Source organism: Chenopodium quinoa, unplaced genomic scaffold, assembly GCF_001683475.1.
Source record: "Chenopodium quinoa cultivar QQ74 unplaced genomic scaffold, ASM168347v1, whole genome shotgun sequence".
NCBI classification, from domain to species: Eukaryota; Viridiplantae; Streptophyta; class Magnoliopsida; order Caryophyllales; family Amaranthaceae; genus Chenopodium; species Chenopodium quinoa.
Genome location: NW_018742630.1, coordinates 3,643,588 through 3,700,492, shown reverse-complemented (window position 1 = coordinate 3,700,492; position 56,905 = coordinate 3,643,588). Strand labels below are relative to the sequence as shown.

General features: G+C 33.6%; 4 protein-coding genes and 1 long non-coding RNA gene across 10 annotated transcripts; all 5 read left to right on the top strand.

Annotated features, from left to right (window-relative positions):
- Window positions 1-10,348: 10,348 nt before the first annotated feature.
- On the top strand, window positions 10,349-11,172 carry LOC110721925 (glycine-rich cell wall structural protein 2-like). The gene has a single exon (XM_021901159.1). The coding sequence runs from the start codon at window positions 10,401-10,403 to the stop codon at window positions 10,848-10,850; it is 450 nt and encodes a 149-aa protein (XP_021756851.1). The 5' UTR covers window positions 10,349-10,400; the 3' UTR covers window positions 10,851-11,172.
- Window positions 11,173-19,985: 8,813 nt separating this feature from the next.
- LOC110721924 (glycine-rich protein 5-like) lies at window positions 19,986-20,759 on the top strand. Its single transcript, XM_021901158.1, has one exon. It carries the CDS (start codon window positions 20,040-20,042, stop codon window positions 20,496-20,498), a length of 459 nt encoding a protein of 152 aa, XP_021756850.1. The 5' UTR covers window positions 19,986-20,039; the 3' UTR covers window positions 20,499-20,759.
- Window positions 20,760-22,894: 2,135 nt separating this feature from the next.
- Window positions 22,895-23,766, top strand: LOC110721923 (glycine-rich cell wall structural protein 1.0-like). The gene has a single exon (XM_021901157.1). The coding sequence runs from the start codon at window positions 23,047-23,049 to the stop codon at window positions 23,521-23,523; it is 477 nt and encodes a 158-aa protein (XP_021756849.1). The 5' UTR covers window positions 22,895-23,046; the 3' UTR covers window positions 23,524-23,766.
- An 11,570-nt stretch (window positions 23,767-35,336) lies between these two features.
- LOC110721922 (UDP-glucuronate 4-epimerase 1) lies at window positions 35,337-37,171 on the top strand. Its single transcript, XM_021901156.1, has one exon. The coding sequence runs from the start codon at window positions 35,560-35,562 to the stop codon at window positions 36,904-36,906; it is 1,347 nt and encodes a 448-aa protein (XP_021756848.1). The 5' UTR covers window positions 35,337-35,559; the 3' UTR covers window positions 36,907-37,171.
- Window positions 37,172-44,159: 6,988 nt separating this feature from the next.
- LOC110721921 lies at window positions 44,160-53,061 on the top strand. Of its 6 annotated transcripts, XR_002511483.1 has the most exons (7): window positions 44,160-44,450; window positions 48,505-48,928; window positions 50,396-50,620; window positions 50,748-51,437; window positions 51,715-51,827; window positions 51,917-52,085; window positions 52,266-53,061. It is a non-coding gene; the product is annotated as an uncharacterized LOC110721921 (long non-coding RNA). The 6 variants fall into 6 exon arrangements; XR_002511480.1 differs by lacking the exon at window positions 51,917-52,085 and having other exon boundaries at window positions 44,162-44,450; window positions 48,501-48,928; XR_002511481.1 differs by lacking the exon at window positions 51,917-52,085 and having other exon boundaries at window positions 44,166-44,450; window positions 50,748-51,414.
- The last annotated feature ends 3,844 nt before the right edge of the window (window positions 53,062-56,905 follow it).

The following is a 56,905-nucleotide window of genomic DNA, read 5'->3' as shown; positions in this document are numbered from 1 at the left end:
TGCAACACAAATGCGACACCAATTGCAATTAGCCATCGCCTGCCTTCTCGCACCACCACACAAACACCGCAGCTCCACCATCACGACCAGCCGCGCTGATTCTCAGTCGATACGTATCCTTTCTTTGAGAGGGTATTTGCGATGGAAGAATGTGTCGTCATTGATCGACTAAACACATAATTCTTCAACGAAATCGATGGTTTGCTAGTCGACAACTCGCAATTTCTCTTCGAAGCTCGCCATAATTTTATTTTATTTATTTTTTTAGGGTTTTTATTCAATTCCTCTTGAAATCAATAAATTCAAAACTAATTACACAATCATAAAGGCAAATTAAATGACTGCGAAATTAGGGTTTGGGGGATATGGAAATGAGAAATTAAGGTTTGAATATGGGTGGAGCAGGGGTTTAGGGTGATGCGTGGTAGGGCTGAGCAAAACTATCTGATAATCCGAAAATCCGATCCGCATTCGATTCGAAAATTTAGGATAACCGATCCGAAAACATTTTCGGGTCGGATATCCGATCCGAAAATTTCGGATATCGGATATCGAAAATTTCGATTTCGGATAACCGAATATTCGAAAAAAAGTCGGATATCGGATATCAGATCAGGTATCCGATCCGAAATCCGAAAAAAAAACACCTTTTTACAAAAAAAAAAAAAAAAAAAAAAAAAAAAAAAAAAAAACTTATTTTACAAAAATTCGGACAAGGATAACCCTAAGTCCCTAATCTTGAATCCGCCTCTTTCTCTTTCTCCTCTATTTTCTCCCTCCTCCACCCTGGCTCCCTCCTCTCTCATCTCAGATCTCCTCCTCCCTCCTCCCTCATCTCAGATCTCCTTCCTCTACGAACTTGTATACACGCTGCGCAATGATGCAGTCTAGTGTCAAATTGCTTCGCTCAATCTGCTGCTTCTCTCAGATTATCAAAACATCTTTCAACACTTGTTCTTCTTCATCTTCTTCATACTCTACTCAACCATTGAACACCTCCTCAATTACCGTGCTAACCAATACTCTACTCAACCATAAAAGAAGCATTTGAGAGCTACAAATCTGAAATATGGTCGTCAAACCCAAATCTATTTTCTCTTTTAATTCATGGTTGTATTTCTAAAAATTCGATTTCATGGGGAAAACAGCTTCATGCTATTACAATTACTTCTGGGTTATTGATTAGATATTCCTCGATTTAGTTTTTTTTTTTTTAATTTTGGATAAAAATCCATATTATTAGATGGGTCGGATATTGGATATCCGAACTATCCGATCCGAAAATTACGGATATCCGAATATCCGGATATCCGAAAATTTCTGATCGGATACGGATATCAAATATATGATTTTCTTATTGATTAGTTAAGATTGTACGTATAATATTATTATAATTTTCTTAGTTGAAAATATTTTTACACAAAATTTTGGTACATGATATTATAATATGAAAAGTAAAAAATTAAAGAATATACATTTATATATGTTATTAAAATATTTTCTTTTCTAATTGAAATAGAATTTATTACCAAAATTAATAAAGTTGGAGGAAAAAAAAAAGTAAAGAATGATTATACACAAGCTTTGGCTAAAAATATTATTCTAATTATATAGTACCTTAAATATGGAAATAAAATATTGTAGTTATTGAGGTTTGACAAAAAAAAAAAAAAAAAAAAAAAAAAAAAAAAAAAAAATAGGTCGGAAAATATTTCATCAGGAGATGACACGTGTCATTCCTGATTCGCCTTTAGTATATAGTTATGGATTATTAAAATATATTTTTCTCTAGTGAAATAGACTTTATTGCCAAAATTAATAAAGTTGGAGGAAAAAAAAAAGAATGACTATACACAGTCCTTGGCTAAAAATATTATTCTAATTATATAATACATTAAATATGGAAAGAAAATATTAGGGGGCGTTTGGTTGGGGGGTTTCTAAACGGAATGGGAATCAACTGCCATAATTCCCTTTAATGTTGTTTGTTTATCTAATTTAATCATTCCCTTTCCCCTTTGATTACCCAATTTTCTTCCATCATGATTCCCCAAACCCCCCCCCCCCAAGGGAATCATCCATTACCCCAAAATCCTCTATCCCCAACAACCATAGCCAACTTAGACCACCATTAAAACACACACCACCACCTGACTTGGTCTACCAGCAACCTCCCACTGCCGCAACCGCCCCTATCGACGACCCCACCGTAGCCGTCACCACTACCGACGACCACCACAACCACCTTCAAACGCCCCTAAAACTCAAATGCTCCATGAAACCACTTTGAAACTACCATGATACCACCACAACCACCCGAAGCCCCACCACCACCAGAAAAAACCACATACAACCTCTCAATTACTACTAATTTTAAAATTAAAAAAATTATAAGTGAAAAAATTACCTTTTTATATCATCAAATATGGCTTTAGATGGTCAAATACACCCATAAAAACTCCAGATCTAGAGTTTTTAAGGGTGAATTTGACCTTTAAAACCTTAAATTTTACAGTTTATGGTGGAGGTACTATAATAAGATGAGAGAGAATGTCGGTTGTGGGGCCTTAGAGGGGCAGCGTGAAGGTGGCGGCGTGAAAAGTGGCGGTGACAACAGGGAAAGGATCCGAAAGCGGCGTCAGGATGGAGTGGGTGGTGCTCCATTAATATGAGGGAGAAGTTTTTTTGAGAAGTTGGTGGAAGATGTAACTTATTACTTATGTAACCCAAACAACATACAAGGGTATCATTTCCTTTCCCCCTCAATCCCTTTCTTGATTCCATTCCATTTATCCCTTTTTAATCGAACGACCCCTTATAGTTATTGAGGTTTGACCAAATATATATATATATATATATATATATATATATATATATAAAGAAAGAAGAAAAAAAAGGCGGGAAAAAGGAGATGACACGTGTCATTCCTAATTCACCTTGAGTATATATATTATTATATTATTCTCCTTTAATTAAAAGGTCTCAAAATATTGGTTTTAAAAAAAAAGTCTCAAAATCTTGTGTATATATATGACTATATGATTGATGAGTAAGACTTATATATAAATGTCATGTTAATATACATCAAATGATTAATTAATCAAACAACATATACTAAAACTATTAGCACCATATGCATGTAAATATATTAATTACAGATAATAAATCAATTTTATATCTAACAAAATCACTTCAATGAAAGTAGATACTACTTGAATCATTATAGACAAGAACCATTCATAATTGGATCACTTTGACCTGTATTTTATAATTTTTGTTTATGATGTTTGATATACGTACATGATATCGTACTTTTTGTTATTTATTGCCTTAAAGTTTATAGGTAGATATTTAAAAATAAAAAATAAATAAATAAATAAATTAAGGATGATCAAGAGATGTCACTTGTCACTATGTCAGGTGTGTATTTTAGTATATAATATATGTAGTTTATGTCGTAAAAAAATGTATTGCACCAAAAGATAATATTTTTCTTATGTGTATTTACTCGGGTATTAATTTTTTTTTTGGGTAGTTCTCTAACATAATTTTATTTTATAATCATATTTAATACTCCGTATTTCTTCAATATAATAAATACTCCTACATAAATCTCAAATGTGTAGTGTATATAAAATTTGTTAAGAGGTATTGGAAACAAATTTTAAATGATGTTTTAAATTAGTTATCACAAAGTGTTGGGTGAGGCAACAATGAGGCGCTAAAATAATAATCTAATATATATATATATATATATATATATATATATATATATATATATATATATATATATATATATATATATAAAAAAAAAAAAGTAGGCATTTTTGGAGAGCATTTGACGTGCCACATAAGCAAAGGTATATTTTCGACTAATTAAAAATTAGATTTCTATTTTATTTTGGAATTAAAAAATTCGTTTGCCACCTAAACAAAAGTGACGAATGAGATTTAAGAATTTTGCCACGTAAGTAAAAACAACGAATATTGATTTATTAGAATTTAATTTATTTAAAAAACTAAAAATTATCTAATAAAATAATCATCTTTAGATATAGGATTTATATACCTACTATTATAAGATAAATTTTGATAGTGTTTATGATAAGAAATAAAAATTATTCCTTAATTATAATTGAATTAAAATTTGTGATATTTACCATTATAATTGACGCATCATATGACACCAACAAAATTTTGTATCAATACAAAACCAAACCAAGCAAATTTTGTGTCATTAATTTTGTGTCAATTTTATTAGGTCATCAATGGTTGGGTAATTCTTAGCCTAATTTTTAAAACCGATGTTTAAATGTATATTTGTGATTATTGCTTAAATTGTGTTTATTTAGGATACTTAATGATTATATGTTTATGTTTTGTTTACTGAATTTTGTTTTTACATGCAGATTTAATTTAATCAGAGAATTATATTCGAGCAAAAATCTTTGGAATATCAAAGTACGAGTTTCTCGCCTGATGATCCTATTGGATGAGGAGGTATTATATCTTTATAAATCGTTTACATTTATTTAATCTTTTAATGAATCTTTTAGTTTTTATCAATTAATTTTATGATTAAAATAAATTTTTTGTGATTTAGATAGCTTAATTAAGTCATAAAATTAACTTAATTTTTTATTTTTAATTACAGGGTGATTACGTTCATGCCTCAATTAAAGTCAACTTTGTTCTACAATTTTGTTCAAAATTGATTGAAGGAAAAATTTACTCTATTAGATACTTTTCAGTCGTTACAAATAAGAAGCAATATCGCACGCATTTTTAGCAACAATAAAATAATGATTCAATTTTCCAAAATACTATTGTTTGGGCAATTGGGGATGATGAAAAAATTCCAACGCATAGATTTAATTTTGTATAATTACAATTTTTAGATTAATTTCACAACAATTATTCACTTTCTGGTAATTATTTTAATTTATTTTATAAGACTATAAAGATTAATTTTATATAAATTTTATTTTTGATAACATGTCCTATTTATCCATCACTTTTATTAGATGGAAGAGATATCAGTGTGAACAAAGTTGGTGATCCTATCGAAATTTTCTTTAATACAAATTTTTTTACATCGAAATATTACATCTAATAATCGTTTTTTTAATGTTCAAAAATATTATGAGTATGATCTAATTACAAAAATTATTTTTATGAGATTTTATGTATAAAAAAACCTTGGGATATTAGGTTTTAAATTATTAAAAAAATAAAAATTATCTTATGAAATTAATGGTTTTATCTAAATACTCGATTGATAAGATGTCTTTTTCATAAAAAAAATTTAAAACTTATAACGCAATAAAAAACTTTACCTTCTTTAAACATTTTATATCTAAAAATTTGAAAAGACAGATAATTTGTTAGAGACCAAGAGATTACAAGAAATATACAAAATGATATATAGATTTGAGAGTTTAATTTCAAGTGTAAAAAGCAATGAATAATGATTTAGGATTTAAATTATTTTAAAAAAAAATTATTATCTTTTCACAGTAAAGATTTTATCCTATATATAATCAATGAAATAACATATTTACAATTTTTTTTTAATGTGAAAGATATTATATTATTGCCATATAACTAACAACAACGAATAAAATACAAAACAACAATAAATTTAGCCGCATTATAAATTACATTAAAAAAAATTATGCTTTTGTAATTGGCAATATCAATTTAATTAAATTATTATTTTTTTTATTTGAAATTATTAAATTGTAAAATAAATCAAATAATTATAAAAAAAAAAAATTAGAGTATATAGAAAATATCTTTTCTTGAGATATATGTATGAAAAATTGTGCATCGCACGAGATTTCATCTAGTCAATTAATATAGCAAAATTAAAAACCATGGTTGGTACAACCAGTACGAGATGGTCGTTTGGACGACGTTCTAAAACAGTCTAGATCTATTGTTATCAATCATTTCGTAGTGGTTTTCACTCGGTGCGACCCCGTTTTCAAAAATCGACATGATCACAACCACTAAATTCTTCACACTCTCTTGATAATACAACAACTACTCCTTTAAATTTCTGGAAAATCAATTGCTGATCAAATTTATCAATTACAAATCGAAATGAAAATCTAAGAGACAAATAAAAAAGTATTTAAAGAAATTTACTTTAAAACGATGAAAATTAAATAGTGATGATGATGTCCATTGATTTGATCAATATACTAGAAAAGCTATTCTTCATAAATCCATTTTCTTTAATGGAGGAGGATCAGAAATTAATGTAATTATTTATAAATTAAAAAAGGAAAAAATAATGTTGCTGAAAATCAAAACACTTACTTTTATTTTTAATTTTATAAAGAGTGAATAATGATGATTATAGTTCATATTACTCATAGTTTTTTTTTATGTTTTTTTGTTTTTTATTATTATTATTATTATTTATTTTTTTAATTTTTCCTTAATTTGTTGTAGTGGATGTGCTTATAATTTGCTAGATGATATGATTAATTATTTTGATGATATCTTTTAGTATCTAAGTTGATTAATTGGCCAGATGACATCTATAATTAATTGTATGGATCATATTTTATTATGATTAATTGGTTAGTCGATATCATTTATTGTTTGGATGATATGATTAATTGTTTGAATGATATCTTTCTGGATATATAATATGATTAATTGTTTGAATGATATCTTTCTGGATATATAATATGATTAATTGGATATATGATATCATTTTGGAAGATATCTTTTAGTATCTAGGCTAGATGATAGGATTAATTTGACTGGATGACATGGTTAATTGTCTGGATGATATCATTGTAATTAATTTATATCATTTATAAAGGTGAAACTTTCCTTATTTTAAGCTTGTCTCACGCATTAACTTCTCATTAGTAATAAGTTTTATTTCGAATAATACTATATTAGTGTCCGTGCGATGCATGATAGTAATAGTCTTTTTTTTCCCATAATTAATTTATGATATAATATAAAAATGAGGCAACTCATGTGAAATAAACAAATGCATTGCATATAAGAAAGATGAACTAATAAGGCAAAAAAATTATTAAAACTACAATTGAGATATATATATATATATATATATATATATATATATATATATATATATATTTGATTAGTTGTGTTGAAAATATTTAAACATAGTATACATTATATTACATTAATGATGCGTGTTATTCCTAAAAACTATACAATGTAGATGTTGTATGACTTTTAATTAATGAATTAATTTAGTTCGAAAAAAAATAAATATACTATACAATGTTCTTCAAAAACACAAGCTAAGTAGAATAACTTTTTAAAAAAAACTTAAAGCTGACATCATATATTGTATTGGCGGGAATTTTTTGAATGAAAACTTGACATATGTCCAAAATGATTGAGGTAAGCATGACCTGTTTTAGTAATAGTTAATAGATTTTTTGAAGGAAAAAAAAAAAAAAAGTTAGTTGGTAAAATTGTTATAGAAATACTTAACAAAAAACTAACTCAATTATTATTATTATTTCATAAGATTTCAAATCAACACCGTGAATTGAAATGTTTTTTTTTTTCAATAAACCCCACTATTGTAAAACTATATAATGGTAATTTAAATGTTAATATTGTATTTTTTGCTCCGTTATTTTATACTCTCCACCATATTTCAACCTTCTAAATTATAGCATATTCTCCCTTAATTAAGAAGTCTCAAAATCTAGTGTAAATATTTTAAGTAAATAGAACACGAAATAAAAAGGAATACAGTTATATAAGATTAGGAATAAAATATTGTTATAGTTGTGTTATACAAATATTTCAAAAATAAAAGATTTTTGCTAAAAAGGAAGGACGGAGTTTTTGAGGGAAAAAACAACACCAAAAAGTGACACGTGTCATTTTTGGTGTCTGTTTTAGTATTATGTTATTGATTGATATTTAACAACAAAAAAATTTAAAGGAAAACTAAAGTCTCAACAGCCTGCAACACATTAAATTTGATTCAGATTAATTGTCAAAATAGGTTCCAAAAAACACTTTCAAGCTTAAGAATATCAATAAAATTGATCTGCTATAAACCTTTCAGTAACCAAAAGCTGAATAATCCCCATTAGAAGGACCATAATTAAATTTACTATAGTGACAATTTTTTTTTTTTTTTGAAACCATACTATAGTGACAGTTTAATTGAGGATTAACCCTAGATTGTGAGATGATGTTTGATGATTTTTAGACGAAAAAAAAATCTTATTTCGAAGCCACTTAAATGGAGAATTCAAAGTACAATGTGTTTTTTTTCCTTAATTTTTAATTTTTATTATTGTAGGTACATGTAGTAATGCACCATATATGAGGAAGTATAAATGTAAGATTGTAAATCGATACAACCCTGCCTAACAAGTATATTTAAATATAATAAAAGTACAAGAAATAAAGAGAAACGATACTTTAAAATCTAAAAATTATCAAGCACCACTATTTTACGAACACTTTTAGCTTTTTAATTTTTGGGTCAATATAGTAGAAGCTACTCCAAAAATGATTGTCTAACACCTCTGAAGTTTTGACCTTGCATGTGGCAATTTGGCATAAAGTTTGTTATTTCGAGTTTACTCCACTTTGCAGCCTTACTTTCATCGAGATAAAACTTCTACAGTTTTGCTTGCTTGCTTAGGCATGTTCGCCAGCTTATACTCCATGTGTTCACATTAGATTTTGGAAGAAAGAAAAAGAATTAGCCATAGCTTAAGTGGTTAATTAGAGCTTTCCTTCCAATTTCAAGAGATTTAGGGATCGATTTTCATCACCCACCATTGTGACTCTCTAAGCAATAAAAAAAAAAAAAAAAAAAAAGATTTAGGAAAAAAATTTAGGCAACTTTACGACAATACGTAGTATAGCACTTGCTATATATGGCAAGTAGCAAGTGGAATATTTTTTTCAAAATAACCTTTGAAAAGAAAAACATGTATATATCAACCAAGTTGAAATGAAAAGAGCAAATTTGTAGATCTCTCTCACTTTTCTAGATGAGCTACAAGTTTAAATCTACACATATGTAGCAAACTATATAGCCTAATAAAATTATTTTGTCGTTTACAATTTTTAAGAGAGGCTTGAAATTTGGTTTTGGTAGCCTTCCACACTCTTAACTCACCCCATCCGATCCCTAGCTAATAATAACTAAATTCGCCAATCTTCATACCTTGTTCAAATCCTTAAAATATCCATTTCATACATTTTTTAATTGTATGCAGAGCAAAAAAAAAAAAAAAGTATACATGGATGTCAACTAGCTTAGTTTGTTAAAGTCTTAAAAGCGACGATACCTAAAATATGAATTGAGATGTTGACCTTTTTATATATATTGATTTTAAGTCATGGATCATGATATTTGATATAATTATATTCACTAGAACCCTCTAACATTAACTGTGTTTCTATCATTGTCTTCCATTTAAGAGTGAATTAAGTTGATCCTATTATAAAGGTCTATCGAAAGGAAAAAAAAAATATTTAGTTGAACTTTACAAGTTGGGCTTGGCTTTTCTCATAAAATCAAGGTTTTTGTCCTACAAATCTTTTAGTGCATAGGTCTGTTCTGTTCACCTCATTTTCACCTATATTAAATGTAATAAGTTTAGATAAGTTCAGTTAATTGAAAATCAAATGAATAAAACACACCCTAATAAGAATTATAAGAAGTTGAAATAATTTCGAATAAAGTTAAGTATAATAACAATCTCATCAAGATATATAGTACTTTTATGAATTGAAACTCCAATTTGCAGTTTACTTTATCTATATTGGCAACAAATTACATTCAAAGATTATAAAGTTGGACCTTATAAATAGCAAAAATTTAACGTTAATTATTTTAAGATAGATGGAGTACGTGCAGTCTTGAAAGGTCTAGACTGTTCGGTGGATGCTTTCCCCTACCACTTCCTTGGTATACCGACCGAGTGGGAAATCACTAGTAACAAGGCCTTATTCAAGATAAGATTTCACCATCCTGCTAAAAAGCTTACTACTGAAATCGTATAAGGATTACATACATGGAGTGAAATAATAGAGATTTATTATTTTTGTGTAAAAAAAAAAAAATGTATGAGCATGCGAAAACTTACAATGATAATCAAACTTTATAGTATAATGGACATTTTCATGCATTCCACTATCACAATAATTCCTTGAGTGGAAATCACATGGCATATCACAACCTTCACAAATGTACATGTCATAAAACCATATACTAAAATTTTTATTGATTTTCTTGTACCGAAAAAATAAAACCGTCACTCTACTTTTATTTAATGGTTAGCTAGCATCTTACCACAAGGTTTCCTTATTTTCTTACTATAAATATCCCTTTCATTCTTCTCTATATTTGAACAAAACAAAACATGGCTCGTCTAAAATCTATTGCTTTACTAATTGTACTACTTGTTGCAACTTCTGTTGTATTGAGTGAGAGTAGGATTGCAAGGAAGGACTTGGGTTTAGACCTTGGCGGTGTTGGGCTAGGGTTAGGCCTAGGGTTGGGTGTTGGTGGAGGGTCAGGCTCTGGAGCCGGTGCTGGTGCTGGATCCAGTGGTTCAAGTTCTAGCTCAAGCTCTGCTTCATCTAGCTCAAGCTCAGGTTCGGGTGGAGGAGGTGCTGGCTCTGAAGCAGGCTCCTACGCCGGGTCTAGTGCTGGATCAGGCTCAAGATCACGAGGTGGTGGTCGTGGTGGAGGAGGTGGCGGTGGAGGTGGTGGAGGTGGTGGTGGCGGTGGTGGTTCAGGTCAAGGAAGTGGGTATGGACATGGTGAAGGTGGTGGACATGGTGGCGGGTATGGTGGTGGTGGGGACTAAATGTAAAGTCTAAGCTACGACATTTAATTAAGTTGACATTCTTGTGTTACGTACCCTAAAAGATTATCTTTAATTGGAAATGAGCTTTTTGGAGAGCTTGTTTATCGTTTAATGACTAGCAATGCAAGTTACCATGCATGGCAACATCTGCTACTATGTAATTTAAGGAGTATACAAATAGAATAAAAATTAAACGTTTCCTATCGTAGAAAGTCGATTTGCTTTGCTAGCTATAGTTTGTGTTCTTATTTACGCTGTGTTATTCATTGTAATGACGTCTAAAAAGTTTATAATGAAAAGTTCAGTTTGCATCCTATATAAATCTTTTATTCAGACTCATATATGTATAAATTGGAGCAACGATAAGGATAATGCACAATTTTTGTATAATGTATTAATAACTATGTGAGACGAATTAAACAAAATTTCATATGATTATGTTATTAGCAAACAGAATATATGGTCCCTTTAAATAGGTTTTATTTTGTATCTTTATTAAGATTGCTACGGTATAAGAGTACTACGTTAATTTTAAAGAATTTGGTTCAATAGTGTTAATGGACCAACTCAATCAAAAACTTAAACTGGCTAAGGAATATGTTTTATACTCTATCACTCTCCCTTATATGAGAGCCTTTTGGGCTTAAAATGTGGATGCACATGGGCCTCCGCATACTCTGCGTCGACTACGCAAAATATTCTACTTAAAAGTGGGGGGGAAGGGGTGGATGAGATTTGAACCCGAGGGCCTTTGTGTCACGCTGGCTCTAATACCATTTTAAATGGCCATCTCAACCAAAAGCTTGAGCTGATGGTTGATGCTCATGAATATGTTTTATACTCTATCAGATAGACTTAGTTTATTTTGACTGGACTAATCCCATCAGTACATGATGGGTGAGCATATAGTTAGCTACGAGAGTATTGAGGACACAAATACTCGTATTGGGCAACTCAAACAAGGAGCAGGACAAATTGGTCCACTTATTATAAGCCCAAAGGAGGTTCAATACTCTAAAATCAATTGGTGATAGTAGGAGTAAGGGTGAGTTTATCCCCAAACCCAGACTCCAAATTCTACCACATCAACTTTCCACTCACTTTTAAATGCTTTTCTATTATTCAGATTTATACAAGAATATCTCCATATTCACACAGTATCCCAAGACTCACTCCAAACTCATTTATCCTTTTCAAAATATATTTATATTTTTTTTGTAATAATATCTTTAATTATTTTTTTTTAAAAATTATTGTAAACATTATTAATATAGATTCATGTCTTATAAATTTATTTCAGATAAAAATACTCATTTATGATAATTCAGATAAAATTAATTTAAGTTAATAAATAATAAAACTTGTTATGGACGATATAATACACAATGATAATTACTAATTTATTTTATAATACATAACGATAATTTTAAAATACTACGAAATTGATGATTATTTTGTAATAAAGATAAAAGAGAATTCAATTCGAAATTTTGATTTGGATCCGTGAATTATTTTTTTTAGGAGGAAATTTTTTGTTTATATATTTTTTGTTTAAATATATATACCTTTTTTTGGACACTAAATATACATAAAACATATGTATATATACAAATTGATTAGGATTTAGCCGTTGCAATAATATAGCAGTTGGAGCACATTCAAACTACATGCAACTAGCCGTTGGGAATCCTGGGATGGAGTTGCCATCACTTTTGGTTGGTGAGGTGGCAAGTTTTGATTGCTGGCTCATGACCAAATGTTGCAGCACACTACTACATTTTTGACCTATTGCAACCCTCATTTCCGTTGCATTAGGCGTAAAAATCCGTGGCATTAGGCCTAATGCAACGGCCATGTACCGTGGCATCTGATGGCGTTGCAGTAGGTCTAATGCAACAGCATATGACACCTAATGCCACGACATCAATGATCCGTTGCATTAGATCAACACCTGATGCAACATCAACATTATTGTCGCGGCATTAGCTGTAATATCTAATGCCAAGGTTTCCTATACCTAATGCCACGGTTCCCTATACTCTAATGTCACGGTTCCCTATACCCTAATGCCAATAATAATAATAACAATAATTAAGACAATTAAATTGAAATTTCCTTAATATAAATTGAAGGTTTGTACATTATTTCCCTTAAAGGGAAAAGTTACAAAATCAAATTTCACTAATTAAATTAATTAAATTTCACTAATAAACACAAACTACAAACAAAAACAACAAGCAAAACACAAACTACAATGACTACAATCTTTGAGAGGCAAGCGACCAACATCAGCAGCTAAACAACAGAAGTAGAGACCAGCAACAAAGCAAGTTGTCCCAACAGCAACAAGCTCAGCAGAACAACAACAGCAGCCAGAACCAGGCATGCATAGCACCAGGCAGAAAGCAGCACAACAGCTGACAGAACAAAACAGCAACAGCCGACAGTGCAGAACAGAAAAAACAGAACAACAGCAGTAAAAGGAACAGTAGCAGCAGTAACCAGCCAAAACCAAAACAAGACAGCAATAGAACTAGGCAACAAACTAGAAGCAAAGAGGGAAAAGCAAGTCCAAACCAGGATGCCTTCTTCAACCCTGCAACAGCTCAGAACAGCAGAGACAGGTAGAAAAAACAACAACCAGGCAACCCAATAGCCTGAACCAGCAGAGAACCTACATGACAGCAGCCTGCACCCAGCAGCCCCACAGGCAGCAAAACAGAGACCAGCAAGCAGCTAGCAGGACTGCCCCGTAGAGAGAGTTGTCATCGTCTGCAAGGCAGCAAGTCAGCAAAATTACAGCAGGGGCAGCAGCAACATTATAAAGCAGAGGCAGTAGCAACATTATAGAGTAGATGCAGTAGCAGATTATATAGTAGTTAGTTCGTTCTTATCATCGAAAACTAATTAGCTTAGAAGCAGACAAAACTAGCACACCAACACCATCACATGAAACACCAACTATGTATTACCCACATTAGTTCATTGATGTTATTCGGATTAATCACAACTACATGGCACGTAGACTTTCTTAGTAATGCCTTTTAATATATTAGTATAGATAAGTATAATCATTTTTCACATTCATTGCAAACTAAGTACAAATGTATCTAGATTTTACACTTTAACCATCGGACTCACATCTAACCATTAAAACCTTGTGGCAACATATTGAGCAATCCCATTGATCAATGTCTTTGATTTTACTCCAGACATTGTAAGTGTACTTCAACCCAAGAAACATAAAATCCTTGAGACATTGCTCAAGATTACCAATAATGTTACTTTAAACATAATAGATTAGACTGTCATTTCAACATATCAATGTTGTCACATATCATGTTCGTATAGCTAATCAATTTTCAAGTAAAAGTATATTATGAAATACATTAATTTGAATATATCCTTCGCAAGTTTAACATTGGACAATTTATGGTAATAATTTCTCTCCTTAAAAAACAAGCTTTTGTAACAAGAAGTACATAACTTTCATCAATGGTAGGACATGTTAAATTAGTTCATATTGTTCTAAGTCAATAATTGAAGAAGCTTCAGCCACTGCTAGTCTGCTGCTATTTGCTTCATATTTTCTCAGTTGAGAATATTAGTCACCAAGAAGAGTTCAGATTACACACAGATAACAATTCACAACTGCACATTAAAGTTTATTATCCCCCTTTACATACTGCAGTATAAGACCCTAGCCCCTAGATCAGCACACTCCAAGGAATTCAACAAATAATAAGTTAGCTTGGACAAGATACTCATAACTAGATCAGTATTTAGTGATTCTGAAGTACAGAAAGGGAAACAAAAAAAAAGAAAAAGAAAACTCACTTAGCCATTTATTCACGTAAATCACATATGAAGTACAAGGCAAGGTCATTGACTTCCCTGGTAACTTCTTCTAATCACACCCGCTTCCTCTTTATATTTCTTTATTTATTTGTGTTTTTTGCATTTAGCCAAAAAATGAATCTCAAAGCGTGGGGAAACAGAGTACAGACACACACACACACACACATATAGGAAGAAAAGATCACAGAAACCAGAATTCTCCTTCCACCTAATTGCAGCATCCTATGCAATAGTTTGATTATGTGTTGTGGCTAATGCTTCAACCACCTCCACAATGCAGCATCCTATGCATATTCTCTCAATCACATATCAAATGATGACAAAATTTCAATGGCGTGTTTCGAAGGGAGGTAATTAGGGTGATACTGAGATCACAAGCAAATAACTGATGCTTAGAGAAGCAATGACAAGTAAATGATAAATATATACATCAATAAGGGTGACCTTGATGCTGTCTATAACATGAGAATACCGCTGGCTAACACACCCCAAGAGCTATCAATCAATGTATTCACAATCAATTAGTGGAAACCTGACATTAAGCCAAAGGAGAGAAAGAAGGCTATTCTTCTAATGTAACATTAAGCTAAATTAATGGTAATGGACTGGCTGTTTTTAAGAATTAGTGTATCAAACTTATTATTGACGGGTTTAGATAATGCTCACAATTAAATATGCTAACACATTTGTATCCAATACATGACAATTTATACCTAATTTAGTATGCATCTGGTCAGTTATGTTGAGGCTTGAGAGAAACTCATACAACTCTGTAATGGTTTGAAATCCAGGCAGAAAAAGAGAAACAGGTTTAGAGTCACCACTTAACATCTATTGTAAATTAATTATCGACCAATTGCAATAATCTAGAAAAAATCTAATGAATAAAAAACACAAGTAATTTACCTCAGAAGCATGTTCAAGTGTTTAACATTACCACTTTCAAATCTAAATATATTGAGAATAATCATTGAGAATAATTATTAGCAGTATTTAGAACAACAGGTGATTAGAAAATTGAAAAGGTATTATACGAATTAATGTCATACCACACAATTTCTTAGAACACAACATTTTTCATTATAAGAAAACTGAAAGGAGTTATTTTTGCTTCTTCTTCCTAATTGCTCCTCTCCGACAGTTTAAACCATAGAAACTATTACGGTGTTCAAATTTAATAGAAAAACAAGATAAATGTAAAATTGTACCAACAAATTTAAATACTTGAGCAGTATAAAATTAAAAAAATAAAAAAAATAAAAAATAAAAAAAAAACAAAGATGTGAATTTGAATCTAGGGTTTTAATTTTAGGTGAACACTTACATTTTCGAAAGATGAAAACTAATAGAGACTGAGGTACGCCATCGGATCAAAGGATACACAAATCGCTGGTCGAAAATATAAAATGGACTGTCCTGAGCAGGTATATTATCTCCGGCATCGTTGCTACTGCAAAATGTCGTTCCTGTGTGCCGCTATCAGCCACCACCTCCTAACTGCCGCCTTCGTCTACTTTCCTCAAATTTACTTGCTTATTTTCCTCTAAGAATTTTTGAGTGATTTTTTTGAGTGATTTTCACCTTAGAATTTTGAAGTAATTTTGGAGTTGAAGCAAATATGTGAATGTGAGAAGATGGGGAAAATGGAGAAAATGGGTGATGTGAGAATGAGTAGATTGGGTACTGTGAGAATCCGTGAGAATGAGTTGTGAATAAACATGTGCTGTTCAAAATATTTGGTGAAAAAATTAGAGGGAAGAAATGCGCGCTTCTAAAATTTTCATGATACAACACACATACCGTTGCATTAGCTCTCATTTTTGTTAAAATAACTAGGCTATTGCAACATTTCTTTAGAGCCGTGGCAATAGCTCTACCTCTAAGAACATTAGTTTTAAATCCGTGGCAATAGTCTACTTTATTGCAACGGCAATTAAAATACCGTTGTATTAGCCTTTATTAGGCCGTTGCATTTGGTCAAAAATGTAGTAGTGTCAATTTGTTCCCCATGCAAAGTCTGGACATGATTTTTGATTTTCCAAACTCAATCCAAGACTCACATGAGTCTTTGATGATATTAACGCATGAGACTTGCACTACTAAAATTCGGTTAAATTGCGACCAATTTTTTCGCGGTCACAATATTAGGAATGTTTTGAAAACGGTCGCAGATTTGCGACCGTTTTTAGCCTTTTAAACAGTCGCAAGGATGTTTGAACAATTAAAAATAATTCTAAATTAAAATAACTCTTTTGCGACCGTTTATAAAACAGTGCGACCGCTAAAAGCGATCGCAAAAGGGTTTTTTTTTTAAAAAAAGAATACGGTATAAAAGGATCCCTATTTTTCCAAACCCTAATATTCTCTTATCACGCCGCTCTCTCTCCTCATCTTTCTTTTCTCTTTATTCTTTTTCCTTTCTCACGCTCCTCCATCTCCTTCTCTTTCTTTTCTCTTTCCTTTCTCCTTCTTCTCCATTTTCGTTCTCCATTTTCACATCTCTATTATAGTTCTCCATCTTCGTTCCTAATTTTCGCATATCCAGTTTTGTTCGCATCTCACGCCCCTCCATTTTCGTTCGCATCTCACTCCCCTCCATTTTCGTTCTCTTTTTCTTCTTCATTTCCAGATCTAGAGTTTTGGTGTTCAAATTTTTGTAACCAAACGAATTATTGTGTTCGGATTTTCTTCAACAAATGAATTATGGTTATCATGGTCAAATTCGACCGTAAAAATTCCAAATGTAGAGCTTTTATGGTCAAATTTGACCATATAAACCCAAAGAGGAAGAAATATTAGGAAAGGTATGTTATTTTTTCTTAAAATTTGGTTTTTTTTGTTTATTTTCCATATTTGTGGCTGTATTTCGTTTTTTATTCGAATTTTCATATTTACATTTCTACAAATTTTGGTTAAATTTTTTTTTTTCTGATTTTTGTTTGAGTTTTTGTTCAAATTTCATTGATTTTGGGTTTGATTTTGAGTTTTTTGCTGGATTTGTTCGAATTTTCGTGAACCTTGTTCATATTTTGTTCGAATTTCATTGATCTTGGGTTTGATTTTGAGTTTTCATTAATGTTTGTTTGAATTTGTTGACTTTGGGTTTCAATTTAGTTTTTGTTGATTTTGTTCAAAATTTCGTGAACTTTGTTCATATTTTGTTGATTTTTTTTTTTGTTTTCGTTAATTTTTGTTTGATTACATTAAAATTTTTTTTATTTTCGTTATTTTGGGTTAAGGGTTTTTTGGGTGGATAGAGGTTGTTAGGGTGGGTGGTGGGAAGTGGCGGCGGGTGGAGTTGGTTAGGGTGGCAATGGTGGTGGGGCTGAGTGAAGTACAAGTAGTGGTTTGGATGGGTGGCGTTTTTTTTTTTGTTTTTTTACAACTTTTAGCGCGGCCAAAAGCGGTTGCTAAATTTCAGAATTGCGAGCGCTGCTTAAACCGATCGCAATTAATATTTGCGTCTGTTTTCCATGCGGTCGTTGAAAATAATAAAAACGGTCGCAAAAAATCTGCGACCGTCACCCAATCGTAATAATTTCTTTTTGCGACCAGGTGAATAACGACCACCCTATTACGACCGTTGACGATCGCAGTTATTTTCAGCGACCGTTTTTTGCTATTTTTAGCGACCGTTAGAGGCGGTCGCAAAAACCTTAATTTTTAGTAGTGTTTCATGAGACTTATCTCCAAACTCTACTCCACACTAGCAATAAAGTTACCCTAACTCCTCAACCTTATAAAAAAGAACTATTTCTCCTCTTCTTTTGAGACGGGACAATCACAAGTGAGATTATAATGAATTTCAACAAGTATACTGTTAGGGTTGGTGAATGCACAGCGGAAGCGAAGATATGTTTGATTGAGAAGTATAAATTGAATTGATAATTGGCAAGATAATTAATATAAATTAACACACGATTTTATGTAACAACGAGCACTTTTATTCCACTATATGAAAAGTAGGAGAGTACAAGAACCCTTGAGGGTGATTATTACAAGAGAACTCTCACTATAAGAAACTCACAAGGAGTATTGAGTATTATGATAGTAGTGGAATATTACAAGGAGGGAGGATATTTTTGTAGAAAGGCTTGTGTTTTGTATGGCTTCTTGTGTTGTGTTTTTGTGTTTTGTTGTTGTGTTTTGAATGCCCTTGACCTATATTTATAGGTGTAGATGGAGTTTGGAAGATTTGTGTGGAAACTTCCACATATGTGGATATTTTTAAACTCTCCACATAAATCTAGAATTTTCATTGGCATTTAATAATTCTAGATTTTTCCTCAATTCTCCATCCTTCTTGTGTCCATAATATTCTAGAAAATTCAAGTAGGATATTATTTCGGAAGCCTCTATAATATGGATAATACTTTGACCAAAATAATGGGCTTATAAAATTTGGGCCATACCCAACATATACTATATATGTACGACGTAGTAAGGGTTGCTAATTAAGACTCAAAAAGTGAATAGCAACCACCTTATCGCAGTATGTAGCTTCACTAAAACACTATAAACACCAACTGAGTAATGATATGTCAATATTTATTCAGAAAAATATGTACAATAATCACATACACATTCATACACATTCACACAGTTTGTTTATTTTTTTATTATAATTTCGCAGTTGTATTTGAAAATCATATTGTATGAGGAAAACATTATAGAGTACAAAATAATAATTTACTTAACACGTGTAAGGATTTAATTTGAAGAGACCCAATTACAGCAATTAAGAACACGTTTCTTGACCACACTAGGAACGATCTTATGTCTTTTGGTTTGATTATTTAATTTATACAAATAATAATTAATGCATGCTATTTAATCATCCTAAAGACAACTTAATTGAAAGTTGAGTTCGCATTAATTTCTTTATTAATTATGCATAATGAAAATTAATGTAAGTAAAATTAAACAAAATATATTGAATAATCCTCAGCAATAATGGAGGACAGAGCGAGCCTAGTGATTCGGTAGTCACTAACTTCATCTTACAAGCTTAAAAACTCAAAGAAAATTACGAAATAAAAAGTTAAAAGTTAGGGATTTAGGGCAAACAATTAAGTCAACAAGTTAAAAATAGTGCGTGGGACCTTTTTTTTTTTTTTTTGCATGGGACGGTTCCATAATGCGGCGAACGATTGGCAACCACAAATTTAGGTTAAGTAACTAGTAAAATAATGAAGAACTGTTACTATACATGTTGAATCATCAAAACACTAAGTATGATCACCTTGCTTTGGCAACTATAAATAGCCCTTCTTTCATCCTTATTTCCTTACTATGAATTGACTTGATCATAATATTTGAAACAAAATAAAAATGGCACGTCTAAAATCTATTGCACTTTTCCTTGCCCTATTTGTCGCAACTTCTGCTATATTCGGTGAGAGTAGGGTTGCAAGGAAGGACTTGGGTATAGATCTCGGGGGTGTAGGGGTAGGTTTGGGTCTAGGATTGGGACTCGGAGGTGGGTCGGGCTCTGGAGCTGGTGCCGGTGCTGGATCTGGATCTGGTGGTTCAAGTTCTAGCTCTAGCTCTGCTTCATCTAGCTCAAGCTCGAGCTCAGGTGGAGGTGGAAATGCGGGTTCTGAAGCAGGATCCTATGCTGGGTCAAGAGCCGGGTCTGGGTCAAGATCACGAGGTGGAGGCCGCGGTGGTGGAGGAGGCGGTGGAGGTGGTGGTGGTGGCGGCGGCGGCGGCGGTTCAGGTGAAGGAAGTGGGTATGGTCACGGTGAAGGTGGCGGGTATGGTGGAGGATATGGTGGCGGCGAAGACTAAATTAAATTTGAAGTCTGCATGAAATGTCGTCAACATTCTACTGTTAATATCCTTTAAGATATAGCACCTGTATGTGAGTAATGTAACAGAATAAAAAGAAATAAGGTGTCCCATAGAAAAGTCTATTTGCTTGTTTGTGTTTTCAACATTTCAATATGTTTTATTATTCCAGTATCCAAATAACATCATGTATTATTTTATGTTTATTGTAATGATATTTTTTATTTTTATAAATTGAGAAGTTCAGCTTTGCATCTGATATTTTTTATTTTTATAAATTTTGTGTTTATTGTAATGATATTTTTTATTTTTATAAATCGACAGCACAACTCGATCTTTACAATGAAAAGTGATTGTAAATGACTTTGAGTCTTTGATACTAAACCATGTACAAGTATGTCAAAATGTATAACTGAGCCGGCTATTTACCTAAACTAGTTATTGTACTGCTATGCTAGTAGTTGTTCAATTCGTTGAGGTAGTTCGTAAATTAAAGGACCAAGATTAGTTCTCATCAACTAGCAGCTGTTAATATTTTAGCAAGCCAAAACACTAATAAAATTATTTCAAAAGTTGTGTCAAAACGTCCAAGATTCTAATGCTCCATAATTATAAATAACATTCGGATCCAGTCATGCACAATTCTTGAGTGGACAGTATGCAATGACAGCCTTCTTAATCATGTTTTCGTTCTACTGAATTAAGTGATGCACAACTAATCTGGTGGATTTCCTCTATTGATTGTTATCCTATCGAAATTAGTATGTACGAAGTATTTCTCAAGTATTAAAGATCAACGAAAGTATAGCTTTATACCATTTTTTGTTGTTAGTTGTTCAATCACTGGTGCACATGTTTAGTCTAAGAATAATTTAAGTGCGTTCAATCTAGCATTTTTTTTTTTTTTTTTTTTTGACAGCAGAAGAAAGGAGAAACTACTCCCTCACCCTATTACAATTAAATTAACACGATGAAACATTAAAAGCTCGTCTTTTAAGTCCTGTATGTGCTAAATGATGTTAGAGTTGTTATTATACCGACCAAAATATGTCAAAATGTCTAGAAAGAACTCGGCTACTTAAATGTCAATTGGTGAACTATACGGAGTAATATGACTTGAAAGTTCTATGTATATCATGTTGTGCCAATGCCTTCAATTTGGAATCTTGCATTGGTCTTCATCATTTTACGTGCATTGATGTGAAGAATTCTTCTCCTTAAAAACAAATATCAAGGAAGACATTGCGATAGATCCTAACTACATCTTGATTACAATAGTCATGTTTTGTTTACTATTTTTCCTTTTATTTCAGGTCTCATAAATAAGTTTAAAGTTAAGATAAGTTCAGTAAAAATAAGCTCTAATACAGCTAAAATAAGTTTTAATTCTTCTAAAAAAAACTAAAATAAGTTTTAATAAGTTTAGATAAGCTTAAGTTCATACTCCGACCCTCCATATTTTATTACTTACTCTACTTTTCTTTTGCGGTCGTATTTTATCACTTGCTCCATTTCCTTTTTTGGAAACCTTTCATAATATTTTACTAATTTCTCTTTCCTATTGGACCCCCTAACTATCATACTTTAATATTTTTAGATTGTTTCTCCTCCCAACTATCATATTTTATTTTTTCACCAACTCCACTTCTTTTATATATATTTTATTACTCTGTTGGTCGACCCCTATCACTAACTAATACTCCCTCCATTTCGTATTAATTGCAACACTAGGGTGTTCACAAAGTTTAAGAAAATTTATAGGGTGGGGTTCAAAAGAGAATTTTTTATAATATAAAGTATTGTTGGTAGGAGAGAGAAATAATAAAAAGTAATATAAGTGGGGTTGGTAGGAAAGAGAAATAATAAAATTTTGTGAAAGTGGGGTTAGTGGGAGAGAGAAATTATAAAAATAATAGTGGATCCTTTTCAAATATAGAAGTGTTGCAATTAATATGAAACGGATGTAAAAGAAAAGTGTTGCGACTAATATACAAAACAAAGGGAGCAAGAACAACACAAAATGACATGCTTAGTACTCCGCATATAATTTCATTCTATTAAGTTTGATTAATACATGCATGTTACTCATCCTAAAATAAACCTTGAGATGGCAATATGTCAACCACAATTTCCTTTTGCAAGCAAATTGTTAATGGTGGACAAAACCTAGTGGTAGCCGCTAACTTCATATTCAAATCTAAAATGGCATAGCACGTATGAAATTAAGTGTTTTATATTAATAAAACACACATAGGCTAAACAAGTCAACAAGCCAAAAATAGTGCGTGGACCATTTTTGATGCACATATTAGTACCCTAACGCGGCAAATTTAAATTGTAACCACGAGTTAGGTTTAATACGAAGTAGTAGTTTATTATAAAAGAATTCTAGAAATTTCGATCACTATATGTCTAATAATCATCAAACACCAAGTAAGAACACCTTGCTTTGGCACTATCATATGCCATGGCTCTATAAATAGCCCCTTTACTTTTTCAAATTACTTCACAATCAACTGATCGATTTGGTAGTTTTGAAACGATAAACATGGCTCGTCTAAAATGTGTTGCACTTTTCATTGCCCTACTTGTTACAACTTCTTCTGCTGAGATTGAGACACCTGAGAATAGGGTAGCTAGGAAGGAATTGGGTATAGACCTTGGTGGTGTGGGGATCGGATTAGGGTTAGGGCTAGGCTTAGGTCTCGGTGGTGGGTCAGGCTCTGGAGCTGGATCAGGGTCCGGTGGTTCAAGTTCTAGCTCAAGTTCTGTTTCATCTAGCTCAAGCTCGAGCTCAGGTGGAGGTGGAAACGCAGGTTCTGAAGCAGGCTCCTATGCTGGCTCAAGCGCTGGGTCTAGATCAGGAGGTCGTGGATCACGAGGAGGCGAACGAGGAGGAGGAGGTGGTGGCGGCGGCGGTGGTGGTGGAGGAGGTGGAGGTGGTGGAGGTTCTGGTGGTGGAAGTGGATATGGACACGGTGAAGGTGGTGGATATGACAGAGGTTACGAAGGTGGTGGGGACTAAGCACAAGGTCTACATTAAAATTGTTTTTTGTTTGATGATGACAATAATGCATGGCAACATATGTCTTGTACAAACAGAATAAAAGAGTACTTCATAAAGGAAATTAAGTCCATTGCTTGCATGGCTTGGATTTGTTTTCATATGTTTCGAGGTTCCTAAATCATATATGTACTCGATGTGTTCAATGTAATGGAAAATATTTTATAATGAATTTCAACTCGCATCTTATGTGCTATTAGACCATCTCTATTGGTGAGACTCAACTTCGAGTATTGAAATACAAAATGAGTTGTTTTTTACCTTCAATGGTGATACCCAACTCACTTCTCAATTTATCAAATCATGTGGAGTCTAATTTCCTAATGGTGAGACTCCCTAAAGTATACTAATGTCACTTTCAATTTATGGTCCACCTAATTCATATTGTAAGTTTTTCAAAAAAATAAAAAAAAAAAAAGAAAAAAAAAACCTTAAATAAAATACAAAATATGTTATAATATTGATAGAGGGCCCACACTTTTTGTCAAATGAGACTCAAATTTGAGTATCTAAACTTAGCAACTTCTTTTGGAGTTGCTAAGTTTAGATACCAACTTATTGGTATCATTTAAAAAAATACTCTCTCTCTCCTAAAAAACTCTCTCAAGTCTCACCATTGAAGATGGTCTTATATAATTCATTAACTCTTTACAAATGACGAGTAGAACAAAGATAAGAAGGTTGAATGTATTACTCGTACTACTTTATACGTATAATGGATTTTTCTTTTTTCCTCAAAATATAGTGAATGAGATTAAAGGTTTAATCTTGTGTATAATCAAGCATATGTATGTACTTGAAAGAGCAATAATCCTTGCAGGAATTCAAGAGCATTGTCTTGAAATAGTTACAACTAGATTATCCCCTTGTGATGCACGATTTTAATAAAAAAATTATAGTATAGAACTCGTATATACAATGAATCTTTTCAATTAATAAATTCATTGGAAGGAGATTTCTTAAAAGAAATACAATTTGAATATTTTAGGAAATTTCTGGACATTTGAATATTAGTGTTAAGGAATTGAGTAGAGGGAAGGATAGATCTTTAAATAAAAAAAAAAGGAATACATTTGCTATTCAATTTACTATACTTCGGTTTTCTAGATTAAAGTTGTTGAAAAAACTTAATTAGCTTGTTTACGAAGTATCACAAAAAAAAGAAAAAAAAAGAAAAAAAAAAACTATCACAAAAAATGACATCATCAATGGTTTTAGGCGGGAAAAAATTTCATAAGAAAGCGACACGTATACAGTTTTGAGGAGAGATAATGTTAACAATGTTTTATTTTAGTAATAGTTAATAAATTTACCACAAGTCAAGTCAATACTAATGTTATAAATTAACGAGATGTCACGGGTCATTTCCTCTTTCTAGTTTAGTAGGTAACCATTTTGCACATTAGTAGTTAAAACTAACAGTCGACGAAGACCCGTTCTTTTGAACCTATTTTCAAATTTTCGATTGTGTTCAATTCAATTTAAGCAGTTTTCTCACTATAATTTCATTCGAATAATTTAATTTACTCAATTTTATTTATCTCTGCAATTTTAATTTACTCAATTTTATTTATCTCTGCAATTTTGTCAAGTTTACTCTTCAGCTCAATAATTTTCACAATGTAATAAACTTCATTCAATGCATATAGTTCAGTTCATTATTATAGTACAGTTCAGCTCAATTTAAATTCATCATTATAAAAGATCAGGATTCAATAATGCTATTTTTAGTACAAATATATACCTGGCCTCTATACTAAGTACGAACTTGGTTTTTCATGATCACCAACGCACATATATACTTCGAAAAATTAAAAGGTATGAATTGAAGTATGGAAAGTTAATATTTTGAATATATTCATTTATTCTAAAGAAATGAAGCAGAAAAATTCCTCGAATTGTAATAAAATAAAATAAAATAAAACTTCTTGTATGTGAATGAAAAAATATGATCAAAACGTATACTTCGTAGTTTTTAAATTTTTATCACATCAATTACATTGAAAAATCTCATGTAGTCTTATGACTTTTGACTATCACAATTTTTTAAAATAGACAGCTGAGATTGTTTATTTTTTTTATTTATTTTTAATTAGTAATTTTAATTAAAAATCACTTTTTAATTATTTTATATATTTTTTTTATTTCCAGAATTTCAACAATATTAAAAATAATTTCTAGAAGATATAAATATATTTAAAATAATCAAAAAATTATTTTTAATTAAAATTACTAATTAAAAATAAATCAAAAAACTAATAATCTTTGCCGTCTATTTTAATAAATTGTGGTAGTCAAAAGTCATAAGATTACATAATTATATTAAATTTAAATTCCTAAAAAAAAAAATGTTGAATTCAAATTGATAACAATCATTCACCTTCGTCTATTATGGATATCATGACACCCACGGAATATTAATTTAAATATCTAATATTGATTCTGGCCTATGCATGTGTTAATACCTACCATGCAAACAAGTCGATAAATGATTAGCAACACTTGTTTCGTGTATAAGATTGTTTATACACCATGAGTATGTGCAACGAGCCTTTCGATTAATCAATATATATGCACGTAACTAGTGCAATACATATCTTGTGTGCAATAGATCCTAGAGGAGCATGCGCTAAGGCAAAATTTGATCCACAAATCCGGTATGCGTGCAACTGTGCAAGTGATGCTTTATTCTCAAGAAAATTGGTGGTGGACAAAACTTAGTGGTAGCCGCTAATTTCATCCTCAACATGAGTACTTTGTTACCAAAAATAGTGCGCGGGACCAAATTCTTGCATGGGACGGTGCAATATTTTATCTTACGTTCATACGATACATGCTATCTAGCTTGACTATGAGTCGAGTTAATGCAAGGAAGGATGGCCGTGCGCCGGTGCTTATGATCTAGTGACCGGTCTCAAGATGATACGAGGCTAGTCTATGTGCGGACTTGTATACAAGTGGTGGACATGGTAAATCAGTAGTACTGCGTATGTATCAGCTTGGATTTTGTGTAGTAGTGAACATCATTAGATTAATTATTGTAGAGCTCAATCATTCAATTGAATTAGAAAGAAATTACTGTATTAAATTATTCAATTGAACATACATACTTTGAAGCTAATTTTATGTATTAGGATTGATAGATATTATAGTTATGATAATATTTGTCGTAGGTTAAGATAATATTTGTATATATTTTGTATCCTTATCGTAATAGGATTACGAGTCCTGTAAAACTCTATATATATTGATCAATTCCCTTAATTCTTGATCGGGAAAAGGTGCAATATTTCAATTGGGTTGAATTATTTGAAGTTCAATGCCATGCCTTTTTAGTTCTCGATCACATTATCGACTCGTCAACCCCTAGACCATCCGACATCTCCAATTCCTTATGGCTTAGACTAGACTTCATTTTCAAACAATGGATTTATGAGACGATCTCCATGGACCTTCTAACAACCGTCTTTGCAAAGGCGATACGGCTCAACAACTCTGGAATAAATTGAAGGATTTATTTCAAGATAGCAAAAATACAAGGGTCGTTTATCTTGAAAACCAGTTTAATTCACTTCACTTGTCCAATTTTTCTGACATTACTTCCTATGTCAACAGTTGAAGATGCTTAAAGATCAACTCGCTGTCGTAGATCAACCTGTGTCAGAACAGAAGCATGTTATTCGGCTTGTGTCAGGTCTCGTCAACACAGATTACGACACCGTTGCCACGATCATCCAACAGACCGACCCTCTCCCTTCTTTCGAGTCTGCTAGGTCTCGTCTCCTTCTTGAGGAAAAAAGACGATCAAGTGATCAAGGCACATCCGCAACCTCCTTCGTTGCGCAACAAGCTTCAACTGCCACCCACCCAAACTCCGACGTCACAACCACAGCAGCATCAGCGGACCGGTAGTGGCGGTGGAGCCGGCAGAGGCGGTGGCGAGCCGGCAACAACAAAAATAAAGGAAAGGGTCGGGAGCGTGGTCGTGAGAATAATTAGCAGCAACAACCTTCTAATTCCACTCAAGCACCTCAATGGGCCCCTGCCCCAAATTAGGCCCAACCACAACAACAACAACAACACTATTGGGCTCCAGCTACTCTTTACCCCTTTCCTCAACAACAGGCCCAATATCAACAAAGGGGCAGTGCTGCACCCCCTAGGCCCGCATATCCAACCCAGTATCCGCAACAAGCTTATCAAGCTCAATACTCGGCTTACCAAGCTCCGGCTTATGGGCCGCCCATGACTCCTACCGAGTCGGGGAATTCTTTCGCTACTATGAGCCTTTCGCAAGACAACTCTTGGTACATGGACTCGGGTGTGACATCTCAAATGACCAACAATTCAGGTACTCTCATGCCCTTATTTAATTTGAGCAAAAATAATCATATTTTAGGTGGTAATGGTCATCGCATTCCAGTTTTAGGTTATGGTCATATCACCTTGCCTTACCCAACCCCCCTCCCCCTTGTCCTTCGTGATGTTTTATTAGCTCCACAAATTGTTAAAAAATCTTATCTCCGTTCGTAAATTTACTTCTGATAATTCCGTGTTAATTGAACTTGATCTTTTTGATTTTTCTGTGAAGGACCCTCGTACGGGGAAAGTAATAATGAGATGCAATAGTTCGGGGGACTTATATCCTATCACTACCACTACCAATCCATCTACTTGTCTTGCCACGACTCTTACTGCTATCTCATCACCTACTTGGCATGACCGCCTTGGGCATGCGGGAAAATCTATTTTAAGTTTACTTAGGTCTAGAAATTTAATTCCCAGTAATAAAGAGCATGACTCCATCTTTTGTGTTTCATGTCAATTAGGAAAACATGTTCGTTTGCCGTTTCATTCTTCTAATAGTACTACTTCTACTGCTTTTGAGATTATTCATGTTGATTTGTGGACATCACCTATTCGTAGTAATAATGGTCACAAATATTATTTGCTACTGTTAGATGATTTTACCCATTTTGTGTGGACTATTCCCTTAAAATTTAAATCACAAGCTTTTCAATCCTTCTTGAACTTTAAAGCATATGGCATGACTCAATTTGAAAGACCCGTAAAATCCTTTTAGAGTGATCACGGTAGAGAATTTGATAATGATCCGTTCAAATTGTTTTGTGTCACTAATGGAATAGTTTTCCGCTTCTCCCCACACACATCTTCTCAAAATGGGAAGGCCGAACGCATGATCCACACATTAAATAATATATCTCGTACTCTTCTCTTTCATGCTTTGATCCCACCTTCCTATTGGGTAGACTCCTTAGAAACGGCAACTTACCTTCTCAACATTTTACCAACCAAAGCCATATATAGCTAATGACACTCCGTCGCATGCTTTATTTCGTAAGATACCCTCATATGATCATATTCGGGTCTTTGGTTGCCTGCGTTTTCCTAATTTGTCGGCTACGACCCTTCATAAATTAGCCCCTAGATGCACACCATGTGTCTTTCTAGGCTACCCCACAAACCATCAAGGATACAAGTGTCTAGACCTTGTTACAAACAAATTAATTATTTCCCGTCATGTCATTTTTGATGAGTCAACTTTCCCGTTTCGTAACTTGAGCAATTTTTAAGAGTCCGATTACTCTTTCCTTGATCATACAGATCCTAGTCCACTACTTAATCCCCTTTGGCAGCAATATGCACAAGCTCAAACTCTTCAGCCCACTCCAACAGGCCCATCCATGCCCCACCCAAACTCCCCTCTCACGGCCCAATCAGCCCCCCTTATTTCTCCCCCTTCTCTTGTGGATCAGGAAGGATCACAAGTAGGCTACAACCCAACCCACTCTCCCGCGGCCCACACGCGGAGCAGCCTGCCCGTTCTTCCTCCTTCTTTCACTCTTTCTTCTGGGCTAGGCCTGGGCCTTCAACCTCACAAAATGCTCCAACTTCCCCCCCATCACTCCAACCTCACAAAATGCTCCAACTTCCCCCCCATCACTCCAACCTTTATCACCTATTAGACACACATATACACCCCCCTATGCGTGGCCTTGACCCCATTCGACCCACAAGGCCACCTCCACCCTCTCCGCCTATTACTCGTAGTCAACGAGGAATTTTCAAACCAAACCCCAAATATCACTCTGCTAATATGACCATCACTTCTCATAAATCACCGCTACCAAAGACATATAAAAATGCTCTTAGTGACCCTAACTGGATTGCGGCGATGCAAGATGAATATAATTCTCTTATTAAAACAGGGACTTGGGATTTGGTACCTAGGCCTACGGGGGTGAACGTTGTTAATTGTATGTGGTTATTTAAACACAAATACAAGTCTAATGGTGACCTTGAAAGGCACAAAACTCGTCTTGTTTGTGATAGCAGATCGCAAGAAGTTGGTGTGGATTATGATGAGACTTTTAGTTCGGTAGTAAACCGGCCACTATTCATACTGTTCTTAGCTTAGCTATGGCTAAAAAGTGGTCGATTCATCAATTAGATGTCAAAAATGCCTTTTTCCATGGTGATCTACAGGAAACTGATTACATGCATCAACCTCCGGGTTTTGTTGATCGGAGAGCACCCTCCCATGCATGTCGACTTCGTAAGGCTCTATATGGGTTTAAGAAATCTCCTCAAGCTTGGTACCAGAGCTTTGTGAATTTTTTGATCAAATTGGGTTACGTGACAACTCTCTTTTCACTTTTCGACAGGGTGATGATATGGCATATTTGCTTCTTTATGTTAATGATATCATATTAGCTACCTCTTCTGACAGGTTGCGTGAGAGGATCATATCTCAGTTGCAAACTTAGTTTCCTATGTCTGATTTGGGCCCTCTGAGTTATTTTTTAGGGATTGCGGTGACCCGTACTCCCTCTTATTTGCTACTTTCACAGAAAAAGTATGCACAGCAGATTTTAGAGCGTGCGGGTATGGGCTCTTGTAAACCTGCAATTACTCCAGTTGACACTAAGTCCAAGCTTAGTGCAGATGCAGGACCACCTTTTCGGGATCCTACTTTATATCGCAGTTTAGCAGGTTCTCTTCAGTATCTCACTTTCACCAGACTAGATATTGCCTATGCGGTACAACAGGTGTGTCTTTTTATGCATGATCCCCGGGAATCTCATTATGATGCATTGAAACACATTCTGCGTTACATTCAAGGTACTATTGATCATGGCTTACATTTATATCCATTTGCTTCTCATCGTTTGATTACTTACACTGATGCTGACTAGGGAGGTTGTCCCGATACACATCGTTCCACATCGGATTATTGCTGCTTTCTTGGGGACAACCTCGTTTCTTGGTCATCTAAGCGTCAACATACTTTATCTAAATCGAGTGCAAAAGCAGAATATCGAGGCGTCGCAAATGTTGTCTCTGAGGCATGTTGGCTTCATAATCTTTTACTTGAATTACATTGTTCTCTTCGACAAGCTACTATTGTTTATTGTGATAATGTCAGTGCTATCTACCTTTCTGGCAACCCGATACTACATCAACGCACCAAGTATGTGGAGATGGATATTCATTTTGTTCGAGAAAAGGTTGCTTTGGGACAAGTTCGTGTTCTACATGTTCCTTCTAGATATCAGTTTGCGGGCATTTTCACAAAAGGCCAACCACAAGACTTATTTTTGGATTTTAGATCCAGTCTTAGCGTACAACCTCCTCCCGCTATGACTGCGGGGGTGTGATAGATATTATAGTCATGATAATATTTTTCGCAGATTAGGATAATATTTGTATATATTTTGTATCCTTATTGTACTAGGATTACGAGTCTTGTAAAACTCTATATATATTAATCAATGGTACACACTCCAGATTGAGGAGTTTTCCCGAAATCTAACAAGGATGATTTTACATTTGCTTGAGCGTGCTAATTAGGCCATTAATATTTTTCCTATAAGAATTCATGCATTTTGATTTAACTCGAGCACATAATTTAGCTGGCACAGGTTCTCCATTAATGTATTTATGTATGTATCTCCAATTTGAATAAAAACAGCTATATACTGCATTTGGTAACAAATTGAGTACACTACATAAACTTACAAATTAAAAATAGTACTGCAATTGACTGATGATATTTATCAAATCGTCTAACAATGCCATGATTATTATTGACCAAATGCCTTTGATGGAAAATTTATATTTCTATAAATAACAATAGCTACATTATTTTTCACTCCTAAATCCTTATTGCCTCCCTTATTCTCTTCTATCAAATTTATACTCTTCAACTTTTTTTGTAAGGAATTATATTGAACCAAAAAAGGAATATGAAAGATGGCTGTATTTTCTCTTGAAAAAATGTTTTTCATTAAAATTTTTAATTGATCGAAGATATCTCCATCCAACCAGATATAGCCTTAATACATAATATGTAACATAACAGTAGCACACCAATATTAATCTTGTTATAAATTGTACAAATGAAAACTGTTAGTTTTAGTTAAAATTTTTGAGTGACACTAATCAAAAGTTTACTACTCTCACTTGGTAGATAGAAGAAAATTTAGTAATAAGTAGTGAAAGTAATTAGTAAGTGATTATAGCATAATGAAGCACTTACCAATTACTCCCACCCCATTTTATCAAGGCTTAATTAAGTTTTATAAGAGTGACAACACATGATTGCACTAATGTACCTAAGCATTAGTAAAACCCTAGCATCAAGGTCACCAAAAAGAGAATGAGAAATGTGCGCGCACTAATTAATGGTGTAAGATTAACATAAGCAAGCAAATTGGTCAAATAGTCAATCATCAATATGTCTATGTAAATCCTGGCCCGTTTATAATTTTACATCATTTGCTCTTCGTGGCTAACCCTACAGACTACAGTACCAAAAAACTTCATAGGTGTTACGTAGCTTAATTCTCTTGCGCGTATGCACCATCATATATTGATCTTTCAATTCTCCTCCAACCATCTCACCTTTTTGCATCCATATAAATATAAGCCTTAGCTTTCTTTCAAAAAAAAAAAAAAATATAGGCCTTAGCTTATTCAGCAACTCACCCTATCTTCAAACTAATACATTATTAAGCATCATTTTACATTTAGTTATCCAACAATATGGCCACTATCAAAACTAGTCTAGCTCTTTTATTATCATCCTTGTTATTGTTATCAACATTAGCACACATGTCCGAGGGTCGTGTCGAAAGAAAGGATCTAGGGTTGGACCTAGGTGGTGGCATAGGTGTTGGTGTTGGAATAGGTGTTGGGCTAGGTGGAAGTGGCTCAGGCGCGGGTGCCGGGTCAGGTTCGGGTTCAGGGAGCTCAAACTCGAGCTCGAGTTCATCCTCCTCTAGCAGTTCTGGTTCCCACGGCGGGTCGGGAGCTGGCTCTGAGGCTGGATCGTATGCTGGTTCAGGAGCAGGAGGAGGTGATGATGATGATGGTAACTATTAACTAAAAAATTTCACAAGCTTGTGATGGGAAAATATGTGTCATAATTTTGTGTTGATTTCATTTAAAATTTGTGATTATTGTTCATGATTTGTACGTACGTATGTCACTTTTGTATTTGTTGTATTAAATTTTTGCATCGGAACTATTTGTTCATGATTTACTACTTGTAAATGTATTCTAATGTTACTAGTTTTGTCTAGTGCACAAGTCAACAATGAAATTAAATAATGTATGAATATATTATCTCAAATTTATTTTTACAATCTTATGATCATACAATCAGATCTCATCTCGAAATTTGGCTTACCCTTAATGATGTATAGCCATATTTACTGATTAAATTTGAACATATTTTTCTGCCTTTAGCACATTTGTTCATAATTGACTTATACAATGATTGGAAGTAAGAAATATAAGAGTAAAACTAATTTAACTACAAGTATTTCATTTTTGTAGTCAAAATAAAATAAATACTATGAGTCCTAATGTTGTAGCATACAAAAACAGTCCATTGTAACATTTGTACCCAAGTGTCTCATTACAAACATAAGATGGGCTTTAGCTTTTTGGGCCCATTTACAAAATCAGCTAAATTAGTTATATGCACTTGAGACAGGTGATACTTTGACATAAATTTAAGCTGACTAGCTATACTACTATAATACGAGTACTATACTTCATAAGTATCTTTATTGGTTTTTGTTCCTAGCTTGATGGAGATGAATAGATGATGGGGTCTCATAAATCCCAACACCACCATCATCTACATATGCTTAAAGGGGGTGTTTGATAATTGGCTTTTTGCCTAACATTTGGCTTTTGGCTTTTTAGTTTGGTCAAACAGCCAAAAAAATATGTTTGGTAGTTGGCTTTTTTATTGGCTTTTGAGTTGGATTTTCTGTCAAAAGCCAAAAGTTAATAAGAGTAGTTTTTTCTATTGGCTTTTAGCTTGTTGGCCCACTTTATCACTAATAAACAACTAACAACCATAAATAATATTACTAAACACTTTTATAAACAGGTGGCTTAAATAACTAATTGAAAAGGCCAATTCATAAAGCTAATTCTTCCAGCTAGTCAAATAAGCCAACAGTCAACCGCCGATTGCCAAACAACCCTTAAGATTTAAGGAATGCCCATAGTCCCCTCACCCTCTACTCTCAAATATTTTGTTGTTCTCCCACTTAAAATAAGACAATTGAAGAAAGATTTTTTTTTTTCTTTTTTTTTTAACCAAGGAAAGGGAACCTTCATTTAATCATGGACAAATTGTCCATTAATACATACGGTGCTACATCACTAGGACAATGATAAATCCAAATTTGCTCTACAGCGAAAGGCACCAATTTAGCTAAGTGGTGTGCAACAGAGTTCTCATCCTCTGAACATGAGACCAACGAAAAGAAGAAAAAATATAACAAGCTTCGAAGAAAGAGAGTTTTGATAGGGTAAGTGAATGTAAGGAAAAAAAATAGAAAATATGTACAAGTAATAGGGTAATTTATTTTTATGATGAAAAATAGTGTAAAATTCGAAGTGTTGTATTTAAAAGAAAATAATGAAAAAATATAAGGGTTTCATTATATTACAGTAATAAAATCTAAATCTTTGCCAAAGAAGTACCTAAATCACGTGATACACACAATACCTAAAATATTGTCCAGATCAACAACTTAAATATTGTCCAGATCAACAACTAAAATATTGTCCAGATGAATAACTAACTACTAGTTACTTTCATGATAGATACATATTTACACGTTTACACAAAAAGAAAAAAAAAAATTACAAAGTTCAAATAACGAAGTTATAAGAAGTGTAATTCCTCACGATTAAAATCTTTAAAAAACACCATTGATTCCAAGTAGTAATTTTTCTTCCTTTTAACACTTAATATAGTCAAAGTTAAAAACAATAATCGTCCCAACTTAGTTCACCCATTTTCTTATTTTTCCTTGTTTATAATTACCCTTATACAACGTATATAAAATACAAATGAGAAGAACTTCATAAAACGACTCGAACCAAACAATACCACCCAAGCCCCAACTAAAGGTGTCAAAGCCTCACCCAACTAGCCCAACCCAAAACATGTGATTCAAATTTTAAGTCTCATGGACAAAATAATTTAACATAACTAATTAAAAATATATTTAATCTGATCCGACCTTATCAAATTTAACCCGAACACTTGAACTAACACCTCTAGCCCCGACCAACAAACGGTGCTAAAAATTACTCGTACAAAGCTGACCATAGTTACTGTACCTGAAACTTCCACACACAACACACACGAGGTTCTCTGTCAAAAAATATAGTCAAGTTAAAATAATAAATACTGAGCAGTACAAATACTGAAATACATCCAACCTACACGTCTTTTTAACGCGTTCACGCGTCTAGTTTGGTTAATTTGTCCCTATCTTCATTCCTCTCTCTTTCCTTGTGGGTGACCACTATATATCCACCACCTCTATCTCTTCCCTTTTTTTTCTCTTTGCAGATGCAGATTTACCATTTCTCTTTCTTCCTCCTTTCTCTTTCCTCTGCATCTGCTAATAATCTCCAATTACACCAATTATATCAAATTGAATGATTAAATTTCTGGAGAGAGAAAATCAAAAGAGAATAATAATGCCTCAATTAGAGGACGAACTCTTCCCTTCAACTCCCGGCAAGTTCAAGGTTGATCAAAGGGGTGCTCATTATTTCATGAATCGTCAGCTTCATCGATGTTTCGCTTCTACTAGTACCATGTTTCTTTGGGCGTTGTTCTTGATTGCTCTTACGGCGTCGTATTTGAGTTTTCAGAGTTTTGTCGATACGGGTAGCAAGTATTTCACCGCTTCTTGGGGCGGTATTCAATGGGAGAAACAAGTACGGACATCCGCCCAGATCCATCGATCTGGTGGTATGTCCGTACTTGTTACCGGGGCTGTCGGCTTTGTCGGGTCCCACGTCTCCCTCGCCCTCAAGAAACGGGGCGACGGAGTCGTGGGCCTCGACAACTTCAACAATTACTACGACCCGTCCTTAAAACGGGCTCGTAAGAATTTGCTACAATCTCATGGAATATTCATTGTCGAGGGTGACATCAACGACTTCAAGATCGTGTCGAAGCTCTTTGACACGGTCGCGTTCACCCACGTGATGCACCTCGCTGCCCAAGCGGGTGTTCGATACGCGATCGAAAACCCGATGTCGTATGTCCACAGCAACATTGCGGGTCTAGTCAACTTGCTAGAAGTCTGCAAGTCGGCTAACCCGCAACCCAGCATCGTATGGGCTTCATCTAGTTCCGTCTACGGGCTCAATGAGAAGAGTCCGTTCTCGGAACTCGACCGAACCGATCAACCCGCATCCCTCTACGCCGCAACCAAAAAAGCCGGCGAAGAGATCACCCACACATACAACCACATCTACGGGCTCTCCATAACCGGGCTCCGCTTCTTCACCGTCTACGGCCCGTGGGGCCGACCCGACATGGCGTACTTCTCCTTCACTCGAAACATCCTACAAGGGAAACCAATCACCGTTTACAGAGGTAAAAACAAAGTCGATTTAGCAAGAGACTTCACATACATAGACGACGTCGTAAAAGGGTGTTTAGGTGCGTTAGATACGTCAGGAAAGAGTACCGGAAGTGGCGGTAAAAAAAGAGGGGTAGCACCGTATAGAATATACAATTTGGGGAACACACAACCGGTAACGGTACCGACACTTGTCGGTATACTAGAGAAGCATCTGAAAGTGAAGGCGAAGAAGAATGTAGTAGAAATGCCAGGAAACGGTGACGTTCCGTTTACTCATGCGAATATTAGTTTGGCGCAAAAAGATTTCGGGTATAAGCCCACTACCGATTTACAAACCGGGTTGAAAAAGTTTGTTAGGTGGTATCTCTCTTATTACGGCTACAATAACGGCAAGCCTGTAAATTGATTCATTTTTTTTTCGGAAGTAAATTTTTTTTTGTCAATTACAGAATTTTGTTGGGTAATTCTTAACTTTTTTTTAAGGGTGGAGAAATATATGGGGTTCTTTTTTTTTCAAAAATGGAAAATTAGAATTCCAAAAAAAGAAAAGGATATTAAAAAAAAAAAGTCATGGGTAGATGAAATTTTATTTTTTTCAAGAATCATATCTGTAAAGGAAAAATCTTTTATTAGGTGCCAACTAATTTTCCCATATTTGCATACTTTGGATATTTTTGCTTGTCGATTAGCGTTATTAATTTACTTAGTGATATTTATTTACGCGCTCAATTATATAATCAGTAAATAGCTTGCCCGGTTGGTCATTATTGATATTAGTAGTATAGTACAACAAGTCAACAATAATTGAGGGAAATTTCTTAGGAAAGAAAGAACGTGGCATGTTGCATCATTTTTCTACTCCGTAATTTATTTATAATGTTGCAAGTAATGTAGTGCAATGTGGTGGCATACTTCTAAGTGCAGGCATAGGATTTGATTAAATTACTTATTACAGTAATATAATTATAATTAATTGTATTGATGAATAAAGACAAGGCCTTAGTAGTGTATAACATTGGATTTAGCAGGTACTTACAAAGAGTTCATACCTGGTATTGTGTGTAAAGGTATGTAGGAATGGTTGGCCACTAAGTGTGCTGCTAATTAGACTTTATTTTTGTCTACCTGTCGGTGATACTGGTAATAGTTCAGTAGTTAAGATACTAATTAACGAAAGAATACGGCATGGCATGTTATTCTTGCTGAGTAGAAAATGTGTTTTGAAAGTTCTTTTCGGGATTAATTAATGGTATGGTACGGGTGTTCCGATGAAAAAAGGAGTTATAGATTAGAACAAAGCATAAGTTCCATTAGAATTAGCCATTTGTAATCATGTCTAACTAATAAAAAAAAAATCAATTAGTAATGCTAAGGATTATGAAGTATAACTTAATATAAAGTGTTTTCATGGACTTTTTTTTAGCAAGATCATCCATGGATCGCATTCTGTAGTATGTACCTAAATGAAGGTAAACACGTCAAATATACCTAGAGAGGTGAGATTCGACCTCTAGCCTCGCACCTGATCTAGCAACGGGCATTGGAGATTAATCCTTGATTGTTGTGCAGGGTTTTTTGTACACTATTACAGCTGCATGAATGATGAGTAATGAATTACACATGTTTCTTGTCACATACCCTTTGACAGTTCAAATCACTATAAATTGACTATTGGAGTGTTCAACTTGGAAACCTATATATTATACATGGATTATGGAATAGTAAAATAGTTCAGTCTATTCTCAAGGATGAAGTTATTAGAATTCCTATGCAGAAGATTTCGTATTCCTACGCTCTACGTTATACTGTATTCTACAAGAAGAATATACAAATAATTATTTTCACCTTTTTCGTGATTTAGAATTTTTATAAGAATAACATTCCAACCTAGCATTGAATTATTGCATTGTTTCTAGAAGAATCTTATTTGCTTTGAACTCATTTTCTTACAAAATATAAATTAAGAAATCCATATTTTTTTTTTTTTGAAAAATTGGAAGAAAATAAAAAATTATGTATATTATCTTCGGTAACTCTATTTGAGAGAAACATCTACATCTAAAACAATAAAGCCAAAAGTTAAATAAGAGTGAGATAGTTACGTCATTAAATATTATAACAACATGACAACTAATCCGGACAGATGGGGTTACTTTAATTTGTAGCTAGTGAAGCGGAAAAAATCTAACTTTATAGCACATTAAGTAAAATGTACGTATTATTGATTATGATAGTTTCAATCTTAAGCATGTTTCCCATAAAGATGTATAGAATTAGCCAACAAATACAATATAAATATTGCTCCATTTATTTATATAAACTTTTGAACTACTATTGCTTCATTAAAATGATTGCGAGATCCAACTATACTAGACAGAGCAAGTGGTGCTAAAAAATTTAAATAAAATTGAGGAATAAGACAGGCTGGTTTTTAGAGCGTGACATACGGTATTGTTAATGGTAATGGGCCCATGGGCCCACTAATTGGCTCAGGTGGGCCCAAAAAGGCCCATTATATATTTATCTAGCTGTTAAAGTTTGTTATTTAGCAATTTATAAAGATGGATATAGTAGATATTAAAATTATGATATGATGGTTTATTATAACAACACACACGCTTTACCGACAAACATACACTAGATTTTGATTTTTTTTTTTTTTTTTTTTTTTTTTTTTTTTTTTTTTGGAATTTCGTAACAGAGTCAGTTATATGTATTATGTACTACTGTACATCCGTTTCAATGTTTCATACTACATACTACCTCTGTTTTTTTTTTTGACACGTTTTGATTTTAGCATTATACACTCACTCCCATTTTATCATATTTTGTGCTTTATACATAATGAAAAATATAGTCGTGTGTAATCTTGTTAGATTCGTCACGATATATATTTTCAGAATATAAAATTTTTATAATTTTTGTTTAACGGTAATTAAAGATATTATTAATAGTTGAAATTGTGCATTGACAAACGTGACTATAGAAATGTGTCAAACAAAAAGAAGACGGAGGAAGTATTATTTATAACTTTGGTGGACCGTACGGATTCCCAGGAAAAATTTATTTGTAAGTATAAAATTAAGAGATAAAATATCGATGCATGTGATGAGCAGAGAGATAGTGAGAAATGACAGCCTAACCATAAAATTAAAAATTTGTTACAAATAATATGTACAATCTATTTTAACAAAAGTATAAAATAAAGGTAGTACTCCCTCCGTCCTATAATACTTGGGACGTTAGGATGGAAACGTATTTAAGAAAATTACAAGTGGGTACATTTAAAACATTTGTTTATTATATAAATGATTCTCTTTTGTATTTTAATATTGTAAGAAAACAAAAAGTGGGGGAGGTAGGGGTAGTGAAGAGAAAGAAAATGTAGGATTTAATTGGGTTTTGGGATTTGTGGTTTCAAAGAGAGTATATGAATTTCTTTTTTTTTTAATTAGTGGTCCCATTCCATATTTAGTGACGTTTCAAGTATTTTAAAACGGATAAAAATGGTAATTATGTCAAGTATTATAGGACGGAGGGAGTATATCAATTTCAGTTCTAATTTATTTATATTTTTTTTAAGGCCAAGATATATTTTTTTTTCCATAGTTTAATGGATATCATTCATATTTTGGGTTGAAATGATTGTTTCTAAAATTCTAAATCATTAATTTTTGTATGGATTTGAGTATTAGAACTCCCTCGACTAGTAACAAGTCTACTGTATGTCGCAGAGTATTAGGTAATGGGTATTTCAGACAAATTGTGTTTGTACTACATATTTGATTTTGAGTTTATTTTGGACCATAAACTAATTTGTTCGTATATTTTCCTCGACTCATTTTGAGTTTAACACTAATTGCAAACTCTATTTTGATTAAATTTGTGATTTATAATTATGATAATATATAGTCATGTTAGATTTGGTTGAACTCATTCTAATGTATATTTTCATATTATCAACCTTTTTTTAGATAAGGATTTTTTTTTTTAAAAAGGCAAAAAAGTTCGTAATATCTTGTTTTGGTTGTAAGTAGGCTTGTTCACGGATCGGATATCCGAATACTCGGATATCAAAAATTGATATCCAAATTCGATCCGAAAATTTTGGATATCCGATATTCGGATATCTAAAATTTTCAGATCGATGCTTCGGATATCCATTATCCAATATTAAGTAAAATTGATTATGATTACTTTCTAAATTTCACTAATTTTACCGTTTTTTTATCACTAAGTTGTACAACATATTTTAACAAAATAGTAGCCTTTTTGCAATAAATATTATTATCAAATATATTAAGAATATTATAATCTATTAACTATTATTAAAACAAAACATGCTAACATCATTAAGCGACACTTGTAAAATTCTTATGAAATTTTTTTTCGCCAAAACTATTTTTGACTTCATCATTTGTTTTCTATATTTTTTCCTTCTAAGTTCTAAAACTAAACAAATACAATATTTCTTTCAAAATTAATTTTTGAGATTATGATTGCACTTTTTCGAATAAAGAATAATGACAACTAATTTTTTTTAATCGTATATTGACAGCTATTTTAAACAAATAATATCTATTTAAATCGTGCAACGCACGGGATTAAACTAGTAAGTTAATAATGCAGAGTCAATTTTATATATATTTCACTATTTCAGCTTTTATATTTGGGATATAGGATATCCAAAATTTTGAAAATCAATATCCAAATCCGCATCCGATATCTGCTTCCGAAATGAAAACTCGGATCGGTTGCGGATCGAATTATCGGATTTTAGAATAGTTTTGTACAAGCGTAGTAGTAAGATGGACATTTACCCACTTTTTTGGTCATTGATTTTTTTTTACGGCATCGATTATCGTATGCCTTGCACGTGACTTTAAAAAACACCTTTTTCTATTTTTTTCCTATTTTCATTCTAGTTCCAGCTTCCCTGTTTTATTTTGGCCCTTAAGAACATAATTCTATGGCGAAGTGAACCTAAAACCTTAAATGAAAAAATTTCTCGACTTAAAAATGACTACACGCAAATGAAGACATTTGTTGGCACACAAAACAAGATAAATTAGACATTTGTTGGCACACAAAACAAGATAGATCTATTAGTGTTTTGCCAACTTTGAGTGGATTTAATTTTAAGGGCCAAAATAACTCCAAAACCTTAAACGAACATTTTTTGGTTTGAAAATAACGACACAAAAGTTGAGCCATTTCTTGACACATAAAACGAATCTCAAAACCATACACGAGCAATTTAGACTATAAATTGGACCCATAAGAACCAAAATTATTGTCAAACCATAATTGAGCAACTTTTCCGGCTTAAAATTTGAGAAACTAAAGAAACGGTATAGGCTCAGCTCGAGTGGGCTTGTTTCGAACTCGTGTTTGGCTCGAGATCTTAACGTGCCAAGCCTGGGCTAGGTCGACTCGAAAGCTCGTGAACCAACTCAAGTTTTTGTAATAAATCGATTAGTAACATAACCTTTGTTTCATATTTAAGACTTAAGACTTAAAAATTAATTTTCAAAACTCTAGTTTGCGTTCAAGGTTAGTCGTTAAGTGTTAGAGCTTTCATTAATTCATGGTTTTTGTTGTTGTTTAGTAGTTTATGTAGAAGAAGAACCAACAAAAGAAATAGAAAGGAAATAGTCCTACAATAATGAAAGATAGGAGCAAGTGATAGAATATAAGATTTATAAAAGCATAATTTGATTGTCTTTGAAACAATGGTTATGAATTGTTTTGAGAAGATGGGGTGTTAAGGTGGGATTGTTTGTGGAATTCGAAAAGGTGAGATTGTTTTAAGAAGATGAGGTAAATATGGGATTATTAACTTCAATTTTTCCTTGTTCAAAACCAAATTTAATCAATCTTTTTTTTTTTTATTTTTTTTTCGTTGTTTAGAGAGCTACAAGGGCGGGTGATGAGAATTGATCCCAAGATATCTTGAAACTGGGAGGGGAACTATAACCACTGATTTGAGCTATCCCTCACTCTCAATCTTTTATTATTTATACCTCGTATGATACCATAAGAAAATAAAGCACACACATAAGAGCAATAATGTTAACCATGATTGTTTGGCCAGTTTCCCAATCCCTTTCTTAAAACAATGGTGAAACGAGCTTACGTCGGAAACATCGGAAAATTCGTCGGAAAACGGCCTTTCGATGGAATTCCGTTGGAAATAGTCTATTGCAATACCCTTTGTAGGAAATTCGACGTTTTTCAAAGGAAATTCCGTCGGAAGCCACTTTTCTGAACGACTCGAACTCGTGAATAATATTTAGTAAGGTAGGTGTTGTTCACTTCACCTTATTTTTGCTAAACTTAAATTAGTTTTACTGAACTTAAATTATTTTTACTGAAGTGGAATTAATTTTACTGAGCTGAAATTATTTTTGCCGAGCTGAAATTATTTTTGCTGAACTGAAATTATTTTTACTGATTTTCTACTATATTTCTTCTTTATAGTTACTGAATTTTACTAAACTGAACTTATTTTTACTGAACTGGACTTTTTTTTTTATTGAATTGAAATTAATTTTATTAAATTGAAATTCTTTTTACTTAATATTATTTTTTTAAGGTGAAGTGAACAGGCACTGGCGGAACCAAGGGGGGGTTAGCGTGGGCCATGGCTTCCTCCATGGCTGTAAATATTAATTAGAGGTTGCAATAAGTAGCATATGCAAAGTTGTTGTAGAGATGGTTTAGTGAGGTTGCATTTTTCATTTTGTCTTCCTCATCTTAGGTTCGAATCTTGTCCCAAATTCAGGTCTTTGGGAATTTGCCTCTCTATTTCCAAAATGTATTCAACTAAATATTTTACTTTAAATAAAAATATTTAGGTTCACTCATTTAATTTATATTGTTCTAGAATTGGAAATTATTGAATTTATATTATTAAATTTTATATTTTAACTAAGTATATATAGTCCATCCGTTTCATAATAATCGCAACAGTAGGTTTGACACAAAGTTTTAGAAATATTATAGAATGAGGACCAAAAGGAGATTTTTTTAATATAAAATATAGTTAGTAGGGATATATTTAATTCTTTGTGGGGGATATAAATATTAAAAAAAGTAGTGTAAGTGGGGTTGGTAGGAGAGAGAAATAATAAAATATTTGTGGGTCCTTACCAAATAAGGAAGTGTTGCAATTAATATGAAACGGATGAAAAATAAAAGTGTTGCGATTATTATGAAACGGAGGGAGTGTCAAATTGTCTTTGAATACGAATGAGATATGAGTACATATATAAGAGTTGGCCCCCCTAACAAAAAAATTATGGCTTTGCCACTGTGAACAGGGTCGTAGTATGGTATTAGAAGTATTTTTTTATCATTAAATTATACACACTGACAAAATTAATTGGCTAATTACAAATTTATTTTTAGAATGACCATATTAAAATACAGAATACGTATTATTCAGGGATCATATTTGGTGATAGATAACACTACTTTGGTAGGAGAACAATACTGTTGTTTCATCAGTACTTGCTTCATTGCTTGATTAACATTATCCACCGGTGGAGTGGGCCTAAATGGAGCATTTCTCAGGCTCTAGGAACTTTTGTCCTAGAGGCCTCTAGGGGAGAGTAAATTAGTAATTCTGTATCTTATGAAGAAACAAGCTGTAGTGGTGGACCCTCTTATTCTGAACTTGTCGGCTGGCTGAGCAAATTTTATAGAATAAAAAAAAAAGGAAAAGACAATTTGAAATAAAAAGGGAAGTGAGAAAAAGCAAAAGGGGGCAATTCGAAAATTAAAAGAAGAGCGAGAAAACAAAACCCTTTTAGAACAAAACCCTTCCAATCAATTCAAGGAAGGGAGAAGAGAGCAATAAAGCGAACGACAAAGAGAGAAGCTAAATCGAACGGCGATCTAAACTCCGGCGAAATCTAATTACTTATTCGGAAATCTTCCTTCGTACGAGTAAGTTATTTCTATATGTTAATTCGAAGTTAGGGTTTTTATGCAATTTGGGTTATTTGGGTAAATTGGACTAATTTTGTCTTATTTACTTGTGTGAATATGCGTAATTGTATGGAAAATGGTTATTAATTGATAGAATATAGTTTAATGTAGGGGTTTTTATGTTACAAATGGAATGATATCTTGAAATTGGGAAAAAATTGATTGGTATCTTGAATTTGGGAAAAAGTGGTATTAAATTAGGTTATTTCCAAGACTTGATCTGATTATAGTATAAAAATGTTAATATAAAATGAAAATTCATTGTAGAAGTTAGGTATTTGGAATTTTTTAAGGGTTTTAAAAGCGTTTGAAGTTATGGTTTTTTAGGGTTTTGCAAAATTTTAAATAATAAAATAAATTGGTACATATTGTATTAATTTCTCTGCTATTTGTCAATTAGTATTTGCGAACTTGTAGTAGTCTCACGCAGCCATTAATCGAAGAATCAGAGAGAAATATCAATGGAAAAAACCCAGTCGAAGAGATAATTCCTGAATTACTATAAGGGGATTAGTAGTGAGTTCTTTATTGGGTACCCTTTGTTGTATAATTACCCAGAAATTGAATTTGACTGTTGGAATTATCCTGTTTCTCAATGTTGCTGCTTGGTTATTAGGGATATTTTTTGTGAAATCGTGGACTAGTGTGCTTAATCAATTGGGTTTTTCTGTCAAGACTTGTGTTGTTGGTTGTTATGGCCTTGCTTTTAGTGGTAAATTTCTGCCTTTTATCTTTTTGAATAATTTTGTAGTTTATGATTCTGTAGTTTTGATTTGATTTGATGGGTTTTCATTATCGTAGATTTTGCTTGTTGTTACTTTAATGTAGTTGTTGATTTGATTTTGAGAAATAGTGATTGGTCTAATTAATTAGTTGACTAATTTTGCATGCATTACTTACTGGTATTGAATTAGATTGACAGGAATAGTGGCTTTGTAGAATTACCTCTATGATAGTTGTTTGATTCATTGTAATCAACAATGTAACAGGGGCTAACATTGGGGTCTTGACACTAGAAAAATAAGACGTTCCTTTGCTGATAACAAATACTGAGTTTAACTCAACAATAATGGAACAGTAATTTATTTTTATATATTACTCCTAAATGTGGTCAAAGTTAGTTTAAGAATAGTGTAAATATTCAAAATAATACAACTATTGAGGAACGGAGGTAGTAATATTTAGGAATGGTATTCAGTATTAATCCAGGTTGCATTTCTTAATGATTTATTATCTTTTATGGCTTTGGTTGAACTGCCATGTGTAATTATTTAAGTAATGATCTTGTAGAAGTTACACCTGCTTTTATTGAATGGAGAAGGTTTAAATGTTAACACATTGTTAATGATCCTAGATGATTTGTTTTACTAAAATTAGTTTGATGTTAGGATTTAAATTTTAATACCTAAGTGGTACTCTGCCAAACTTTGGGCACTATTGATTTATTTAGGCGGAACTCACCATGTTGGATTTCTTTTTTCGTTATACTCCCTGGTTTGGAGTGAGGTGGAATTTTCCTTTCCTTTATAATTCTTCACTCACAACTTCATAGTGGAAGTTTTGGTCCCAGGGAGCAACATATTTTTTCTTTTAGGATAGTGGTTGATTATTGAGTGACTTCTGTGTTTTGGAGTTGTCATATATTCTCATATGCACTAAGTCAGTGAGGTTCTTACAAATGTGGCCACTTCATCAAGTGGTATAAGGTTATTTTGGTTCTGACTCAGATCAGAGTTTGCATACCATAACTATTCTTAAGATGAAGGACGTTTTAGTTGGCTTGAGCTTAAATCAATGAAAGCTGTTATAGTATTGGTTTAATAGCAACCTCTTAACATGAATTTCTGGTAGAGTTTGTGACTTCCTTACCTCTGATTGAATTGGACTAGCTGAAAATATTATCAATGGAATAAATTGCGATTGAATATGATTTAGATGAAGAGACTTGTAGGTTACTGAATATGATTTTCCTGACTTTGAATTATTAAGAAGTATCCCCTTTGAAGCTTTAGATATGTATTGGCCTTACACTCTTGAAGGCGACTTATCATCTGTTAGGTTTTGAGATAATATATTTTATGAATTTAATGGGTGTTAGTTTTTTGTTTGGTAATTCCTTTTAATTCTCATTGCTGCTATCATCAACTTGGGAAACTTGTTAATGTGCTTGAAACAATGCTTATTAGTTATTTATCAAATTAAAGAACTGAACCTATTTTGAATAAATTCTGAAAGAAGAAAATAATACCTACCTAGATAACTACCTCTCTGACTTTATTTATAAAAGTCAAAGATTAACAAAAAGAATGGTTAGGCTTAGAATTAGAGCTGAAAACTTCAGGTTATGAGAGCTATACCACTAAATTGACTGAATAAGCAGTTAAGCATCACAATGGTCAGTCTTTACCCATAAAACGTGATGACGTATGTGGGAAGGAGGAAGATGCAATGAAATAATTTAGGAGCCATCAGCTATGGTAGAAACTTTGTTTAAAAGAAATGTTAGTAGAAACCAAAATGAGTTGAAGATGTTTCTAGAAATTCTTAGTGATTTTGATTTTGAATTTTAGATGAGGATAGAAATTGCTGACTCTTCTGTTCTATCATGAATGTACGTTTTGATTTTGTTTTGTATTGTGTGTCGAGTCTTCAATTGATTAGCTTTCAATTTATGCTTCATTTCGCAGATGTAAAGTAATTATGACATCTTCCTATTTTTTCCTCCTTGGGGGTGGGGGTAGGGGTGGGGAGGGTTCCATCACTTAGAATCAGTGGCAGAGATTGTTGGGCTCTTTAGGTTGAAAGAGTACTTTTGTTATAGTGGCTTAATGGTGATGAGAATATTTAGTTATGACATTTGTTATCAGCAAAGGAACTTCAAAAGTCATATATATATATGGTCTTGTATTTGATATCTCGTTGATCGATTCGTTGTGAGGTATGATAGAATTAAGGTAGTTTCTTGGTGTGAGGTATGACGGAATTAAGGTAGTTTTAAGTTGTTCAAGGGAGATTGATCGATTCGTTAATTAAATCTTGAGAATTTGCACAAAATGTGAAGATTCTGGGAATAAGCTACATTGTTTGTTCTGGACAAATTGCATTTTGATGGAAAACATCTTTTTGTATTATAACATGATTTGAGTATGCAAGTTTGTAATACTTTTACGTACATTCATACATACTTTTTCTCCCTTGTCTGTGTAGCTTCATTTTTAAGTGAATTATTGCCACTCACTTATCCAACTGAGTTTTAATGTACTGGTACCCACTTTGCTTGGTTGCTATTTGATCTGGATGCTTCTGTTTGTTTATCTGATGCAATTGTAACGTGCTCCATTTCATTGTTCTTTTGTTGGCATTTATGAGTTTTGCTTTTGCCTGCTTATGAACCAACCTTTTTTATTTTTAAGAAAAAAAAAAAACTCTAATATTTTTGCTAAGGTTGAACCCACCTTCCTGGCTGGTTTACAAATATTCTGTATCTAATGAAGTTCCAAGTGCCTGTGATCTTGATGACAAAAACAAAGTTTGTACATCTCTTTCTACTTCGGTTATGCTAGTTTATATTGCAGTGGTTCTGAGACATAATAGTATGTTTGTAAGTGGTCATGATCATTAAGAATTTGAGTGGAAAAGTGGATGCAATTTCGTAATATAAATGAGTGTGATTCAGTCATTAAGTGATTACCTTTTTGGATTATGTAACTTGTATGCTTGACAATATTACTAGTCAGGTTTAGCTGCTTATTGTGCATATAGTGATTTGATATTCAATTTGTTTTTATCTTTTTGGTTTATTGTGAACTTTATTTGTTTTGTTTGTTGTCCTAAACATCTAAATGGCTAGTGTGTGTGTGTTAAAACAACCTCAGCCATGGTGTTTAAGAAGGACTCTTTTATAGGGCCACGAAGTAGTATTGGGGTTAGTAAATTTATTATGTTATATTTTGTTGGTTTTTTTTTGTGTTATATTGTAAATTTATTGATTTTTTGTGTATCTCCAAGCCAGTGTTAATGAGATAATGAGGGATCAACCGGCTGGTTCTAGCAACCCTCGCAAAAGGAAGCAAAAGGAAATAATTGTTGAGCCGTAACCAGATGTGCTCTTTGATGATGATGATTTAGGCTCTGGCAGTGAGGATGATTTTTCTGAGGATGATGATTATGTCATAGGACCAGCTGACCAGGGAAGCGAATTTGAGGACCAATCCTTTGAAGAAGAGGAGACTGTTTTGGTCCGGCGAAGAAGCAGCCCGAAGGTTGAGGAGAGACAAAGGGGTAACGCTGGGCCTAGGGGTCAGGGTGTGCATAGGGGTGTTGTTTGAAGAAAAGTTGCTGCACGACTTAGGGCACTACCTAGGGCACAACCAGCGTCACTGTCGCCCAGGAGTAGGAAGTGGGCCGAAGTTTCTGTACACCAGATGACAAGCGAGGTGTGTGAATTTTATGCTACATGGCTTTTTTTTTTTCTTTTTTTTGGGTATTCTAGCTGCTTGTATTGGCTAACAAATAATATCTTAAAATTCAATTTACATTGTGAAGATTGGTCTTAACTAGTTTTGTTACTTGAAACAACATGATATCGTCAACTTGGTACCTCTCATAAAACCTTTCCCCATGGCAAAGAATGTTATTATTTATTTATTTATTTTAAATTTTTTTTTTATATGATTTACGAAGTCTTATTCTTGTGAGATACTATTCTTAATCACTTAAGCGTTTAAATGTGATATTCTTTCTTATGTATGTGAGGAGACTATCATGTGCTGGAAACCATTGAACTTTATACATTTTGTCTATTCCCCTATCTATTAATACTGGAAACACCCATCAAAGATCTTTCCAAGTTGAATAACTTTTACAGTGATAAAAGTATTACTTATTGTCTATCAAAGTGTGTTTGCTTTGTAATCATCATGTTTGGTTTGCTCCTGATCTAATCAGCTGAAATCAGTCAATGTGATGAGCTGTTAGAGATAACTCACATTCTCTGCAGCCGCTACCTATTATAAAACTTATAACAAAATGTGACTTGTATTAAGAATAGGACATTGCTTATTGTGCAGACCATTTTTTAGCGCTTGGTTATTAAATGCTCATCTCGGAGCTCATTTTGTACTGCTATAAAGCAGTGGCTGGGCTATTGTTATCACTTATTATCAACCATTAGTTTCCTCTCTAACTCTTCTATTAGTGGCTCTAGGGTATTTGATTTTTTTTAATAATGTCTACGGTTCAGTCTTAGTCATTTTCTCAGAGTCCTGTTCTGCAAGTGGTTATGGCAGTGTATCTTCCAAGTGGTCTAGAAGAAGATCAATTCCATTTGAGATGGGTTTTGGCTTTTCATACAACAAACATTGTACTATTTTCTATACCAATTAACCCTCCCCTAAGTTGGGAAATATTGAAACATCTTGTTTTGTGTGGTTACTTTTAGTTTCGTTTGATGAAGCTGTGTGAAGTGAGTTATTCAGGGCCATTACTGATCGCTGGTAATTTGACATAAGCACTCAGATGATTAAGTTAGTTCTTATTGTATAAGCACAAATATGAATTTAAAAAGGGGTCATTAATCTGTCATCACATAAAGTGTCGTTTGTTTCTCATAGAACTTTTTGTGTTACTATCTTCCTTTACTAGTGAAAATAGAGGAAAGACATTGCTTTGCTTGAACATAACCAGATTTCTCATAACCACAGCTTTGCTTGAACATATTTTTTCTTTCACTTTGGAACGTAATATTGATGTGGCCGATAAAAACAGTAAATTTTTGTATTTTTTGGTCTAACCTTTCTTTCATTTTACGTGAGTCACTAACGACGAGAAAATCATCGTTAGTGACTCACGTAAAATCCTGAGTCTTTATCTTTATGTTGGAATTTACTTGATAATTGTTGTAGGCTGAGGAAGAAGGATTTCAGCCACAAGGGTTTCATCCACAAGGTTTTCAGCCACAAGGGTTTCATCCACAAGGTTTTCAGCCACAAGGGTTTCAGCCACATGGGTTTTAGTCTCAAAGTGTGGAGTCACAAGGTTTTCAGTCTCAAGGTCTTCTGTCACAAGGTCAGCTAGTGAAGCAGAAGGACCTTGTTGTTGTTACGCAAAAAACTTACTGTTCTGGGAAGGTACCATGCATTGTTTATTCATTTGGTTTTAATAATGGTACCAATATTTCACAGGAATTTAATGATGTTTTCAGTTGGTTTTTTTTTTTTTTTTTTTTAATTTTCCCTTTTGTTATTTTGTTTTCAGTCCGCAAACTTCATGTGTAAAGTTGATGCTATTAGTGATGTGTTGAAGGCGTTGTCTTTGGATAAGGATAGGCGGGCGATAATTGAAAGATGTGGGTTTGGTGACCTTTTCAATATAAAGATGAAGAAGACGATGTTGAATCGGGGGTTTGCTTATTGGCTGATGAGTAGGGTGGATGGTGAAAAAGGTATTTTTGAAATGGGTGATGGGAGGTTGGTGCCACTGTGCACTGCACAATGGCGCTACATTTTTGGTATTCCTGCCGGAAGGAAGAATCTTCCTAGGCGGGTTACTGATGGTGGTTTGGCATTGAAGGATTATTTTTTTTATTTTTTTTTCGCAATTAAGGAAATGTATGGTGTAAAAGATAAGAATGGGGAGGTGTGGGATATCAGTAGAGAAGGCTGCTGAAACCATTGTTAAAATGCCTGTACTTACAAGGAAGGAGCAAGATGATTTTATGATTGGTTTTTTGGTTATGGTGTTTGGGGGGCTATTATGCCCTACTACTAGTGGAGCAATGTTAGCGGCTTCCTTGCGCTTCGTGTTTGTGTTGGAGTGGTAGCTAGGGAGTACGATTGGTGCTCGTTGGCGCACCAGTGGGTGATGAGCTGTGCTAGGGATTTTGCTTCAAAGTTTGAGGCATCTGGTTATGCTGCTAGGGCAGGTGGTTGTTCACTTTTCCTGATGGTTAGTTTTTATGGTTGTTTATGTTGATTTATTATCCCAATTGAGTTGATTTATCTATGGCAGCTTCACACTTTAATCTGTCTGTCCATTTTTTATATAAAAATATTAGCCATTAAAGTATTTAAACTTCATTCTGCTTTTCATACATCTGATGGAGATTTTGAATGCATGTATGTACTTGGTGGTCATTGTATTTGCTTGGTTGGAAACTTGAATGATGTGTATAATATGATGCTGATATTCTTACCTCGATCGACTTTGTTTGACTCCGCTGAAGTGAGGTGTATATCCCAGGATTGAGGATTGAGGATTGAGGTATAGACTGGGGACAAGATTAAGGAAGGATATGAGAAGGATTTAAAGAAGACAAAGGACTATGGGTTGTTGAAAGTAAGTGGTTGAGTTGTAATTCAGTCGGTATATTTTGATTAATTTATTTGCTTTGTGGTTGATTTAAATTTGGTCCACTTGTTTTGTAGTCGTTGGATGTGGCTTATGAGGAAAGGCATCCTTGTTGGTTAGGATACCAACAATAGACAAAAAAACCTTGTTGGTTTGGGAAGTTTGTTTGGCTTATATACTTGGGTTATATGACTGGTTTGGGAAGCTATTCCTAAATGATGGTATTTCTGATACATTTTCATGATGGTAATATACACCATAACAATTTTGTTAGGATTTGGTTTAAGTAAGAGAATAGGGTAATTTGATTAATGTTCTTATTTGTGAAGTAAAATTATTTGTTTAATTAATTATTGTAAAATTAATTACGGTAATTTGGTTATTGTAAAGTAGGTTATAATACTTGGTTTGTTATTAATTGTCTAGGTGTTGAAGCATATGACCCCTGAATGGTTCGAGGAGAAGCTCACACCATGGCTTCATCGGCTGGAGCAACTTTATAGCTCTGGGTGTAGGGTGGTTGTTCGGGCACCTTTGGAGAGGAAAACCGCTTACCCGGTACTTTCGGTGTCTTCTAAAGAGTCGGAGGAAAAACAAAATGATGGGCATAATGATGAGGCGAGTACTCTTGACAAAAGACTAGGAAAACTTGATGATAAGGTTGTTATTGGTGATAAGCAAATAGGTGTTAGAGATTTGATTAAAATTGTTGCCTCTCAGCATAGAAAGACGTAGAAGCAGTTGGTGCTGTCGTAGGGGTCGTTGAGTCTGTTGTTGACAAGGAGGCACACTCTAAGGGAGCTGAAAATGGTGGGGGTGAGACTATTGTTTAGGCTAATCCGGAGGCTAACCTTGAGTCTGGTGTTGACCATACTGGGGAGCAAACTGCTGGGAGTTTAGGGCCACGTGTAGAAGAACAACCACAAACGAAAATATTTATTGACCCGCACGCCATTACCTATGCAGACTTGGTGAGTCAACAACAATGAAGTCCCACAACTTAGGTTTTAAATGGTTATGTGTAAGCCTGAAATACTCTAGTATGTTCTCAGTATTGCTTACAATTGCTTTTTAAGTTTTTGTTGTAAAGACACATACCTTGGGTGTTTTGTTTGTTTTTATTAGTTTGAAACTTGTGAATGACTCTGGGTTGTTTGAATTGAATTATTTATTGCCTTTTTATGGTTTCGTTTGAACATATTCAATGTTTGGTCCCGTCGAATAGTTATGTTCCAAGTTTAATATTTGAAGGTATATTTTGTGTGTTGGTGATGTGTCCGTAGAACCAGGAAGTAGGAGAAATTGATTTCAGTGCGGTATTTGGTGGGAATGGTACGGGTGAAGTTGGTGGTTTTGAGGATGATGTTAGTACTAGTAAAGGGGGTGTAGTTGTCCAGGACGCGGGGGATGTTCCAACAAAAGGAGGTAAGAGGAAAAGGGATAGTGTTGCAAAACGACCCCGCAAACCCTCTGAAAAGGGTTTACAATATGCCAGAAAGGGTCAAGTGTTGATGAAGGAGGATCGACGAATCCTAACTTATGTCCGTTCTTGGACACCGTAAATGGAAAGGTATATTGGGTTTGTTGGGGGAATAAACCATTTTTCAATTCAAATGTATGTTTTCTTTAGAATTCATGTTGAAAATATAAATGTCACATCTATTTGCAACGATCCTACTTTGATTGAATGTGAAGGGTAGCAGGTGCGTATGGAATTTTGCCATGGTGTTGTCTGTAGCAGCAAGCGTGCCGAGGCGCATTATGTCAGGGCTGCTGCTAAGATGTACACAAAAGAGTGGTCCGTGCAGTTCACGGGACATAGTCAGAGAGTGATGTTGGATCCTTTGGTTGCAGTGGTAATATTTTTTTTTTTTGGGATATATATTTTGCAGATCAGCTTACTAGATAAGTCTAGATCCGCTAAGGAAATTGGTGACAACATTGTCATGCTTTGCGTGATGTCCCGGCAACGAATATAGCTGTTGTGAGTTGTACTTTATTTATAGTGCTAAAAAATTAATTAGTTTATGCCATATTCTGATAAATAAATCTAAGAGATTCATGTCATGACATTTGGAAAGGTATTTGTCCCCGTTCTCATAGAAGAACATTGGTGGTGTGCTGCTTTTCATTTGAAGGATGAGAAGATATGGCTCATAGATTCCATTCACCCAGAACCATCTTTCATCCACGATGATGCCCTAGATGAGTTGGCATGAATCAGAATATAGTTACAATATAAGGGATGGATTTATATCTTTCAATTAATATGTAATAAATGGTAACAAACATGTATTCATTAAACTAGAGGGCCGGAATGGACAAGATTCTCAAGCACTTTGGCGACACCTGGCAAGAAGGACCTATGTTGACATGGCCGACAGAAGCTGTGGACATCAAAGAATCGACTGATGAGTAAGGATTGTTTTGCATGTAATCTTATATTGCTCATGTTTTGCATGGAGGACCTAACTAATTCATTCACGTGCCAATTTTACAGTATTTGTTGTGGCCCTTTGATGCTAGCTTGCATTAAGAACTCTGTTGATCGATTTCAAACCAAGTTTCTTTGGATAAGCTACCTACGTTTCGTTTTGAAGTTAGTTTGTGTTACTTCCTTATTACGAGTACTAAAAAAAATTTCTTTTGGCTAAACTGCTATGCAAGAGACAGTTGAGATTGGTAGAGCGCGACTTTTGTTCGGTGTATAACACCCTAGAAATTCTTTCCCTTTAAAATACCTATTTTAGTCTTTTTAAAATACGAAATTGGAAATTCTAAGACATTACCGCCATCGTGAAAACAACTAAGGTAACTATCAAAGACACACAACGGAAGACTCATTTTAAAAACCATTCAAACAACTTAACTTAAAAAGTCAAACCAAACGAAAGTAAAGTCAAACCAAAGTTAAATGAAGTCAACCTACGACTTAGAACCATTGTAGGCCCTTATCAAAACCCAAAAGAAACTGGGTATTACATTGGGTATTTTCAAAGCAACTTCATCCAAGGTTTCAAACACTTGTCCACACAACTTTAGCTGCGAATCAGTGGTCAATCCACTCTCAAACTTCCTAGCCTTTGCCTTTTCTGTAGCAACAAACTCTTTGGCAAATCATGACAGCTCAATAAATTTGGTATAGTACTCAGTGAAAAACATATCTCCCATTGCTAAGTTAGAAAATTCCTCAGCTTTTTGTTTCTGTACGAAACTGGGGTAAAACTTGTCCCTAACCTTCTCCTGAAACATAGTCTAGTTGAACCCAGGTAGTGCTTTTATGGTAGCCTCATTTTATTGCCACCAAAGGTCAGCTTCACTCATAAGGTAATAGGTAGCACAACCTACTTTCGAAATTTTTGGGCATCCTACCGCCCCAAACAGTTTCTCAAATTCCCTTAACTAGTTTTCCAACACTGTTGGATTAGGTTCGCCTTGATATGTTAGTGGCTTGCTTTGCGCCACCTTCTTAAACAGCTCTTCCTGAGCATCCCTATTGTTGGTTGAGTTTTTTGCTAACTGCTGGGCGACCACTGCTAACTACCTTACAACCTCACTCAACTCATTCCCTTCATTATTGCTCCCTTTTCCTCCTGCCATCTTTCTTCGCCTGAATTAAAACAAGGGGTCTTTATTATTTATGGTCATGGTTAGCTCTCAAGTTACGCACCCATCTAATTAACTTATACCTTTCATACACACACACATAATTTTAAGCTAACAAATTGAGATTGTAAAATAACAATTCCCAGAATTTGCAGCTTGATCAACCAAATTTTGATTGCTAACCAACCATACATTTAATAAAGCATCACATCAACAAATAAAAATAATTCCCATGATTTCCCAGAGTTTAGAAATGAATTATTGGAATATTTGAGTAAGAAATGGCTTATTGGAGTAGTGATATGAAATGAATGATTTGGAAACAAAATGAATGATTTGGAAACAAAATGAATTATTTGGCAGTAAAATGAATTATTTGGCAAGGAAATGAATAAAATTTTTGTTGCTGAGTAAGAAAATGAATAGAAAGATGAAATGAAATGAGTTCGAATAACCTACGCAACTTAATAGGTTTATATACTCATTGTGGCCATGCCACTTATTACTTTACTAACAAAGCAAATAATTAAAACTGCGGAAATGAAACTAAGAATCCTAATGGAAATGAAACTACAAAAATCCACTCCTTTCGAACATTGTCCTTCTTGTCCTTCGATTGTTGTAGCTTCCAGGATCAAATTCAGGGTCATCTTCCTCCTTCATTGGTTCAAGTGTCTCTGGATTTCGCTCTACTTGAATGAACTCTTCATCTTCCTCATCGTCAGATGAAATGTCAATTATAATTGGAGTTGGGGTTGGATTTGGATTTGGAATTTCTATAATGGAACTATCAACAGTATGGTTACTCTTATCCATTAGATTTCCTTCCTCTTGCCTCCATTTGCTCCTGCTTGATTACCTTGTGGTAGAGAAGAATTTCCTGATTGATGACTAGTGGAAGGGGAATCATTCCCTTCTAGATTATCATAGTAATAGTTTGGATATGGAATGAGTAAACGCTCGCAGTGATACATAAGTATCTGTAGTCAGGGTACCAATGTCCATAATAATCTTTGTATTTGGAGTAATTTGGGATGTCCCCAGGTAAGTAAAAATCAGAAAACTTTGCTTTGACAGCAAGATATGGGGGTTCGTCTGGAAGGCAATGAATTATCATAGCTGAAACACGATCAGGAAGGTCATAATGCTTGTCTCCTATGACATCGCTCATATGAGAATAGTAGAAACGAATTTTCTTGACATAGTGAAAAGGATGTTCATATTCTTTCTTAATTAGAGTACTAATTTGAGAGTGTTTGCTAGGAAAGATCGACATCCTGTAAAAGAAAAGACTTAGAAAAGAATTCCCTTTCCGAAGAAAATAAAATAACACAGTTCTTGTATGAATTTAGGTTCAATGTTCAATCCAACAATTTTACTTATTTCTAGTCACATAATTACATGCTTCCAATCAATCAATTCACATGGTCAAACATCACAACCTAAATATTAATGCATAC

Excerpts from the sequence above, each read along its gene's own strand:
- LOC110721924 (XM_021901158.1), top strand. The coding sequence starts at position 20,040 with ATGGCACGTCTAAAATCTATTGCACTTTTCCTTGCCCTATTTGTCGCA.
- LOC110721923 (XM_021901157.1), top strand. The coding sequence starts at position 23,047 with ATGGCTCGTCTAAAATGTGTTGCACTTTTCATTGCCCTACTTGTTACA.
- LOC110721922 (XM_021901156.1), top strand. The coding sequence starts at position 35,560 with ATGATTAAATTTCTGGAGAGAGAAAATCAAAAGAGAATAATAATGCCT.
- LOC110721925 (XM_021901159.1), top strand. The coding sequence starts at position 10,401 with ATGGCTCGTCTAAAATCTATTGCTTTACTAATTGTACTACTTGTTGCA.